Below are 72,089 nucleotides of genomic sequence, written 5' to 3'. Positions count from 1 at the left end.
AGTACGTCAAAACTGTTGATAGGTTGAGTGCGCTACTGGGGGCGTAGGCGCATCCCTGCGGTTGGGCACTCTTGCGTGGTTCGTTGTAAAAATACAACTGACTTCCAAAAAGTTCAAATGAAAAGTTTCTGTTTTATTTCAAATGTTCATTCTTAAATTCATTTCTTTTCATAGGTTAACGTTCATCGTATCTCGTTGATTACTTTCTCAACTTTGTTAGATAAGGACTTAATCAAAAAATGCTCCAATGCATTTCAGACCTGAAGGGTCCTTTATCAAGGAGCGCTGCAAGAAGAAACAGAATAAAGCTCTAATCAATGGCTATCTAATGTTCATATCATACAATAAACTCAAAAAGCATGCGGTGATGCGTGCACTGGGTGTCAGAAACACACAACCTGAATGGCAGATCTAGGGTATGGGAAGTGGACGTCCACAGTGCTCAGAACCGGAGAATATAGGCAAGGGTGATGGCCAACGCTGCGTGATGGTAGTGGATAAATCATAATGGTGGTGGATAAATCATGAAACGGCTGAACGCCGGTGCGCATTTAAAAAGAAACTAAACCGGGGGTGAAGGGTACGGAGAGAGGTAAACAAATAAACAAGCCGCTCGTCCGAGACGAGACTTACGTGACAGGCTTTAGTCGAGCGAGGGATGGCAGATGCTCTTTTAATGGCTTCATTGACGGTTTCCTTGGGGTACCCTCTTTTCGAGAATCTTAATGCCATGGTATGTGTTTGAGAAGTTCTGATTTCTGGGTCAGAAACGATGCGTTTGATCCTTAACATTTGACTGAACGGTAAATGTTTTTTCAAAGAATTTTGGTGAAAACTGCTGTGGTGCAAAGTATTGTTGCGGTCTGTGGGTTTCCGAAAGAGATCTGTCTGTAATCCGTTTGCGGTCAACTTTACGAGGACATCTAGAAAAGTTATTTCCTGATTACTGATGTTCCAAGTGAATTCAATCCGGTTGTCTCTAGAGTTCAGGTCTGTAAGAGCTAATTCCAAATTTTCTCGGGAGTCTTTCCATCTGCCATCCCTCGCTCAGAAGCCCTCAAAGGCTCAATCAGGAAAGTCAGCAAAAGAATGGCCTTAGTCTCCAGATACTCCACATCTAGTAGAACTTTCAAAAACATCATTATGAAACACTGGCGGGTCTTATCCTCTGAACCAGACTTTGGCGACCTATTCCAGGAACCGCCCATCTTTGCCTACACTCGCTCAAAGAACCTAAAAGAGATTCTATCCAAAACCACCACTGAACTGTTGAGTCACACTGGCACGCGTCCGTGCCACCACTGCAACAACTGCAATAACATAATCAAAGGGAATATCATCAATCACCCCATGAGAGGATTCATGATTAAGTTGAACATGGATGCAACATGTGATTCGTCGAATCTTATTTACCTACTAAAGTGCCCGTGTGGCATGATATATGTTGGAAAAACTACCAGGAAGATCAAAACCCGTCTGAACGAGCACAAATCTAATATCTGCACCAAAAACATCAAGTCCAGTGTGGCTACCCACTTCAATGAAGCCAATCACAATGTAGCCCAACTTAAATTCCTTGTTCTTGAAACTTTGCCCAGAGCTGAAGGAAGAAACATTAACAAAGTACTCTTACAGAGGGAAACAGCATGGATATACAGACTTCAATCGTTGAAACCTCACGGTCTCAATGACTCGATTGAACTTAGCTGCTTTTTGTAGTACCCCACGGGTACACCTTATTCACATTGTAACCTGTTTTTGTCCATTTTGCTTGCTGTGTAAGCCTGCTCCCTTTTTACCATCCTTCCCGTTTCAACCCCATTCCAAGATGGCCAAACTTCCCACTCCCGCTGCCACCAGTTCCTCGTTTATTTCTGTTAAATCTCCTCACGTCCTTTTAGGACCCACCCTGAACTCCGCGTTCACTACGCGAAGCCCATGAACTTCGCCACGGATACTCCAGACATGCCTTGTGCGTTTCACTTTTCCAAGTAAGTGAAATTTCACCTTTATCCACCCCGAGAACGCCTCCCTTATAGCGTTCCCGCACTAACCCCATTCTTCGCCTTATTCCCCTCAGATCTTACAAAGAGCTCGACTAAAGCCTGTCACGTAAATCTCGTCTGGGACGAGCGGCTTGTTTATTTGTTTACCTTTCTCCGTACCCTTCTCCCCCGGTTTAGTTTCTTTTTAAATGCGCACCAGCGTTCAGCCGTTTCATGATTTATCCACCACCATTATGATTTATCCACTACCATCACGCAGCGTTGGCCATCACCCTTGCCTATATTCTCCGGTTCTGAGCACTGTGGACGTCCACTTCCCATACCCTAGATCTGCCATTCAGGTTGTGTGTTTCTGACACCCAGTGCACGCATCACTGCATGCTTTTTTAGTTTATTGTATGATATGAACATTAGATAGCCATTGATTAGAGCTTTATTCTGTTTCTTCTTGCAGCGCTCCTTGATAAAGGACCCTTCAGGTCCGAAATGCATTGGAGCATTTCTTGATTAAGTCCTTATCTAACAAAGTTGAGAAAGTAATCAACGAGATACGATGAACATTAACCTATGAAAAGAAATGAATTTAAGAATGAACATTTGAAATAAAACAGAAACTTTTCATTTGAACTTTTTTGGAGTCAGTTGCATTTTTACAACGAACCATGCAAGTGTGCCCAACCGCAGGGATGCGCCTACGCCCCCAGTTTGCTCACAATTGTCACGTTTGCCTCATTTAACGTAACAGTTGCAGTCGTAGTTTGCATAGCGGTCAAGGTTTCAGATTGCTTATGTGTGACATTTTCACAATGACAGTGTAATTATGAGCGACATTTAACAACTAAGAGGGACACGGTTTCGCGAGCTAAATAAGGCGTATACATATATACAGTTTCCCACAAGGCGAAGCATTAAATCCAACTCTTACTTTCATAGGTAAATAAAAAAGTTACACCTCTACAAAGACTCTGGACTGGCTGCTACTTACCCACTGATGGGAAATGCTTGAGCTCAGCGTTAGTGGTTTCCAGCTGTGGTGGACGGCTGTGCTCTGCCACATTACATTTTCTCAATGCTGCTCAGCGCTTGACTCATTGGCCCGGCTGGCAACGCACAATTCAGCTGACCCGCACATGTCACAACCAGCTAGGGCGCTGTAGTATTAATGGCACCCAAATCGCATGATTAATGGCGCCTAAATAGCTTAACGGCCATCTATCAAAGCTAGTTCTCTAAAGTTGCTCCCAGACGGGAGCTGGAAGGACGTCCTGTATCATAAAGAGGAAGGCCAAGTCTCAGGGCCCACCAGTATGTAGAATAGCTTTGGTAGGTATTAGCTGGGGCATTAAGGGAGGCCTCAGAGCTTAGCGAGAAAGAGTCAGGCCAGGACACCTCTCCCCCACCCGCCAGTCAACCAGGCAACCAGAACACCAGGGAAAAGTAGGGCGTCTCAGGCCTCAAAAGCGGGTCGATCCGCAGCAGGCGCGGTGCACTGAGGGAGGCATATCCGGAAGTGGCTGCTCGCAGATAACAGAACAGCCTGCTCTGCAGCCCTGTGGCATAGTGTCAGTGCGGTTTAAGCAAGGGGGAGGCAGCCGGGTGCCCACTCACAGAAGATCTTGAGAGGCTGGAGACAGGGGCCGATGCCAGAGGCAGCCGAAAGTGACCTTGCGCTAAAGCGATATTAACATTATAAAACATAATCAGTATTATGAGCAGAAGCTAGATATACCTCACTCAAGCTACAGAATGGCGCACTTACTTTGAGAATGTCGGCTGCCTGGAACGATTCAGCCTCTCAGGCCCAGCAGTGGCTGGAGTGGTGTGCTCTGGGCTCAGCGGCCTGCCGCGATAAATGGGATTGTGGTCCGGTGGCGGGTCTTGATCGTTCTCATGCTTACACATTTTACTGTGGTGCAAGCAGCGCTGGCATTGCCACTGGCTGCAACTAGGGCAATTTAATTTCATTAACTGCAGACACCCATTGCTGACTTTAGCGAGGCGGGGTGGCAGATAAGTGAGGGGTGGTATGTTTAAGCAATAGGCAGAGTGGAGCCTCGGGGCCCGTAGAAGGGGTAAAAAAAATGCCTCATTAGCGCGCAGATGGTCTTTAAAGACCTGTGAAGTACTTGGGGGCAGCAGCGTGTGTGCCCATGAAGAAGTCTCAGCCCAGGCTGACCCACAAAACAGCCGGGGAGGGGGAGGGGTAGGGGATAAAAAAAAAGGGGGGGCTTAACATAGGGTCCAGTGTGGGTGGGGGGAGTAGGGTCGGGCGGAACAGAGCCCAACACAATTACAGGACTGCAGGATCACAGTGTTCCTGAACAGGGGGGGCAGGCTGCCCCCCCCCCTTTTCCGGCCTTGGGGGGAGTGGGCAAGGGCAAGGCCAATGCCGGGGAATTGGGGTGGGGGGGTAGGGAAAGTGGTGACCTCCTAACACCCTGTGTCCCCTTCCCCAGCGCGCCTCCACCAATGCCGATGGGTGGGAGGGGTACAAGGGAGGCAATGCTTTGGCGAAGGGGTCAATGAAGATGACAAAATATTTTGCAGGCGCACATGTATAAGCTGTCACATGGATTGTGGGGGTAGCATAGAGAAAGTAGGGCACACAAGGAGGATACTACAGTATGTACAGGTAGCACGAAGAGGAAGCTAACATGTGGTTTCTATTGTAAAGTTGAGCAAGGACTGCATACATTTGGACGGTCAAGGGCCCAGTGAACGTACAAGGAGGTGTCAGTAGTGGCGGAGGTCACGGACTGGGCAAAGGGAGCAGGAACAGGACTAGGGGGTCGAGACTTGACGGAAGGTAAGTGTACGAAAGACAGAGGGGTGGCACGCTGCAAAGATAATGGAACACCGTGGGAGGAGGTGGGGGGGGGGCAACGTAGCAAGCCTGTGCACCACTTGGGTCAGGGCGCTTGCAATAGTTGGGTTAATAGCTACCCCACGCGGAAAAGGCACACACATCAACCATTTCCAAGGTTAACACCAATTTTAATTTTAGGTCAGCCACAAAAGGGGATTGATCCAGGACGCGTCTGAGCGTGATGGGAGACGAGGGACTGTTTTGCAGCGGTGCACTGGAGCTAGAAGCAAACGACGTGGCTGGTCCTAGCCGGGTGTTCTCAGGACTGGAGTACCATCGCGGCCAGGATGCGCAGAAGCTGTGGGCCAGCTTTGCAGCAACCGCAAAGGCAAAGAATTGGGAAGGTTGGGAGCTGGCAATGGCTCAAATGCCAAAACCTGCCCCTGAAGGTGGTGGACAATGCAAGGACGTGGCTGAGTGGCAAGGGGATGTTTTTCCTATTATCCTATTAATGGCCATACTTATGCAGCGACACGTGGGGAAAAGTGGGGTATGGAAAAGAAATCAAGGGGGCGGGTGGCTCTGTCGCAGGAGCCAAAAAGGCAAGGTTGCCTACAGAGGACATAACAACAAAGGCAATAATGGGGGAGGACTCACAGGCAGCGGCAATTTTGCGGGCGTTTGCGCTTAATAGGCATTTGGGAGAGGACAAAAACAACTCAAGTAAAGAAGGGGCATTAACAATGGTAAGTGGTTCCTTAGGTGAGTTGTCGGAAATCACTAAAAAAGTTGTCACTAATTGGCATGAGGGCAGGGGCAAAAACAATGGGGAGGTGGTTGTGGTTGATGAGGGGATGACGGCAGGCAGAGCACGGGAATTCCCAATACAAGTCAGGGAGGGGGGGAGAAGAAATCATGGGGGCGAAGGGGGGCGGGAAGGAAAGTGTCATCTCAGTCTGTTAAAAGTAGCACCATTACGCTGGGTAAAGGTTCAGTGTCTAATGCATCCCAAGATAGCGATGGAAAAAACACACCGTCAAATAAGGTAGGGTTAGGGGGCTGAACGGGACAAGGTCAGAAGCATGGCATATCCCACTGGAGGTTAAGGAGAAAGTTTGGAAGAGGGAATTCATTGATATTTTCACTCTATTGGAGAATGTGCGCAGGGGGGTGGACACGTTACGTGTATCTGGGCCCAGCAGAGAAAGCAAGGATAGGAAGAGGATCAGGCTCGAGGAGAATAATAATAACTGGTTGGACGCTTTTGCATTATTGGCAGCCATAATGTTACAGAAGTTCCCGGAGCAAGGTCCAGCTTTGAGTAGATACAACCAAGCTATCCTGGACAGGTTCAGGCGCCATGGAGGAATGGGGTGGTTGCAATACGATCTGAACTTCCGCCAACGCATGGAGGAGTCACCCTCGATATCGTGGGATCAAAGAGAGGCGAATGAATGGATGAAACAGATGGGGTCCAAAGCAGGTTATGGGTTAGGGTTAGTGGGGGCGGGGGGTGGGTCACAGCAGTGGATAGCACCACCAACAGGGCAGGGTTGGCAGGCAAACAACACACTGGCACATTCCTTGGCAAATGCTCAATACGGATTGGGTCAACAAATAGTGACAAGCTTCCCACAGCAGCAAGTGGACAGGTGCAATTTCAACACGGGATCACATATGCGGGGAATGGAACAATGGAGGGGTCCCAGCATCAAGGTGCTGGTATGGGGCCCTGTCAGCAGTCCCCTCTGGTTGGCGGGGGGCAGCAACATACATGGATAGGTCCCATGCAGTCACAGGCAAGTGGAGGACAAACGCTGCAACAGCAATTGGGGTCGGTAGGACCACAGTTCACACAGGCGGGGCCTAGCCAGCAGGCAGGGATGGGTTTTCCAAATTCCACCATGCAGCCTGGGGGGCAGCTACCACAGGGGCAACAATGGACTAACAAATGGGCAATTCAATGGTGGCAGGGGTCATCAGCCCTCGACAGCGGTGGGGTTCCCAGCTGGCGTGGGGCAGATAACAGCAGGGCAGCAAGGAGAACAGGGTCAGGGCGGCATGGTTACAACATAAAGTTCCCCAGTGTCAGTGCTAGGCCAGGGGCAGATCATGAGGAGGCACCAGCCGCCACTCCCGGCGCAGCAACAGGCATTTCGAGAGCCAAAGGTGGCGGACGGTTTCAAGCAGCTGCTGCAGCGTAAACAGAGGGACAATACCTGTCACCTGTCCAATACAGGCAATTGCACCTGGGGGGTGCAATGCAGATTTCGGCATGGGTGCTCACAGTGTAGTGGAGACCATCCCGCTTTGGCATGCAAAGCCCTCGTTAAAATTGCACCTGGCGCCACGTTTATGGGTCAGCCATAGTCTGGGCCTGGTAACAAAAGGCCCATCCCCAATAAACTTTGAATTGCTAGCAACACTTTTGAATGATTACCCGAAGGAAGAGGAGAGGGAACAACTTTTTGGGGGTTTCAAAGAAGGGTTTAAAATACCTTACTGTGGTCCTTTAGCAGGCTGGTCATCTAGGTACCTTCGCTCAGTGGAGGAACTTCCAGAAATAGTTGCGGAAAAGATACAAAAGGAGTTGCAGCTAGGAAGGATAGCAGGCCCATTTGACAACACCCCTTTAAGCAACTTTATTATTTCTCCACTAGGTATTGTTCCAAAAAAGGAGGCAGGCAAATACCGAATGATCCACCACCTCTCTTATACCAGAGGCAACTCAGTAAATGACTAGCTAAGCCAGGATATTTGCACAGTCTCCTATGCAACATTTGATGAAGCCATTGAGTTAGTCAGGCAGGCGGGGACGGGAGCCCTAATGGCAAAAGCTGATATAGAATCAGCTTTCAGGCTGTTACCAGTGCATCCCGACAGCTTTCACTTGCTGGGGTTCCAATTCAGAGATAAGCTGCACTATGACATGTGTATGCCCATGGGTTGTTCTGTTTCCTGGGCTTATTTTGATGCATTTAGTTCCTTTTTGGAGTGGGCAACGAACAAGGTCCAGCCAGTGGGGGGCATCATTATCTGGATGACTTCTTGTTTGTAGGCAAGGCTAACTCCCCCAAGTGTGCCCAGGTATTGGCAGCCTTCACAGTCATGTTGCAGGGCTTGGGAGTTCCATTGGCAGCAGAAAAAACAGAAGGCCCCACAACTAAGTTAACTTTTTGGGGGATAGAGTTGGACTCAGAGGAAGGGAAGTCACGCCTTCCGGTGGAGAAAGTACAGGACTTTGCAGCAGCTATTAAAAAAGTATTGGTGAAAAAGAAGGCAACTTTAAAAGACATCCAAGAGTTAATTGGCAAGCTCAATTTTGCATCCAGGGTCATTCATGTGGGGAGAGTTTTTTCTAGAAGGCTGGCAGGGGCTACAGCAGGCATTACTCAGAAACATCACTTTGTCAGGTTGAAGAAGGGGCTGAAGCAAGACTTGCAGATGTGGTTGTCTTTTCTCCAAGGGTTCAATGGGGTTAGAATATGGCCGTCACTATGGACAGCTGAGGAGAGGTCGCAACTGTACACAGATGCCTCCAGGCAAGGGGGTTTGGTACAATATTGGGTTCTGCGTGGTGTGCCAAAGGGTGGCCACCTGCCTGGCGACGGGGTGGCCTCACCATCAATGTCACAGCGATATAGAACTCTTTCCTATTCTGGTGGCATTGTCAACATGGTCGGACACCTTGGCTAACAAGAGTTTGCTCATCCGGTCAGACAACATGGCAGCCGTCCATGCAATAAATAATCAGGCGGCGGCGTGTCCCATAGTATTAGGCTTATTAAGGCATTGGGTGAGCAGGTGTCTCCAGTATAATATCTAGATAACAGCCAAGCATGTGCCAGGGGTTCAGAACAAGGCAGCTGATGCTCTTTCTCGCTTACAGTGGGAAAGATTCCGGGCAGAATGGCCAGAGGCGCAGCAGGAAATGACGCCCTTCAAAGAGGAATATTGGAGACTGATGCATTAGACGGTCAACTACAGAATATGGCCGAAGAGGCGCTAGCGGTGGAGACAAGGCACCGGTATCGACATTGTGTGGACACTTTTCTGAACTTTACAGCGGATGCTTCCAAACAATGTTCAGCAACTGGGGATGCGGGTCAAGCAGTTCGTAGTGTGGGCCAGGGGAGCCGGCAAATCTAGGTCATGGGTTGGAGAGCACCTAGCAGCAATAGCATACCATTCAAAGCTGAAGGGTTTTGACAATCCTACTAAAGGTTTTGTTCTTAGGGCAGCATTGAAAGGGTGGACAAAAGGGGAAGGTAAAAAGCAGGATCAAAGGTCCCCAATTGATTTTAAAACATTAAAGATTCTAATGGACCACCTCCCTTTGGTGTGCTACTCGGAGTTTGAAAGTACGCTGTTTAGAGTAACATTTTCCCTGGCCTTCTTCGGGGCATTTTGCATTAGCGAACTAGTAGTAGTAGTAGTATTTTATTTGTTGATTAATTAAAACCATTACAAAAAGAAAAAGAAGAACTATATATGGCTATTGATTCAACTGTAAATCCTTCCCATACGCATAATGACCAGATTAATCAGGGAGTACAGCCTTGTGTTCAAGATCAGAAGCTGCTTTATCGAAAATTAGTAAACCCCACCCTTCTGCAATCTAATAAGAATGAACAGGCTAATCGTCCTTGTACTCCGGCTCAATCAAAACCAGAGCAGTCTGATCGATTACATTTTTTGGAGAATCCCCTGTTGGTGATAGCTGGGAATAGGAATCTAGCCGGATCAGGGCTTAGGAGTAATATGGAACCCCCCAAACCGCAGTTGGAAATTGAAAAGTAGTTTTCTGTCCCCAATACTCTACTCATGGTTCACACAATATTTTGAATAGGGGGAACATTTTGAAACTACTAAAAGCAGTTCCTGATCTTAAGGATGTTGTAACTGTAGACCTGGATTCTGTAGAGTTTAAGATAGACGGTGATAACAGGGAGACAACCATCACGACCTGGCTAAAGGATGATATTGTAAAGAAAATATTAACGAATTTGAATAATTTTGAAAGCTGGGGGGTCAAAGTATGGAGACTCCATGGTCTGCAATACCCGACCCTATTAATACCTATAGTGAAGAAGGAGGCTCCACGACCAATTGAGGTTAATCAATTCAGAGTATTGAAAGGCGCTTCAGGTCCATCTTCAGCCTTAAATAGGTTAGGTGGCATTAAAATCAAAAGCTGGGGGGAGGAGCTACTTCAGCAAGCAAGATGGCTGCTTAGGCTCCCGGCTCCGTCGACCCTCGTAACCCGCCGCGATATCCTGCATGTTATCCTGACCTCACGCCTAGCCTCTGTGTGCATGAACTGTCCCGCACTCTGATGGTGAAATCCGGAAACTTTTATCATCTTGTTTGACGGAGTTACATCGAGTGTAAGTTTGCGGCCTCCTCCAGTGGTGAAGCCGGGGCCTGGAGTACTTTCACAGCCGGGCTGTAGTGCAACAACATCGGTCTGGAGACTCAGGCTGGGCCCGGTCGACCGGAGTGGAGGCTTTGTTTCAGCCCGGATCTGGTGGCGATCGTCTTCACTGCTCAGTATTGACGGAGAAGTGAGTCTGCGTGCTGCTGGCTGCGGGTGGGTGCCCCCGTTCTGCGGCACCGGTTTGCTCCCGCCGGGGTTCGTTGGTTCGGGGTCACTGGCCTGCGGCCTTAACTGGGTTGACCGTGGTTGTGCACAAAGACTGGTCACCCTTCGCAATTGCACGTTCGAGATCCTGTCTATCCCCCCCGTGGGTGCCGGAATCACCCGGGGAGGTGATAGTGATGGATACCGAACACAATATTATGGATCGAATGGTGCATGAACCATCGCTGCGGCTAATACTGGCAGAACTTTGGGCATTCCGCTCACATGTGGATACTTTGCTGGGCAGGTTGGATTCGCGCCTATCTGACATTCTCCTAGTGGAACCGGGCCCGGCCTTGTTGTTGAAACGGGATTCTACAGCCATTCAAAATGCGGCCATTTTGACTCCGTGCGAGGACGCCGTGAAGAAACGAGTAATGGAATCATCGGATGGTGCCCTGGTAGACGGTGTTCCCGAGGATGGCATGGTATTGCTGAACTTTTCACTATTGCCGGCTTCGGAGATATCGTCAGGCGTTCCCCTTCCGGAGACTTTTGTCTGTGACTTTCCATCTCTTTTGTGGTCCTCTTCTCCTTCCCTGGCGATGCTACGACTCCTGTTCAAGACACATTGGGACTATTCATCTCGGAGGGAGAGTTCGTCTGCGTCTATGGTTTTTGAGGACTCACTGCCTGCTGGTAGCCATGGTCTGATTTTTGTTGACTCTTCTCTTCTTTATTGCTCCTTTGTCTGCCTCTGGGTCTCGCTGGAAGGGGTTTGTGTATTTGTTCGGAAGGGCCAAGGTTAAGATCGGCTGGATCGGGATGGGTTGGCATGGCTTTTATAAGTATTGGACCTGCAACTGTTTGCTCTGCAAGGCTGGGCGGTGACTCACGGTACACTCTAATTTCTCTAAATTGCTGTCATAAGTTTATCTTTTGCTGATAGGGGGTGGCTGTTTCAGGCGGGGGGTCTAAATGGGCTGGGAGCCCACATGGATAAGCCCTCCTCCATTCTTCTTTTTCCTACCTTTGGGGTTTTAGTTGTTAGGGGCGACAGGCACGCTGCTAGTGGGGTTAGGCTGTAGCCATTTGCAGGGGTGCAGGGTGGGGGGCTGAAGGTTTTTTTTTTGCCTTTTTTTTCTATGGCCTTTCTTCTTTCCTTTTCTTTTTGTAGGTTCAGTATAACTATGATTCATTCGGATTCTTATTGTATGCTTGTACTTAGTGCTTTCGCTTTCATGATATCTTGATTTGTGGGTGGGCAGGCCTTGAGTATTGGCGCAACGGGGACATGCATATTGTATGTTCTTTGTATCGACCTAGATGCTCTGGCGCCAAATTTCCATTATAGTGGTCATCACATGTATATCCTGTTTTTTACCCTGCCCCCTGCTTCTTCTGTTTGATTGTATAGCACCTGATCCTCTCTTATATAATATAAAATGAAACCTCTGTCTTATCCTGAACTTTGACTATGCATTCCAATACAGGCTTTACCTTGAATCGCTGCCGGACCTTGGGTTGTCGGCTGATGAGCTGTGTTGTATTGTGCTATTAACGACTGTTGATTTGTCTAGCGGCCGGCCCCCGTGGTTGTAGGCCCACGCTTGTAGTTTTACTGAATGCTAAAATAAAGGTTTTTTTAAAAAAAGTCAAAAGCTGTCAGCCCGGATCACGTGTGTGGGAGTAATTAAAAGGGGTTGCCGAGGCGGCTGATGATTGGACCTGGCTTCCGTCGATTCTATCTAGAAAAAAATCAGTAAAGATTGATTGATGTTGGGGTACCTCATATAATGCACCAACAGCGTTTAAATTCTGCTCTTGGAATACAAATGGTTTTAACACACTTATAGAAGATGTAAATGTTGTAGGTTTTTTACAATTCTTTGATATGATAATTTTGCAAGAAACATGGAATTTGGGCAGTACACCACTGATCGGCTATTACGAATATTTGAATGCGGCATGTAGGGACACCGCTTATGGGCGACCAAGCGGGGGACTTTCAATATATGTTTCTTTAAGTCTTAATGTTGAACATTACGAGATAAACCTTCAAGTCAAATGGATTCAGTGCGTTAAATTAGTAGCCAGTCAATCGTTGATCATTTTGAATGTTTATTCGAGTTCGAAAAAAAAGGTTCGATCATCTCAACTTATCCAGTTATGGGAACTGGTGAAAGTGCTATATTATGATCATAGGGATGCACAGATGATCATTTCTGGGGATTTTAACATTCACCTTGTATCGTATAGAAAGCGGGATACCCATTCAGATCTTTTAGCCCAATGGTCCAATTGTGAATTTATTAAATATAATCTAAAGATTCTGTATGATAGAGAGCATTTCCCAACTTTTAATAAAAGTGACTGTCTTTCTATAATTGACTATACGATATTGTCAGATAAACTCTCAGAATTAGTTCAAAGTTGTGAGGTTGTACCAAGGATTGAGAGTGACCATAATCCGCAAGTTATCGCTATTAGTTTACCCTCCGAGTATTTATCAGAAACCAAAATATTAAGAACTGCCCCGGCCGCTTTTAGTCTAAAAAGATTAATATGGAGTGAGAAAACAGAGAAAGATATTACTGATTTTCTCTCGCTTCTAATTCATGATGCTCGGGACGCATATTCTGAAGAAACCTCAATGGTTGCTCTATGGCCCACCTTATGTGACTCCTTATTGAATAAATTCCCTAATAGGGAACCATCAGGGGGTGTAATTTTGAACCCTAAGAACCCAGGTTGGTTTTCCTCCCGCTTATTATACTTGAAATGGTCTCTTAACAAAACATCATTGTATAGAAAAGCAAATGGATCTTATTTTCTAACGTCACTTAAAATCAGAGACTTAAAGAGGGGCTACAAGAATGAAATTTGGAGGGCTAAACAATTATACTATGAAGAGACTTGGGCCAAACTCCAATACGCATGTAAATCTAAGGATCTGCGACTGTTTTGGGGTTTTATTCATAATTTAGAAAATGGAAATTTTAGAAGTACTAGTGCCAATATAGATAAATTAGGCTGGATACATTTTTTTAATATGAAAATAAATTCCCTAAGCCAACCGAACAAGGAGTTTGAATGTCTTGCTCATCAATGTAAAAGGGAGCCAGTAGAAGGGTGTGACCCTCTCGGGTCTAAGGATACACCAGGATCTATGAATACTAAGCTATGGTCGGTAGATAAAGTTAAAAAAGTTTTACTTAAAATTAGATCAAATCGAGCACCTGGCCCTAACGGAATTCCCAATGCTATTTTTAAAGTTAGAGTCAGACATTGGCCAAAGCTTTTAACGCTCCTTTTTAATGACATTCTTAAGTTAGGTTGTATCCCAGATTCATGGAGGGGAAGTATTATACAGCCGATTTACAAAAGTGGGCCCCAGGATAATCCTTCAAATTATCGATTAATTACCCTCACAGACGTGGATGCGAAAATATTTGCAAGTTGTCTGTTAGAGGAGTTGGAGACTTGGGCGGAAAGAGAAGAATTGATCCCAATTTTTCAAACTAATAACCAGGACAAAAGGGGATAAAAGCAGCAGGGCCTTGTTGGTGAAGGACATATCACTAGGCACACATCAGGTATCCCTACGGGTGCAACACTCTAAGACAGATCAAGTGGGAAGGGGACAGTTCATTACACTGAATAGGATGGAAGGGCACAGCTCGTATTGCCCAGTTACGCTCTTGACAGGGTACATCCAGGAACGGGAAGGTGTTAACGGCGACAACTACCTTCTCACCCACGAAGATGGGACCCCGGTAACACTTTATCAGTTTAAAAGGGTGTTAGCAGCAATGGTACAAATAGCTGGGCTCCAAGGGTGTCACTACACAACACATTCCTTCCGCATTGGGGTAGCTACCACAGTCTTCCAGGAGGGTATGTCGGCAAATGCAATGAAACAAATAGGAAGAGGGGAATCAGACAGCTTTCAGGTGTACATTCGCCCAACATCCGACGGGTAGAGGATTGAAGAAGACATGGGTTGCGGTGATTCAGTTGTAGGGGTCTTGACTAGACTTATGTACAGCAATTTACACGTATAATAAAAGGCTGATGGAAGACTGAAACCCAACATTTCTGTGCTTCTGTTCTACTCCACAGAATACAAAACAGTGTGGGTCATCGGGCACTCTTACGTGTCGATGGCCACTAACCCCGTTTCAACGGACAAGGGTGCGATGGTTTGGAAAGCCAGGGTTGCACTGGAGAGAATTGGGGAGCGTCATTGAAGAATTCCGGACCTGTGCGAAGGACCCGAGTGTTTTAGTAATTCACCTAGGGGGAAATGACCTTCCAGTGATGGCCGGGGGGGAACTACTTCACATGTTAAAGAAGGATCTCACTAATTTAGCTAGGAGCATGGACACCTCGGAAGTTGTATGGTCCGAAATAATTCCTAGAAGAGTATGGGCTGGTGCGCGCTCCCAAACCGGCATGGAGTTGTCAAGGAAGAGACTAAATAGACTCATGGCCACATTTTTAAAGGGGGTAGGTAGCATCAGGCACACCCTGATTAACTTGCAGCAGCCGCACTATTACAGAGCAGATGATGTGTACCTATCGGACACTGGAACAGATGTTCGGCTACAGAATATGCTAGCAGCATTGAATGCAAGGGGCTGTTGGTAGTTCGCAAGAATGGGGCCACAGTAATGGCATGGGGTGACTTCTCTGGCTGCGATAGCTCCCAGCGAGGTTTGGCGGTACTTACAAAGCGATCCAAGAGGAATACAAAAAGCATGCGGCGAAGTGGGAACAGACAGCAAACGGGGCAGTCAGGACCCAGGGAGGCACTGGCAAGCTCCCCGAGCCCCCTGGGTTCAAGTGAACCGGAAGTAAATAATTAATTACGCAACAGAGGGCAGGGCCTGTGGCACAGAGGAAGTTTGGATACCGGTTACCGGGTCACCTCGCAGAAATGGGTGGGGGAACAGTCAACCAGGTTTAGCGGGCGGGAAGCACATCGGCTTGCCCAGGTAACAAAGAGGGTACACACGGGAAGTGAAAAGGCACTGGCTGGGGTGCCCAAAAATTTTTTACCCGGAAGGAAATTTGTGGACACCAGAAGTGAAAGGTCACCTGGCCGATGGTTACCCGGGAGTGAGTGGACACCGGAAGCAAAAGGGGCCATCTGGTTGGGTTAAAGCAGACGCTTACCCAAGGAGTGAGTGGCAACTGGAGGTAAAAGGTTACCCGGTCGGGCTGAAAGCAGAAGCTTGCCCGAAGTGAAAGGAAAGGGTGCGTCCCCTGGTGATGGGTTACCTGGGCAAAGATAGCTGCACTGAATGTAGGGCACAGTGCAGAGCAAATGGGGTTAAGGACGGTGATAGGTCACCTTGGCGAAGATAGCTGCACTGGATGTAGGGCACAGTGCAGAGTTGATGGGGTAAGGACACAGGCTCGCCAGACAAAAATAATGGTGTGTAAAGGATCGCTTGTAAGTTGGAAATGCCTAATAAACTGCGGCCTCAATTCTTCCATAAAACAGAAACTTGAGTGGTCTGAAGTTATTGGGATTCGGATGGTGCGACCATGTGGGGATTGCCTCTGCTGTGCCCCTTGGTTCAGCTCCCCCACTCCCCTGGGGGAGGGGGATAGTGGCTGGACCGGGGGTCTCAGTGGAGGCTGCCCCCGGGAAGCGGAGCCCGAGCACCAATAGAGGATTAGCTGGAGATAAGGAAGGGAGACAAGGAAGGAGAAAGAGTGGGCCCACCAGATAATAGGGATGGGCCAGCTCAGCTGTAAATCTAGGGTTAGGAATGTGGCAGGGAGGTAGGGGTATTTAATGGTGGGCACCGGGCACAAGGCCCTCTTTCTCCGGGGAATTGTGTCAGGAGAAGACCCGCCCACCCACCTGCGGAGGAACAAGATTTCAGGGGGGGGGGCTGGACAAGGTGCTTAAATTTGTCGCAATGGCATAGTGGACTTGCAAGAGGTCCTTTGGTTCGGAAGAAGGGACAGCAGGCGGTACGTACAAAGCGATCCAAAAGTAATACAAAAAGCAGGTTGCGAAGCGGGCACAGACCACAAACGGGGCAGTCAGGACCCAGGGGGTCACTGGCAAGCTCCCCGAGCCCCCTGGGTTCAGGTGAACCGGAAGTAAACAATTAACTACGCAACAGAGGGCAGAGCCTGTGGCATGGAGGAAGTTGGGATACTGGTTACCGGGTCACCTCGCAGAGATGGGTGGGGGAACAGTCAAATAGGTTTGGCGGGCGGGAAGCACATCGGCTTGCCCAGGTAACAAAGAGGGTACACACCCGAAGTTAAGAGGCAGCGGGCTGGTGTGGGAACAAACGCTTACCCGGAAGGAAATGTGTGGACACCGGAAGTGAAAGGCATAGCTGCCAAGGTTTCAGATTGCGATGTGTGACATTTTCATAATTTTAGTGTAATAATGAGTGACATTTCAAAGACTATGAGTGACACTTTCTTGCAAGCAAAATCAAGCAATGAAGATGAAGGAAACATACAACTATTAGAAATTACTACCTACTGAGCAACAAAAAGCTCTAATTGTATCTTAAAATTGCTTCAAGGCACCAGAAATGGAAGGACACTAATGGGACACAGACTGCATGAGAACAGTGCTTAGCAACAGAAGACAAGCCAAATAGGTGCTCAGAACATAATCTCAGTCCCACCATGTAGATTATGCAAAATTGGTATTGAGTACACCAGGTTGACTGGTGATGGCCGATGGAGGAAGTTACAGGATGCTATTTAACTGCGTGAGGGAGGGCCCTGTGATTAGTTTGTTGTGTCTCTCCCTGCACAGAGAAAATTGATCTCATCAGCAAGTTAACTCATTTTCTGTAGTTTCCGTAAATTGTTTAAATTAGGGGGTGGGTGCTCTGGTTTCTGGATGGTATGGGCATAGCAGACAGGTTTTCAGTTTGCCCATATGTGACATTTATAGGCTTTCAGGGTATTTATGAGTAACATTTCACTGGTTTATGTTTCACCCTTTGTAAGGAATTAAAGAAAGCTATTAATAGTTTTTTTCTTGCAATTTTACTTTTTTCATAACAACTTCTTATAACCAGCCCTTCTCATAACCCATTGCCTGCAGTGCAAGGTAAGAACCCGTTTGACAAAAGCTTCACTAATATTCCTTCTCCTTTACAGGCCCAACATATGTTAACATTATTGATAGCTGCAGAAGTAGTTACTATTTTAAAGCAGTGCCACTCATTAAGACTAAGTCATGAGATAACTCACTTCCGATAATAAAGTCATTAGATAAAGAACGAAAAATATATTACGCTAACAAATGAACACTGCTGCCCTTTGAGACATGATGGTTTTTTTTTTACTAACCTCCTTATTATTGCGGTCCCAGGATGGCAGCTGTTCCCGTGTTTTGCTGCTGACGACGTACAGAGGGGCCTCTCAGCTACTTGGGTGTGACACTTGGGTGTGAATTGAAGAGCGAGCAGACACACAGTCATTATGTTGTTTAGGGGCGGGGGAGGTCAGGAGCACGAGAGCCGTGTAAAAAAAAGATATGCCCTCGCCTGCCTTCCCTGTGGTGCCCGCCACGAAGAAAGCAAAGTCCTCTAGATCCGTACCCGCTTTGCTACACAGGGGCTGCGAGGCACTACTGCACCAATTTATGTGAGCAGATACGAGTAGGCCCAGGTGCCGGCCAGCTCGGAAACCAATTGTAACACTTTGGGCCAAGTGAGCATTTCCTTGCACCCCGGCCCAGACAAGAGGCAGGCTGGTTCGGACTACCTAGTTACGACACGCTTATAATGCTGCAGACTCAGGATTCACGTTGTTGCGGAGGACGGGGCTCGGCTGATCTCAGGAATAGTTTTTTTTTATTTACCACTCTTGACAGGCTGCTCTTCTACGCAGAATTAACTTAAACCCATTATGATTAACAAATAAAGCCTGAGTCACTCAGTGAGTGTCCTCCTGGGTCACTCTCGGCTCCCCGCCGGTCTGGGCTGGCAAGTAGTTACGTGAAGGTGGCACGCCCTGGGTTTTGCAGCGCTGCGCACCACAGAACGAAGACAGTCAGCCCTCTGCACCTGGCGAGGACTGACTCAGATTAAGTCCCCACCGTTCTGCTTTACTTCCTCGCAGCTGCTCGCCACTCGAGTCGAGTCCTCTGGGCCCCCCGGGCGCTGCTGCCTGCAGGCCTCTGATCAAAGCTCAGCTAACTGTCGCCGGCTCGGCTGCGGCCAGGTCATCAAGGTGGGGCTGGGCAGGCAGCAGTGTTGCGGCGCAGCCGGCCGCCCGCCGCAAATTAATGTATTAATTCCCCCTTTTGCGCGGCGGCGGGCGATCATGAGACCCGGGTCTGTCTCTCATGATGCTGCCTGCTGCTCACTCGGATTCCCCGCCACTTCTGCATGCCTGCTTCTTCTTCCGGTCGTGACGGCACATCCACATTAAAATCCCGGCCCCCATGATGCCACAACGGTGATTGATAGCAGTACTATCGAATCTGCTGAGAGAGGGCAGCCCCTCCCTCCCCCTGCATTGTGAAATGAGTGCAGATGCACTGTAGCGCTCTCAGCCACTCCACAGAGGCTGAGAGCAGTTAACTATTTAGGAACTCTGGCGCAGGCAGCACAACACATCTCGAGCAGCAGTCCGAGCCCGGGCACAGGTGCCGCTAGTGACGCGCCTGGCACTGGTGTCAAAATGCGTGACAATGCATTTCAGTGCGGTGATGCGGATCACCGCACTGAAATGCGTGAGTGTCACACTGGTTGCGTGACGCTTGGCAGGACTGGAAAGGTCACCTGGCCTGGTGGGAACCCGATGGTTACCCGGGAGTGAGTGGACACTGGAAGCACAAGGGGCCATCCGGTTGGGTTAAAGCAGGCGCTTACCCAAAGAGTGCGTGGCAACCGAAGGTAAAAGGTTACCCGGTCGGGCTGGAAGCAGAAGCTTGCCCGGAGTGAAAGGAAAGGGTGCGTCCCCAGGTGATGGGTTACCTGGGCAAAGATAGCTTCAATGAATGTAGGGCACAGTGCAGTGCAAATGGGGTTAAGGACGGTGATAGGTCACCTTGGCGAAGATAGCTGTACTGGATGTAGGGCACAGTGCAGCGTTGATGGGGTAAGGACACAGGTTCACCAGACAAAAATAATGGTGTGTAAAGGATCGCTTGTAAGTTGGAAATGCCTGATTAACTGCCGCCTCAATTCTTCCATAAAACAGAACTTGTGTGGTCTGAAGTTATTGGGATTCGGGTGGTGCCTCTGCTGTGCCACTATCCTTTAAGTAATTCGCATCAGACTAAAAGCACTGTAATGGAATTTCCTGAAATTGAGTCACACTAACCATGCCTGCTTTCATAAGAGTACACGTGAAACTTCACCCAACATGGTGGATTATTAACACTATAGTTGCATTGAAATTCAGTGTTACCGTTCGAGCTTTCAGTCTTTCCGCATTGCCACGCCTCTCAGTTTGGCAATTGTTGTAAGAACCTCCTTTACTTGCGTTCATGCGCTAGGGCGGCTAGGAATTACGTAAAATGTAGGCGACACTTTAGTAAGAACTGTATGTGCACGCGCTGATTACAGCGCGCATGCGTATAAAAAAGCAAGTGCGCCTAAAGTAACGCGCCAATTAAATAGTATGATGTATGTGTTCTCTTACGACCGCAAGAGATTGTAGTGAGACTCGTGCTAGCGCCTCTACTTGCGTTTAAAGATGAAAGACTAGGACAATTGTGTATTTATGTTTCTTGATAAATGTTTTCTTTTCCAGGGAACCACAAGTCCCAGAATGCCAGTAGACCTGCTTCCGGTCCTAGTGGCCGCGCTTCCGGCGATTGTGACGCTGGGGTGCGCCCGACGTATCGGCGCAGTTGGTGACTGCTGCTCTGCGCGCGCCCTGGAATTGTGTGATGGCTGAGTGCCGGGAAGACACCGCTGCTGCTTCTAGATGGTTCTTCACCCGGGAACAATTGGACAGCACGCCTTCAAGGCGCTGCGGCCTGGAGGCCGACAAGGAGTTGTCCTACCGTCAACAGGCGGCGAACCTCATTCAAGATATGGGGCAGCGGCTCAACGTGTATCCTTCTACATGCGGCCTGCGGTTATTGAGCAGGGATTGGGCGGCCTTTTGGGAATTCTGCTTACATAGAAGCAAGGAGTTTTTATTTCTTACATCATGCTTTCGATTGTGGCTGAAACAGCAGGGCCTTCGGAGTACCCTGCTCGTGTTTTTTTCCCGGGGGGTGGACGGCAGAGGATACACGCTAAAGTGTAGACCTAAAGGCCGCACTTACGTCCTTTGCGGGAGTGGTCGATTCTTCGCTGGTGCAGGCCGGCGACGTCTTATTTGCCGGAATATTTCATCATAATGGCGGGCGATACCCGTTTTCGGCCTCCCTACGATAAAAGCCGGGTTGCCCGGTCCCGGCCTCCACCGGGTACGGGATGACGCAGCCATGTTTCGCTGTCTGATGGAAATGGCGCAGATGGCTTGAGGGTTCGTAAATTTGTAGTGTTAAGCTACTCCTGCTCCGTCATTTCCGAGTGCCCTTTGGAGGCGCAGAGGCCATTGTGCACTGAGGTGCCCCTTTGTCAGGTAGTGTGGATCTGGAATTTGTGTGTTAGTGGCTAGTGCCTGTCGTTCGCTGGGATTTCCTTTGCTCCATGGGACTGCTAGTCTTCACACAGGAAATAAACGCTGAAAGTCATTATTAACATTTCGTTAATTACTGTTTTTCCCGTGGGAACAGTAGAAAAATCAAAGAGCATTTATTCCCCAACATGTTTAACTCTTGTTTCATAATTTTGACTTTGTCGATCAGATAAATGCTGTTATTTAGCAGTTTTTTGTTTTGTTACCCCCTTAACGGATACATCAGATCGCAATTGACGATAAACACCGCAATTGTTTACATGCACAGGTTTTATATGCATCATTCTTTTACAAAGTTCCATAGAAATGTAAGTATATGCGTATATTTGAACCCACATCCTATTTCTATGCGTTTTGATCTCTTTCTATCCACTTAAGCTGCATTTCCTTGACATGTGAGTGGAAATAGGTCAGTGCTGTAACCGGCTCAATGCCAGTGGCGTCTTCTGGTTAGGCCAGACACGTCAAAAGATTCTACTGAAATGTTGCCAGTTTTGTTGTTGTATGAAGATGGGTTACTAGGTGGAAAGTTACCATCAGCTAGTAATTTTTATTTGCAAAGTTTTATATAGCGCTGGCTAGACCCGGAGGTATCGGAGCACTTTACATGAGGATCAGTGAGTTACAGGTTCCATAATTATGTAGACGGGTATAGACATAGGAGAAAAGAAAAACACATGAGATTACACATTGATGTGAGATTATTAGAGTGTACACGTTTTATGGGGATTGAAAAGGTAGAGGCAGGAAGGTAGGAAAACACGAGGGAGGCGAGGAAAACACTGTCCGATGTCCTGCTGGGTAGGTGCCGGTCGAGTGTTGAACCAGAGCCAAACTTCTCTATGGCTGCATATGACAGTTCTACCGGGAATCAGCCAAAGTTGCCCGGGCACAGTGTATCATTATCAAAGATTTACATAGCGCCGATTAGACCCGGAGGTATCAGCATTTTACATGGGGATCAGAGAGTTACAGGTTCCATAATTACATAGACAAGTATAGACATAGGAGAAAAGAAAAAAAACACGAGATTACACAATGTGAGATTATTAGCTCATACACACGTCTTATGAGGAGTGAATAGGTAGAGGGGGGATGGTAAACGGTGGTAGGAAATGCACTTAGGAAAACATAACGGGGAGGCAAGGAAAGCAATGTCCGATGTTAAGCTGGGTAGGTGCCAGCCATGGGGTGAACCATAGCCAAACTCCTCTATAGCTGCATATGACGGCTCCACTGGGCATCAGCCAAAGTTGCTCGGGCACTGCTGTAAGTACTGACAGTTTTGTTTTCTGTCCCGTGGGCATCGTTAAAGTTCCATCAGGATCACTAGTCATGGTGTAGCTGGTAAACGCCGTCCGCCTCATCCTACAGCTCGCCCTCCGGTCAAGAGAAGAGAGGTGGAAGGGACAGTTTCAAAAAGTCTGCAGAGTGCTTCTTGAGTGACCCCCTTGTCCCTCCATCCCCTTGCCCACCGTGGATATTCCCTGCATAGAGGTGGATTTTTCCACTGCGGATACCAGGGGGTTTGCGCTCGCTAGGTCTCTCCCTGTCAGCCAGCGAGGCTCCCGGCCGTTCCCTTCAGGCTTTTTTCCCCTGTCCAGGGTGTTACCCCCGCTTTGAGTATGGTCCTGTAGTGATCAGGTCCCTTCAGTGCCTTGTAGGGTCGACTTTTCTGTGGAGTCTCTGTGGGAGTTGTGTCTGGAGCTGTTCTATGACCCATGGGTGGCTGCTATGTTGAGGTCAGGCTTCTTGGGGTTCATGAGGCTGCCCTGTGGGGCCACCAGATGCTTACATTGCCCATTATGTGCTTTTTTCTCGGTCATAACTCACTCTTCTAGCAGCTGCTCCATCTTCACCTGCCCCTCCGGTGTCTGCAGTTCCGCAGGCCTGTTCACAACTCATGGGCCGCCTTATGGAGTCGGGCGCCTGTCTCTGTGCTCTCTACTTCTACGGTTCGTTCCCCCGCCACCTCGCCAGTTGTGGTTAATGCTCTCTGGGCCACACAGCTCCCCAGGGGGTGAGCCTACCTGGTCAACCCCAGCGGGCGCCGCCTGCCGCTGTATTCCCCCCCCCCCCCCCCCCCCAACCCGGCGACATATGCCGGTACAAAGGTGTAATACAGCATGAAAGTACATTTCAACAACCGCGCAGCAAGCCGTGCAATCTTATCAATAGACATAGTCCAACAACTCCATGAATACAAGGCATTAGACATAGCCACCTAGTGACACAGGCTCCCATTGCCATTCTCAGTTATATGCATATTATTCATAAAAGCATTGCAATACATCAGATAACCGGAGCCATCGTAGCCCATAACATGGTAAACATTAAGTAGCTATATTCCACATAGCATGGTTCTCAATGTCATCTGAAATGAGCATCAGTTTCCCAGGTCATCCGAAGCAGCCAAGGGGCTCCCTATACTGTCAATTGTTGCCATTTTCCGCGTCTGTTGTCTCCAGCTCTCGCTGGAGAAGATAACTTTGCAACGGCCCCCAAATGTCTCCAGGTCTGGACATCTCAGGAAGCAATTCTGCATAGATAGTTGTTTGTTCCTGCAATACAACAGGTAGGCCAACCAGTCTTTGAATTTAGATGCCTGCCCTCTACCCCGTCTGCAAGCCACCCCACGTTTGGCGAGCAGCATAGATACAGCAAGGAATTTTCTATATGACTTTGGGGTCCGGGCCGTGTGGCCCAGGACGGCTGTCACAGGATCCCTGCCCAATGTTCCATTTATCATCTTTCCCAGCGCCTCATACACTTGATCCCAGAACTGCTGTCCCTGCCCTACCACACCTATCGCAAATATCGTTATCTTATAGATGAAATTGATATTTCTTTGCAGGTGTATAATACAATCGACGTAGGAACATATAATGTATGACCTGCAACTAGCAGAGATATGCGAGGTTTGGAGACAGCAATATTCCCATTGCTCGTCAGTCAATTCTTGTCCAAGCTCTTCACTCCATTGAGAGCAAGCAGAGCTTGACCTGTTCTCTTGTTGGGTACAAATACATTTATACAGGTTAGACACTAAGTGTGTCCCATCTGTGGATCCCAGCATGTTGTGTAATGGGAGATGGTTTCCGTAGGGAATTCCGGCAGGAGTGCTCTCGTCCCCTGTCTCAGGCGCACGTAGAGAAATATGTCCAGGGGTGTAGGCTGTGTTCCCTGAAATAGATCTTCCAAGGAACAAAACTGTCCTTTATGAAGGAGGTCTCCCCAGACCAAGATATGCAGACGTCTACATACATTTTGAAACCCCTGTTCTTGTAGCAAGGAGACAGCGGGGTGATATTTCAAGGGTAGTCTTGGTGAATGTAAGAGTGGCAAAGAGAGGATATTTGTTATTCAATGCCAGGCGTCTACTGTACTTGTGACTAGTGGGTGCACCCGCCCGCGAGTGACTTGGCCAGTGTATGATTCCATTGAGCTGGATAGGATCTACAAGCCAGTCCTCAGTGGCTACCTGTGTCATATATCTGGGAGGGTGTATCTAATAGTAAGCGTATTGGACTTGGGCACTGAGGTAGTAGGTCTCAAAATCCGACATATCAAACCCACCATGTTCGCATGGCTTGATCAGGGTGTTCCACTGAAGTCGTGGTTGCTTGCTTCCCTCCCCATAAGTCTTATAGGTTCAGTACGCAAGGCCTTAAAGAAAAAGGGCCCTGAATGATATGATATATTTAAAAAAAATATAAAAAACGTGGGAGCACGATCATTTTTATAAGAGAGGCACGGCCCGCCAACTATAACGGAAGAGCAATCCAGCGCGTAACGTTGCTGGTAAGCTTCGGAATGACTGTGCCATAATTCGCCCGGACCGTCTCTTCTCTATCCCTAGTCACCTGTATGCCCAAATATGTATGATCTGTGTCACACCACTCCAACGGAAAATCAAGTTGATATCTGGGTACTGCAGGAGTAAGTGGAAATACCTGTGACTTTCCCCAATGTATCTGTATGCCGGACAGGCGACCAAACACAATAAATTCCCTTAAAAAGGGGATTGATGTTAGCTTGTGGATTCCTGACATAAAGCGTCATATCGTCCGCGTACAAGAAGATTAATATTTGACGTAGGCAGCATTTACACGCCATATCCTGGTGGAGCTGTCCCAATCCTGACATTCCATGACAATACCTTCAGTATATTTTCATCTCCTGCAGCCATCATGCCATCCCAGTGCAAACTTAACTGTCATGCATTTCAGCATTTGTTACCAACAAATTCTGAGGTCAAGTAAACTACGCAAAAGAAATAACCCACCAAAACTTACAGTTATATGGAAATAAAAAGAAACCCGTTGGGTACACCCGTGTGGCGGTATTCTGCTGGGTGGCCCCAGTGTACTTTTCGCCTCTCCAGGTGGTCGGTGTTCCTGACCAAGTCCCTGAAAAAGCTCTGAGGGTATCCGGTTATTTTATTACTGTCCGTCCTGAAGATGGAATATAATGATTGTCATGTTTCGTCCCCGGGGCAATAAACACCTGTTCCGTATTAGTCTACGACAACAGAGGGATGTCAGATGCCTACTGAAAGCTTAGGAAGTCACTGTAGTACATCAGGCATTTCTGCAAGCACTCATTCCACATCCGATGTCTGTGCCCTTGAGTCTTCCAAAGCCGGAGAGTTTTTTTTCTGCTTCTATCTCAATGCTGTATCCCTATCCCTATAATTTGATAGGTGTGCAATGATAGGCCGAGACGCAGTCCCAGGAGGTGGTCTGGGCCCAAGTGAGCGGTGGGCCTGCTCCACGATGAAAGGTGGGGATAAGGATTCCACTCACTCTCACCACCTCTCTGAGAAGTTTTTCCACATACTCCATCCTGCCTGTGTTCGCACTCTCCGGAATTCCCAAAATGCGAATGTAATTCAGTCTGCTGCGCGCTTCTATATCCTCGTTCTTGGTAGCTATAATTTTTAACAACGTATCCATTTGCGTGAGTTTTCTGCAGTTGAGCTGTCACATCTTCCGAGTCAGATATACGTTGCTCAGCATCTTTTATTCACGTGTCATGCCCTTCGATTTTACGCTCCATGGCATCCATGCGCGTCAATTTTATCGGCGATGGTTGCAAACCCCTAACACACCTCTAAGTATAAATTTGAGTTTGTCACCCGGTTCCACTTGAAGAGTTTGCACAATTTCTGCTTTGTTGTCTCCGTCGACTGCCTGTTGTCAAGTGCCCTTCTTAGATTCAAACGTTGGCTTCGGCTGGCGTGTATCCGGCTTCCGCGTAATGGCGCCCGCCAAAGTCTGTAGGCCTACTATACACCTCACAACCAATGAACGTCCTTTCTTGTGTGGGACTTTAAGTGGAGTGGGTGCAGTCCTCAGTGCAAGCTTCTGTGGTGCAGTCCAAGGGTCCAGAAGGGCAGTCCTTCTCCAGATGTTTCAGGCAGGGAACTGAGGGACTCCAAAATAAAATAATACTGAAGCTTGTAAAGCGTGCGGCTACACCCAACGGGAGTGTCCCGGCGCTGCGGACAGCAGGCTAAATAAACAGTAGGGAGGTGGCAGCTAAGGGCTGGCGAACAGCCAGGTTTTCAATTTGCTCCGGAACAGTGACTCTGAGGAAATAAACCTTAGGTCTAAGGGGAGACTGTTCCAGAGTTTAGCGGTCCCAACCTCGAAAGCTCGGCCCCCCCATTCTGGACCGGGAAAGCGTGGGGTAACAAGGAGGCGAAGATTGTTGGACCTAAGAGCTCTGGTCGAATGGACAAGTTTGAGCCTTTTTCTCAGGTAGCCTGGGCCCAGTCCATTGAGAGCCCTAAATGCAAAGACCAGTGCTTTAAACTGAATGCGTCGGGTCACTGGCAACCAATGTAGCCTTCTCAAGTATGCAGTGACCGAGTGGCGGTATGGGAAATTGCCAATCAGTCTGGCAGCCGCATTTTGCACGATCTGCAGAAGATCGATTAGGTAGGCTGGGGCGCCCACATATAAGCTGTTTGCATAATCAAGATGTGAGGTAATCAGGGCGTGTATAATGGTCCTGCGAGAATCCAGGGGAAGATGAGCAAAGCAAGCTGCCGTAACTTTGTTGATATGAGTTTTGCAAGGTAGGGAGTTATCAAATTGGAACCCCAAATTGAGAGCTGCTTGAACTGGTATCTGAGGAGGATTGAGCTCCGGTGGCCACCACAGTATGGCTGAAAGTGGAGATTTCTGATTGAAAAATAAGACCTCCGTCTTATCAGTATTAAGTTTGAGATTATTGGAGGTCATCCAAGAGGAGATGTTAGTGAGGCAGTGGCGGAAATTAGCCAGACTGCCGTTAGAGTGATCTCTAAAAGAAAATACAAGCTGAGTATCGTCAGCATAAGATATCACTCTGACCCCCCAGGATTCAACCACTTTTGCCAGCGGAGCAGGGTACGTTAAACAGTGGGCTCAGTGCAGAGCCCTGCGGAACACCACAGAGCAAAAGTTTTTCTTCTGACTCAAAAGGTCGGAGAAAGACCTTCTGAGAAAGCTCCGTAAGGAAGAATCTAACCCAGGCCAGTGGAGTACCCCCAATACCAATGTTACGCTGACCGTCCGGCAGTATGTCATGGGACACAGTATCGAAAGCTCCAGACAGGTCGAGGAGGATCAACATGGCCTCCCCGCCCGGACCCACACACTCTCGAATAGACTCAGACACCCCTAGAAGTGCCGTCTCAGTGCTGAAACCTGGTCTAAAACCAGACAGAGTCATGCAATAGTTGTTTGGCTTCAAGATGTTCCGCCAACTGTTCCTGTACCGCCTTCTCTAGAATTTTTGCTGGCTTGGGAAGGAGAGATATCTGTTGATAATTACTAAACCGATATGGATCATCATCTGTCTTCTTAATAATCGGAACCAACATGGCCTGCTTCCACAAGGAAGGAAATTGGCCTAAGTGTAGTGAGGTGTTCCAGATAGCAAGAAGTGGGCTAGTCACCCGGGGAGAAAGTTTGCCAAGCACCTGTGCTGGGGCAGGATCGAGAGGGGACCCCGATTTACACCGGTCAAACAGAGTCAAGGCGGACTCAATAGTTAAGTTCTTAAATAAAAGAACGGTCTCCTCCTGCATGACATTAAAATCAGATGAAGGCCGAGCCCCATCTTGATTAAATGTAGATGAAATCTTGACAATCTTGTCGTGAAAGAAGTCAGAAAGGCCATCGCATAAGGACTGACTGGGGGTAATCTGTGACACCAAGGCTGGAGGATTAGAAAAATCCGTGATGATGTTAAACAGGGTTTTAGCTGAGTTTTCAGCGCTCTTAATTTTCTCTACAAAGAGGTCCCTCATGGTGGTCAGTTTTTAATTTGTGAAAACTCTTTAATGCAGCTTTGTAAGTGGTTCTTGCATCAGTCATACGCCAATCGGCATTTGCGTTCTAATTTTTTACATCTACTCCTTACCTCACGTAGAGTGGAGGAGAACCAGGGCGCAGACGGTCTTGACCTGGAAGAGGCAAGTGGTCGTAGTGGGCAATGAGATCAATGGAGGAAGAGAGGGAGATATTAAATTTGGCTACATCTGCATTTAGATCGCTAGAGGGCTGTCCTATCCGTTTAGAAAATATAGGATGCAGGGCGGCACAGGTGATCTTGTGCCAATTTCTCCCTATAGCCCTGCCTATGGTTGAGGTAAAGTTAACTCAAGTGGAATCAGGTAATGATCCGACCAGGTAAGAGGAATCGGTGGGTGGGTAATAAGCCCAGGGTGATTAGAAAAAATTAGGTCAATGGTGTGGCCAGCTAAATGTGTGGGACCCTGGACCAGCTGAGTCAGATTTAGCCCATACGTAGTATCTAGCAAATGATTGGCCCGTGTGCATATGGTATCATCAATGTGGAGATTAAAATCTCCCAGCACCATGAAATGCGTATGTTTAAGTGACAGATCTGCAATCACGGTTACCAGTGTAGAGTGAGGCGGGTAGAGCGCAAGGGGGGTTGTACACCAGAACGCCTGCTAGAATGACTGTAGAAGTGTCCGAGATGGTAAAATACATTGCTTCAATGATCCCTAACTTAGTAATTTTCCTGGTAGTCCTATTTAAATGAGATCGCAGAATAGTGGCGATACCCCCAACCATCTTAGAGCCCTCCCGATTGATTCCCACAAAACAATAGCCAGGAGGAGTAGCTAGGTGAATGTCAGGATTGGAGGAATCTTTTATCCAGTTCTCTGTTAAAAATAAGATATCCCAGGTGTAGGTAGAGAATAACCAAATATCACTGGTATGACGAGGGAGGGAGCGGCAATTAACCAATCCAGCCTTAAAAGTTGCAAGGCATCTAGCCGGTCTGGAGTTTCTGGTTTGCAGGTTGGTCAATTTAGTAGAGGGTTCTAATACATAGGAGCAATGTGAGCAGCTAAGTGGCTGTCTATCCAGCGTAGAAGAGCAACACCGTATTACCAAGGTTCAAGCGCCGTGTCTGTCTTAAAAGCTACGATCTGGGCCAGCAAATCCGGGTAGTCGGGGGACAGGCAGCAGAGTTGCGGGCCTGGTGCAGACGGGCTCGCCTTTGGCGCGCCCGCTGCGCATCGCGAACTGCATGGGAATAAGTAGGCTTGCCCGCTAACCCCTGACTCTACCCTCGCGACCGGAAGTGTAGAGCGGTCACCCTCCTTACCCTGCACAACAATCGGGCGGAGCCCGTGGTGGACCGAGGTAGGAGGGAAGGAAGGGAGCGTTCAGGTTCGGGTAAGATCAGCGTGCAAATGGGCAACAGTACAATTTTAAAAGCAGTTTTAAAAGTCTTAAAATAAGGCAGAACAGTAGCAGCTAGCGCAACCAAACACAGTAGCGCGCGTCCGCTGCGTCTCACGAATGCAGCAGCTAAATAGGCTTGCCGGCTAACCCCCGACTCCACCCTCGCGACCGGAAGTGTAGCGCGGTGTAGAGCTCCCATAGTCATTCCCTGGTATGGGCTAGCAAGGAGAGGAATTTGGGGAGGGTTCAAGTTTCCACCCTCTGAGATGACCACTTCCTGGAAAGTGTGACATGTTTTTGACCAAGAATGTACTGTTCTTCAAAAATAATCATATAGAGAAATTCTTTCCTTAGGACGTGTCTGGCTGACCCTACCCACAGGTGTGGCTAACATTTCACTGCACTCCCCTTTTAGGCTCTCTCCTAATCTTAACAGGGGGCTCACATCTGGATGGGGATCTAAAAAGTAGGGCTGGCCTTGGTCCTGTGACATGCTCTTTTACAGTTGAAGTTCTGTTTACCTCCCTAGCTCCTTCCTGTCTTTGGCTTCTGCTGAAAGCAAATCCCCTCCCACCAAATGGCTGTTTTGTTTAAGCCTGAGACCTTTTCATACCTACTCCGGGAGACGCTTGGCTCTGGCTACAGGGCTGTTTTAAGTAACTTCAGGTTGGTAAGTTCTAAAATTTTCTTTTAATATCCGACAATGACATGTTGTTGGATTTATTGTAGCTATTAATTTGATATTTTGAGTTGTTGGTACCCAACTCCAAAAAGTTAGACTTTATTAAAGTTAAATAAAGCCATCCCATGTTAACCTATAGAGCTAGCAGGACTACAGTGGGGGAAAACGACTGGCTATTTTCCCCCACCAGGGCACATAAACCATATTTTATAATGTTTTAACTTTTTGTAACACGGCACCCTACCCGTGGGGCACCTAAGGCAGACCTTGGGGGTGCCTTATGTATATGTATAATAAAGATAGTGTTGGGCTTTGGATGTACTTTCGAATCCAAAGTCCAATTTGAACACAGCTTTTTAGTTTAAAACCAATCTGATTTTAAGGATCTACATATTGTATATTTGTTTTCAGAGCACCATGTATTGTATACTTATCGTTAATTTTACAATATTCTCACTGAATGGATAAGCGGGGCAACCTTGTGTATGAATATAAAATGCTAGAAAACCATATACAATGAAACTTTACCTGGTGAGCTGTCTCACTGACTCCACAGGAATTTGGGGTTCAAATCTCAGAATTCAAAGAGTTCTTGTGGGAGTTAATTGGTTTTACTTCCCAATTTAAAAGTTTAGGGAGTAATTAATAGTCTTTGCGGTTGTGTTGGGCAAGTGGCATGATCCATATACCAGATGGATAGCCTAAATCTTCAGTGGCTTGCTCTTAATTTTGTAATTTCCATTTGTAGAATGAACAATATAATGGACTCAAAGTAGTGTCTGGAGCTAAATATTAGTTTACATCATTTTCGTTAAAATCACGTTGGTTCAAATATATCGTTAAACATAATTAGTTTTTTAAAACATTTTCTTGAGTCTGGTTAACAAACATTATTACATCTGCATTTGAATTTCCTCCTGTGTACTTGGGTTGCCAGAGAGTGCACTGTGCTGTCCCTGCAACCAGACAGACAGCTAGGCAAATGGCATGCAGCCGGGTTGGGAGGAGGAGTGACAGGCACTTTAATTGCCGAAACGTTTGGGAAGGTATTTATCCATAGGCCCCCAAGGTTTGTTCCCGAGTGCGTCATCATTTTTTGTAATCTGACATTGGTACTTTAATGACTGCCTTTCATATTGTGTAGAGCGACGCTTGTTTACTTTGGGAGCATTGCAAATTCACTCAAAGCACAACAACTAGTGTGTTAAACTGCATTCTTAGGCTGTTCTGCATTACTCCATGTTTGCCAAACATGTAACTCCAAAATTGACTTACCTTGACCGTGGATGGCAATTAGTATTAGTACCATAACAATGTTGCAGGAGGTTCAACTTTCTGATGTAAAGTACTTTTATTTCATTGTGTAATTCCTTTAAGGTGTTACACAAGTGAAGAAAATACTAAATTGTGATTTTAGTTCTCACTTGTAAATAGTTCCCTGTGGTCTAGCAAGGCACCTTTTTTAGGTCTTGCCTACGCAGTGCGCATGCACTGCATAGGAGACCTTTAGCCGTCGTGCAGCACTCCTGGGCGGTCTTCAGGTGATCGGTTTCACTTTGTGGTTTAGCGCTGGTTTAGCTTGTACAAAGCTAGGGAAGGTGCTGTTGCAGCCTGTCAGCGCTGGATTTGAACACAGAAAGCTCTTGTGATTCTCGTTCTCAAGTGATTTACTGGAGTAGCTGTTTTTTAGTCACAGCAAAATCAAAGATACCAGTGTGGAAATGCCCTTCAGGGCACAGACTCTGCTTTTTATTTTGCTTTGTTGTTGTGGCTGCTGTTAGTGGAGGCCCGTTTTTTTTTTTTTTTTTTTTTTTTTTCCAACCACGTTCTGAAAATGTGCAACATAAGAAAAGTGCCATTCATGCAGCAATCTGCTCTGTCCCCAATGGACGTATTTGTGTATGCAGATGCGCGCCCTTCCCATCTCTGATTAATTAGCGCAGCTCTTGGTCCTCGCATCAACCTTGTGAAAACCACTGTGACTGAGCCGCACGAGCTTGGTGCTGTTAATCACTTTGCCAGCAGCATACCTATAATACTTAGTGGTTCAAACAACAACCAAGCCAGCCTTCTCTGGTGGCAGCCGCCTCTGCTCTATAGGAATGCCTAGAATGCAGATACGCACACCAAACGCCACTGAAGAGCCTCACACCAATCACTAAATAGCACATACCAAATAAGAGACACAGCTATAGAGCGCTGCCTAGCGCGTCCTACAAATGTTGATTGTGCCTCTGTTGGCAGGCACCTGCTCAGATCTTTCGGCAGTACCTAGCCTCATTACCGTGTGATGCAGCGGCCTGGCTGCTGTACCTGCGGGGCGACCTGGCATTAGAGATGCCACCCTGTTGCTTTCACATCATGAGTTTGCCTGGATAGGATTCTACTACTTTAATGGGGCTGCTCGTGCTGGGGGGGATCACTGAGGTGCTGGTGAGCGGGCCCTGATTGCAAAATAGACTTTTCCTGTTCAGTAAGTAGATAGGATGTCATTTGCCATGGGGTCGCCTATTTATCAGTACTCAAGGCACATCCTCGCACTCCTCCACAATTCCTGAACAGGCAGTCAGCGGCAGGGATGCACTGGAGCAGCCCTGTCATCCTTCATCTGTTGTGGGCAAGCTAGACAAGGTGCTAGTTGAATGGATTGTAGCCTCACTGGAAAACATACAAGCATCTTTGGACAGTAAGATAGATACTGATGGCAGCGCTTGCACTGCTACACACAGACCATTGCAAGTTAGCTGATAATGGTCCCCAGTTTGGGGCCGATTTTTCTCCCCATCCCCGCCTTATGTGACTCCACAAACTGCAGAAGACATTATTTGATCCCTGCACTGTGCTCCTGGATATGCTTATTACAATGTGATGCAATTGTTTATTGCAGTATTTTCACATTACTTTTTGTCTTAGGTCACTTTTTTCTTCTCAGCTCTATTTGTAGATACCATTTCAACATAAACACCTACAACTCACAATATAGTGTATACCTGTCCCCATTAGCGCCTTTGCAATCTAATAGCTTCTATGTTAGTTCAATGCCTTTCCTGCTATAGTTCAATGCATGCAGAGCGACGCTTCAAATACGAAAACACGGGGTAGCGGCGTGCAGGGGTGTGCATTTGCCACACATTCCAAGTAATTATATTAGTGTGTCATGAGAACTGGAGGTAGGGCGCATCGTTAAACCTCTATATGCATTGTTATATGGGAGGGAATGTGGAATTTCAGGGGGCTAGAGCTACGTGATGACGGGCTGGGTCATTCATAGAGACACCAAGCATTTGCAATGCAATAGGTCTTGCATTTACGCAAGTTTGAGCTTTTGGCTTTGTAAATGACAATGCATTTTTTTACATTTGTTTTAAATTGTTATCATTCATACCATTATTTAAATGTCTATACCCGAACCCTACTCCCTTTCCAGGTGCAGACTCCTACTGACTTTTGTGTAATTCATCTAAAAATCACTGTGCTGTTAGTCATATCCAAATATTTATCATCCATATGCATTATATACGGAAAGCAATCCTTTTTGATAGTTTTGCCCGAACTCTGGCAAAGCCAGTGAGACTACTTTTAATGCGACACATTGCATGTATGCATGTACCAAGCATTGGCATAGCTAATAGGTCTCGCCTTTGGGGCCTTATAAGTATTTAGTTATGCAGCACAATAGCCTTACTGCTACAACATTAACTGTTGACTATGCCAATGCTTGTTTAAATTTAGCTCTTACCTTTCTGCCGTGGGTTTGGCCATGTACCTGCGGAGTTCGGACTCAGCGAATTGTCTGTTTTCTTCTGACCCACACGGTCGAATTCGACACCTGCAATCGGTGGAAAGCAGTCGCCCGTGCCCTTATTATGAGGCGCTGCAGAGACTGACACCCATTGATGGTCTCTCACTCCCCCCGAACCCACTTCAGGGCAGTATGCCCATCGTCTTCACAATCTAGCATGTCGTCTTTGCTCATGCTCATTGCCTCCCAAGGGTGGAGTCCAGTGCATCCCATGACTTGAAAAACTTTGAAAAAAAACAGCTTGCAAACGTCCAAGCTCTGCACTGGATGACAGGAGTTTGCGAAGTATGTGAATCTACAGCCCTGCAAGCAAATGCTTACAGGATAATATTTCCAGTGGAATTTTGTCCATTTATGATCAAATCACTATTGCATTAGGGTGCAGTATCATGAAGCCCCTCACTTAAGCCAGCAGAACCCTGAGTTTTAACACACCAAGTCGACTTACTTTTTACCAGCACCAAACCCCATAGCGTCTATACACGGGCACCTCTCTGTAATACCCTGTGAGGCTGCTCTCTGGACAAAAGGCTTTCTGAGCCCTAAAGGCAAGACAGTGAACCAAATTGCTATTTTGCTTATGGAGCATTTGTACTTTCCCATGTATCGTTTCCTAACATCTGTCCAAATGTATCTTAATGCATTGCTTGGTAGTTGTGTGTTTGTGTGTGTGTGTGTATATATATATATCGTTAAACCTCCAATGGAGACTCAGTCGATGCCAGGCAACATTAGAATGTATTCTGCGGCAAACACAAAAAGGCATACTGCAAGCATGAGGCCAAACGTGTTTCTGGCTTCCTCGCCCTTGTTCACTGGCTGGAATTTGGTAGCGAGCAATAAGTCAGTCATTAATCAGCTCTTTAAAGTTCCTCCCCGAGTGGGTAGTGATGCATGATGGCTGAATACAGTTCACCCCCTTCTGTGGGTTCACTGTACCAAATCTCATATATACAGATGAATCGCCCCAGTGACTTACCAGTGCCTCTTATAGTAGTTTGCCACGAATTCTCTTCCGACTGTCAGTCAGTGACTTCATCCATGTCACAACGGATCTGAACAAATTCCCCTTGAATACTGGGGGTCCCTGGGGGCCATGTAGCCCACCAGGAACCTCCAGGAGGCTGCGTTGCAGAGAGGTGTTATAATTAAAAAAACACGCAAAACGGCTTCGCGTATCATGACTGGGAAAAAAACGAAGCGCGGATTCCCGCACTATATTGGTAATTAGCCCCCAGGGCAATAAAAAAATTAAGGTGGCTTTATTAAAAATTGTACGGGGGGCTTTTGGGCTTTTAATAAAACTTGGTGGGGGGGCTCAAAGGCCCCACCAAAGCCCCAGGCACCGCCACCAAAGGCTTGGTGGGGCCTTTGCCAATATGTGCGGGGGCCTTACCCCCCACAGCCCCAGGGGCCGCCACCCCTGGCGCTGGCTCCTGCAGTGTACCAGGGTGCCTACCCCCGGGACACTGTAGTTTGCAATGCCCTGGCAGGAGCCCCGCGGCTCCCACCCGGTCATTGCAAACTGCTTTGCTTCATTGAAGCCAGAGCAGGGAAACCTGCTCTTGCTTCAATGAAGCAAAGCAGATTGCTTTTCCACATGGGGAGCAGCATGTTAGCTGCTCCCCATGTGGAATAGCAATGCCGGCTCACACAGGATGCGGGGAGCCGGCACACAGGGCGGCAAACATACAGGGCGTGTTTGCAGACATGTCCCCTCAGGCACCGCTCCTTTCCTTCACCATTGTGCATCAGTGATGTCACTGACCATGTCATGATGTAATACGTGACATCATCAGCAGCAGTGGAGTGAGGGCGCGCGAGTTATAGTTAGCAGAACTAACTATAACGGAGGAATTTCAATGGTTTTGTACGGGTGAAATGTCCAGCTAACTAACAGCCCTGAAACCTATGGTTTTTTCAGTGAATTTCTAAGGTTTTTTTAAATGCTAATTCCTAACTATAACATGTCTGAAACCTGTTTTTTATCAGTGAATATATATATATATATATATATATATATATATATATATATATCCACAATAAACAGGTTACCCCATGTGAGGAGGCCACCGCAGAGGATAATCTTCTGCAAACGAGGGCTCCACTGGATGCACCCTGTCACATACATCAAAGTACGTGGCTGAACATGTTTGGGGTTTCCCCTTGCTCACGAGCCCGCCAGCATAAAAACACAGTTCACCATTTATTGGAAACACCTGCTTTTAATAAATCCTTGCTGCCCTAATGGGCGTGTCTTGACGCTACATTTGGCGTATGCATAGAGATGATTGTGGTCTTAGCAGTCCAAACAATAAGTTTTACCGCAGTGGGTGGTTTCCGTGTTTTGTTTTGCCCAATATTAAAATCCACAGTGGGTTGATGTCAGGTTAAGGACGCTCCCAGGGCAATCAGTAACCCCTTCGCGTTGAAGACCACTGCTCCACTCTGGCGCTCAGTATTCCAGTGCCTGGATCTGCAAACATGCGGCGGGCCTCCTCGCCACCGGGACAGGGCCGCTATTCATCCACACAAAACAATTACCCCATGTGAGGAGGCCACCTTAGAGGATAATCTTCTGCAAACGAGGGCTCCACTGGATGCGCCCTGTCACCATCCATCAAAGTACATGGCTCAACATCCGTTCTTTTATCTACCCACTGTGGAATTATTTTAACTGTTACTTTGTTGCATGCAGCAACACCCCCATCGGTTTTTTATGAATGACTGACACTGCGAGTACCATAATGCGTTGTTTAGGCCCAATGGGGCGGGACTACTGCATACGCCCACTGAGGCTGAATCAGTTAAATTGAGCAGAAGGTCTTAGTGTAGAGTTTGCTGCTTTCATTCACGGAGGCTCGTGAGCAAGGATATTAGATCCGAAACGTGTAGAGCCGCACATGCATGACGAAAGTTTGGAGGCAGAGTGGTGTTGCTGCCTCAGCACCAGAGGGATAAACTTTTGTGAGGTCGAACTCTAAAGGTGCAACCTTGTGTATGGATTGAATAGCAGCCAGCCTGGTCGTGAGGACTCCTAGCCGCTTGCCAAGGTGGACCTGTGGCGACGAGATGCTGTCACACCAGTCTGGACAGATGGCCCATTGCTGAGGGTTTCAAGGGCAACATATCTCGGCTCTCTGTGCTTTTATCAACCCACTGTGGAATTATTTGAACTGTTACTTTGATGCATGCAGCAACACCCGCATGGGTTTTTTATGAACGACACACTGCAAGTACCAGAATGCTTTGTTTGCGCACAATGGGGCAGGACTACTGCATACGCCCATTGAGGCTGAATCAATTAAATTGAACAGAAGGTCTTTGTCGAGAGTTTGCTGCTTTCATTCATGGAGGCTCGTGAGCAAGGATATTCGATCCAAAACGCGTAGAGCCGCCCATGCATGACGAAAGTTTGGAGGCAGAGTGGTGTTGCTGCCTTAGCATCGGAGGGATAAACTTCTGTGAGGACGAACTCTAAAGGGGCAACCTTGTGTGTGGAGATAGATATATATATATATATATATATATATATCTATCTCCATCCATGTGCGCCTATAACAAAAAGCTCTAATTGCTAAATGTGTAATATAAGTTGAATAAAATTACCCCATTACCAGCAGTATTACCACATACTCACGGAGTATTTTTCTTTTTCTTATAGATCATTTCTCCCACTGCTCTGTTCTTGGCTGCTAAAGTGGAAGAGCAGCCTCGAAAACTTGAACATGTGATTAAAGTAACACATGCCTGTCTAAATCCCCAAGAGCCACAGCTGGATACAAAGAGTGAGGTGGGTAGAAGTGAAGTCTAATTCTGGTCTTTTTATTTTAAATGGGCTCTATATGGCTTCTATTTTTTTTCTTTGTGTTTTAACCCCTTAAGCGCTGCCGTTGGCCAACGGCCGGCGGCAGCGCTACCTCCCCAGTGCTGCGAACGACCGTTGGCCGACGGGCCAGCGCTCGTTGTTCGAACGTTCCGCACTGGGTGCTGAACATTCGACGCAGCAAAGGGGTTAAACCTTACCTCCATGTTCACATCTCCAACTCTTATGCGTTTTAGCAAATCACACTTTAGTAACCAAATGATACATATCACCAGTGTTTTTTTCTTTTTATCTTATTCAAGTATTCAACTCGTTCTGTGGGGGTTTCGGGATAAAAATTGCTAATTGCAGGCATACTGCTTTGCACATCTTCCTTTATTTTCAGAAGCGGACTACTGTTTCCTTCAAAATCTACCTAAAGTGCCACTGACTTTGGTAGTGGTGTGTGTGTGTGTGTGTGTACTACAACAATGAGGAATTGAACATTAGGTTAGGCGTCGTCAGTTGAGCATTACAAGAGTTAATCCCTGAAATGCAAATGGCTTGTCACAATTTAGAGGTCAGCTCTGTAAAGCGGTGAGAGTATTTTCTAGTTATTCTGATACTTTGATAATTTGATGCACTTCAACTATATGTATATATTCATTCTTTAGGGATACCTACAGCAGGCACAGGAACTGGTCATACTTGAAACAATAATGCTTCAATCTTTAGGTAAGTTTATTTTTTGCACTACAACTGTAATGTCTGGCATAGCAACCAATGTGATCGAAAATTGAACTTCTGCCATACGGGTTTCCACTATACAATTGTGAGAGCCAACTTACTTTACACACGGGGGTTATTGACGAGTAATTGTATAGTGTAGCTTCTGGTACAGTTCTGCACAACCAGAATTAAAGTGACTTTGTTGGAATTGATTGTAAGGAACTCACACGATCAATTATCTTGCAGCCTATTCCTTTACAGAGCTATATTAAACTAGAACCTTCAAGATCACATAAACGTCCTTGCAAGTTTTAAGAAAAGAAATGCAGAGGCCATGCAAGTCTGATAAGAGGGGTGATGGGTTGTAAATGTTTTGCCATATTCATTGTCAAATACTGGCCTATATTGTGCCAGAGCTGCTTAATAAAACGCCAGCTAATTAATTTATAGGGTTGCTCAGTGGGGAAATTTGCCAAAGTATTTTCTTTACAAGGTAGATCGGAGGTAGAAAGTAACATGGACGACAGGTCCATGATTGTTGTTTGAACTCTGACCCAAACTCCAGAGAAACCAATTCCCAATGTTGTCCAATTTAATTTTCAAAAGTCTGGCAAAACTAGGCTGTTCTCAAACCGAAAGAGAAGTTATTTAAAAGATTTTTTTAGATGTAGAAAATCAAGAGTTCGAAAGCAGTCCATGAAGAAAACTAAGCCACGTTCTTCCGGTCGGGCAAAGACCGCTTAATCATCAGGTATTAGGATGGGTCATTGGAGAAGCCTTTGGTATTGTGGTAAACTATCAAGGTCACATAGCTGCCACTCCTAAGACATAAGTCGTTGTAGGTTCTGTCTTTTTATATTCCAAAGGTTAGAGGCATGCACTAAATCATGTGGCCTCTGTGGTGGCTGATTATTGCCAGAGTTGTTCTTGGTGCCTTTTACATGACTTCATAGCTTAAATGTTTCAAATTAGTCCTCTTTCTGTGGTCTATAAATTGTCGGCCTCAGAAGTGCAACACATGAAGGCCTTTAGAGTAGATAAGATTTTTAAATAATAAACGTGTCTCCTTAACAATTTGTTTACACAACACTATCTTTGCCTCGTTTACATTGTCCAACTCCTTTCTTTTCCGCAATGATGAACCGGCAGGCTGGTTAGAGAGTGCAGGTAGCCAAGCTGAAATATTTTAGCACTTTCTTCTTGTACATGCCATGCACACAAAAACAGTCTTTGAACAAGCTTTTATCTCTGGTCTTGGGGCACCAGCCCTATTACAATGTATTGAATTTTCTACTTTGTTGCATGAATTGCCTTTATTGACTGAAAAGTTTTTGTCATTTTCCAGCTTGAAGTTATTAAATAGTGTGCTGCATGGTGAACTTGTACACACAATAATAATTCTCTGCTTAAATGGGATTGGCCAGATATTTACGTCAGTGCTGTATACTGCGCCGGGTCTAATGGCTCATGCAAAAATACCAATGTACATTTAATGATCTCAGATTTTTATCCGTGCCATTTGGTTTACTGTTGTGCATGTACACCCAGTGCATTCCATACGTGATTTTTGTTCAAATATTACTAGTCCCCTTATGTTTTACTGAAATTAAAAATTCGCTGTAAAGTAAAGGGTACATTTTTCCATAGCTACCCAACACTGCTTGTAGAGGCTGGGGCTGGTCTGTGAAATCCGCTCGCAGAGTTTTTTGCGGTCCGCAAAGTTCGCTGAGTGCAGTAATCTCCACGTAGTGCAGCAGTTTTGTAGAGGCCAGCTATTTGATTGTGGAGAAAGCAGTAACACCTTAAAGTGGATACTTCTTAAGAATCTTTGCATTACTATTCCGTTTTTTCTGCAATGGTCTCAGCTTAGCTAGCACAAATAATACAAACATATGTCCTGTTTCATACTTTTCTGATAACTTCTTTTTCAGGTTTTGAGATTACCATTGAGCATCCTCATACCGATGTGGTGAAATGTACCCAGTTAGTGCGAGGTCAGTGATTTGTTAGAATTTTGTACAACTGTATTATAAATTCTTTTGCTGAAATTATAACTTGCACTTTGCATTAACTCTCAGCTGTACTTGAAAAATGTTTACATTTGTACGTTCATACCTAAAGCTAACAAATTACAAACATGATTGTATATTGAGAAGCAGCAGTATACTAATTTCTAGTGTCTCAGTGCAGGATCCGATTTTGGAGAATGGTCACACAATCTGTGTATCTGATTCCCTGGTAGACTGGGGTGACGAGCACTAAAGAGTACCAAAGCATAGTTTGAAGAGGACGCAGTGAAAGATTTCCTAGACCTGCTCATACAGTTTGGGCAAGATGTTATTGGATCATTGAAACCTCGTAAGGATGAAGTTATCTTTTGATGCAGAACCTAGGCAAGAGGTGCCTTGGATGTTGAAGGTGTGTGAATGACAGGAGACTGGGATGTGGTCGCTATGGAAGGATTAGAATTGATCCCTGCAGTTGCCCAAACAGCAGTGGCATTTGGCCCGCAGTTCAAGATTGATCGAAAACATAGCTGGTATGGATAGGATGAGATTAAGGCATTTTAAATAATGATCAGTAGTTCTGAAAGCAATAACCGAGAATAAAATATTTGTCAAGGGTTGTTGAAATGTAAGATCAAGACGATAGGTTTGAGACTAGTAGAGATGGGGTACATCAGGATTGTTGGGTGTAATGAAAGCGGAGAAAACAAGTGATGCCTTGCAGCTATTAATGAGATGCAGACAATTGGGAGTTGAGATGTGAAGGCTTTTCACAGTATAGGTAAAGTCCGAGTGGGTTGATTTTATAAATGACTGTGGCTTTAAATGGTCAGTTGGCAGAGGAGTGATGAAGGTGCACAGTTAAACACTAGCATTTGTTATTGCACTCTGCCTAGATAGGATCTATCAGATTGTTGAAAAAAGCCTAGTGATACATTCAGAATGTTTTCAGTTATTTAATGTGTGTCTAGGCTGCTGGAAAGTTTTTCTGTCTAGGGAGAACTGTATGTTTAAAATATTGAACAGACTGCTTGCGTTGATAAGCAAATGTGTGTGAAGTAATTAAATTGCTATGGTTCAGCAATATCTCATGTAATGACTTGGATGAAATACAGTTGACAGGCACACTGCCTTGTTTTGCTCGGCGGTGTGTACAGGAATATTTTCTTTATTTATTGGTTTCCATTGCTATATTTGTCTTCACCAGAGAATTAACTTTCCTACGTGGGTGTCTCAGTCATTAGATTCATTTATGGTTTCTTACCACCTGGTACTAGTTTAAGTAACAATGGAAGATTTTTTTTTAAAGCTTGTGTTGGCAACTGTAAAACTTTGTTCCACCATCCCTTGGTATTGGAAATAAAAACCTGTTAAGCCGCTATCTCATGTGGCAAAAACAGGCCTGTTGAGACACTTGAAGGGTGACTTGGCTAGCTTTCCTCCTTCCTAAGGTGTTAGTTTATCTTTTAACAATTAAATCTGCACCGGTTAGCCAGTGGTTTTGTCAACCTCATTCACTTGGCCTCAGGTGGTGTGTAATCTAATCTACTTCTGGACTGGCATTTTAGCCCATTCACAGATTTAGAAACACATATTAATGTCAACATCACCGTTGTCAGTTAAAACAAGACTACATTTGATATATTACAAATTGAAAAAGAAACGACAACAGTGTGTTAGGCTCTACACTGACATAGTAATGACCAGAAAAAAATGTGTGACTAGATTGGGGAGATTGCATTTTTTGCACACATATGCAGTGTCCTGTTCAAGACTTACTTACTGAAACAATAATTGTCTGGTTTTGAAACCACCTCTCTATTTCGCATAGGTTCCATCTGATTCCAGGTTTTTTACTGTTATTGCTTAAAAAAAGTAATCATTTCTTCCAATAATAGATGGGTTTGCTTTCTGCTCTAGAGCAGTTTTAGACCTCCCATTCCACATGGAGTACGAAGAATGCCTACATTACCGTTACCTTCTACTGAGCCTAAACCCACAAAACTAGAAACTCATACACATAGTACTAAAGCCACTGTGCTGGTGCAGAGCTATTGAGTTGAGATTCCACACATGTAAATACATACACACACCTACCCTCACTTCATCCCAACAGTTAATGCTTCCATCTGGAGGTATCCTGGGTGCACATCTGGGAAGAAAATTCTGCTACCATCCAGCAAACTTTCCCATGTGCAACACTCCTGTCTGCCAAAGGACCTCCATCACTGGTCTGCCTCCTGCGTTGCTATTTGTGTCTTCTCTGTGATTTCTCATTGCATTTAGTATGCATTATTCTTTTAGTTTTAGTGACTCTTCATGCAGCCCAGAAGGTTTTGCATTGTTTCTCAAGATTATCCACAAAGGACTGTGCAGTCATAGACCGGCCTACCGATGTGAAGGTTAACTCCATCCCTTGAATTTCAGTAGGTCACCCTAATTGGAGTCTTTCACAGACATGGGTCTCTGTCTCAATGACTCGACTTATCGCCTCTAGGTCTTATTCTGCTGTTCTTTATCCTTGGGTAGCATCCTGGCAAAGCTAATTTTGCAGCTCTCCCTAATGGTGTACTTGATAAAGAGAACCAGTGTGGAGTCTCTTACAGACTTTCTTCAGTGTCCTAAGGATTTAGAGAATTTGGTAAGTAAAGTTTCAATTCCGAAGATAAGCAATCTATGATTCTTTCACACTGAAGGGAGTGTTACTTGTCAACGTACTTTACCATCTTGGTGGTGGTCCCTGAATTCTTGAATGACCTACCCTCTTCCCACAGTTAGGCGTGAACCATGGTCAGCTGGTAATAGTGAAATCATAATGCCGTACTGGAGTTCCACAATGAACTGAACCTTCAACCTCTCTACTATAGCTGCATTCCCTTTTGTGCCTATAGCAAATTGTTTTTTTCCTACGGGAGTCTGCATTGTCTGTTTTCCCTCTTTCCATAATTTATTCACTCTGTTGATTTCCTAGTTAAGGTGAATATATAAAGGTAGAGCTAGTAAGTCTTTTAACCAGCGTGTAAACTGACTTTGGAAGGCAGATTAGGTCTTCTCCTCATTTTCCTACCATTCACATGGTGTCCTGTGTTTCATCAGCGTATTCCTTAAAGCTGAGTGAATTCTGTGGGTGACCATAACATCGATCTCCTGTGAAGATTTATTGAATCTTAGAATTGTAGTCTGAACTAGCACTTTTGATGATGATAGCCTTGCGGGTATGTATGGTAATTTTCGGGGGCTCTGCAACATCAACCCCGCCTCTGAAAAAGTAATATTTGTATACCTATTAAAATTATTTGTTGTGGACATAGTCCAGTCTCTTTGATGGAACGATCCTACTGCCCTTCCCTGGAAAAATGTTACTCTGGTGATGGGTAAATTGAGAGTACCTGTGGTTAGATTGACAGTTAAGTTGAACTGCCTACTGAAGCAGCTCTATATAACTTCTGCTTAGTGATCAGATAAGGCAAAGCAGTTATAGATTCTGTATTGTATATGCTACGTTGGGTATTTTGGTGCTGCATACTCTTCAGATGTTCAAGACCGCACCATTGACCTGCCATTTGACTAATATATTCTCTTTAGATGAATATGGGCTCTACATGAAGTGGTGGTTTTGAATTAGTTGGACCAAAGCACCAAATATTTTCTCCGAATTGCGATTTTGGATTGCCCAAGCTTGCCATGGTTTTGAGATGGGATGGCTTGCAAAGCCAGGTGTACTACAAAGTGTAGTGTATATATAAATCTATCCCAACCAAACATTGCCAGTCCTGATTTCATGAAGTCTAGGCCAGGTACCATTTTGTTCCCTTGTAGTAAATGTGCTCTTGTTATGGTATTCTGGTGTGTATGGTTTTACAGGTCATTTGAATGAGTTTGTTTTCCATTGAAGACTATTCTGTGTTTTTCTCTATTGCTTGCTACAGTTTATTAGATATGACTGCCTTTAGAAGTCTATTCTCTTTAAAAGTGAGTGAATGATCATGAAAGATTCCTCTGTGGTGTTCAGAGTAAGGACGCTGCAGTGACAGTAGTTAATAACAGGCGTACATACTTTTGTGTGCCATGATGCAGTGTTCCTCCTAAAAGTACAAGACAAAGAAATAGGTTGCAGCACTTTTCAATCAGATTAAAACCCTAACAGTGGCCACCCTCTAATGCAATTGAATGGCTAAATGTGCCTTCAATGTGTGATCATTAGTTGGCCCTCGTCTAAATTTAAATCTTAGGGAAGAATACTGGTCAGCTGTTGTGAAAGGTGAGTAATTGTTTTTTCTTTTCTAATACAGTATTTTTAAATATACTATCAATCTGCAAGTATAACTTTTGTATAAGTATTTCAAATGCATAACATTCTTGCCATGGGGCAATTCAATTTTTAAGCCATAATGAGTTTTTAAAGGAAACTTGTTTCTACAGGGGCACTCTATATCCATAAAACTGTGAAAGTGGGGCCTCTGCACATACCAAATAGTCTTTGGAGTACATTTTAAATCTTAATGAAGCTCACAGAATGTAATGTTTTTATAGTCGAATCAAATTTAGCTTTATTCGATTTTAAGTGTTTAAAATCACCAAAGCATACACAAACATTTAAAAACATTTGATATGATCTTTATACATTATCTAGTGCAACGTGCATATTGTGCATTGTTAGCTTACATATTAATAGTGGCTGGGCAACAATCACATCCCTTTAATTCATTTAAGCTTTTCCTAACTCTGAAAATATATTTCAGAAAACTAGACAGAGCAAAAATAGTTAAAAATTGTAAATATTAAAAAGCTGGTCTACATTGTCTCAAACCTGCTTGTTTAAATAATGGAAGAATCCATCTAGTTCTTTCCCTTGCATAAAATTTACAGTACAGTATCACCTGAATGGTAGATTGGGGTGACTCTTTATCGCAAGGGCAAAGTTCTCTGGACACTTTTGGATAACTAACAAGTCGATGAAAGCTATTAAACCTGAATCGAGTCAGGAGATGTCTATCGTAACCTTTCATACAGCATACAAAATAGGGTTGAATGTTTAACGTAATCCGGGTCATTTGATGTTGGACTACCGTCCTTTTATTCATTTCCAAGGCAGCTCAAAGAGACTAAGTGGGATAGACAAATTATTTTGAGCTCCTTTCTAGGGATGGTACACATTTTCACTGGTGAAAAATAGTAGTCGGTTGTCCTATGCCGCAAAACATTTTTTTGACATAGTTCAACCATGTAATTTTCCCAGCATGGTCCAAATTCATTGCGTCCCTGAATATTTCTCTATTTAAACTTGCGCTGCTAGTGGTCCATACATGATGCCATAATAAAACTGGTTGCATTTTAATAATATCGGAGACATACGAGATACACAGCTCACTGTGACAGTTAAAAACGGAAAACTAGCTGGAACAGCTAAAATAAATCTTAAAAAAGAATGTTCCACTCGTTTAATCAAAGAAACGTAATGGTAACCCCACACTCCTGACCCAAAAATCGCAATGCTAATACATTTGGCCAAATAAATCTTAAGAAGTATAGCAGGGGGCCTATTTCCCATTTTCTTGGCGAAATTAACGACCGCAGCGATTGACTTAATAAATAAGACTCTTACTCCTTACTGGCGGGCCCCATGAGCCTGAATTTGCAAATAAAATGCCCAGATATGTAAAGATGTTTGTGGAGTCTACCCTATTAACCCCCAGAGGAATGCTGTTACATTTGTTTCTCCCCTTCCCACATGTCATTACAAATGTTTTTTGAGCATTTAGTTTCAATCCTAAATTATCCATGAAGCAGGAACACGTTTTAAGGGCTTTCTGCAATCCCAACTTCGTGCGGGCCATCGGGACTGTGTCGTCCGCATAAACGAGCGCAACTATCGGGCGTTTACTGACATAGGGGGGATTCTGCGCCACTCCTTCAAGCTCCTGCTCTAAGGTGTTGGTATATAGGGTAAAAAAGAACGGCGCAAGGACACACCCCTGTCTACGGAAAACGGCACAGTGCATTCTCCGTTTGTACCGTAATGCACCTTAGCTGAGGCCACAGAAAATAGTTTCTTTAGGAACTGAATTATGACCGGGTCAATCGTCAAGTTTTGTAATATGCTCCATAATTTATGTATTACGCAGTCGAATGCAGCAGTTAAATCTGCAAACGCTACGTAAAGTTTCCCACCCTTAGCCTGAGTGCATTTTCCTATCCGGATGTTTAGGTTCAGGACTTGCTCGTTTGTCCCCCAACCCCTGTCTAAAGCCATATTGTACATCACTTATTATATTGTTTTCTTCGGCCCAAGATGGTAATTTATTTGGAGCGACTCTACCCATGACCTTCATTAGGGAGTCTAGTAGTGATATCGGGCGATAACCTATTGGATTATCACGTTCTCCTTTTCTAAATATGGGAATAATTACTGACTCAGACCATGTCTTTAGGAAGCCCTTAGCACAGCTGGATAGTAAAACCCTGGTTTATTTATTTTGAAAGTTTTATATAGCGCGGACAAGATCCTTGCAGATATCAGAGCGCTTTACAAAGAGAAGTACATGAGGGAGAAAAGTCAGACAGATAAATCAATAGGTCAAACAGTACAAATAGGTGGCTACAAGCCAAACATGTGAGTAATAAGACAGTTAATACAAATAATCAAAAGGGTCAAACATGTAGTACAGTGGTTATCAACGGTGACCATAGGGATTGAGTAGATTTAAATAAATAGGTATCCCATTAGGCCCTGGTGCCTTACCTCCCTTGCTTGCATTTATTGCCTCTATCACCTCATCGTGGGAATCTGAAATTCAATAGGCTTAAAGCTAGTTGGGGTTTCCTCCTGCTTGTATGAAAGACCCTGAGGGGTTTCCTCTTGTATCCGGCTACTATAGACATTAGAGAAGTAATCCACCCATATCTTCATCTATTGCAACCGCAATTGTCTCAAGATTTTTTGTTTTAAAAAAAATGGTGCATTGACTGCCTGCCAAAACAGGCAACAGTCTTTTCACATTTGTATAAGTATTTCAAATGCATAACATTATTGCCATGGGGCAATTACATTTTTAAGCCATAGTGAATTTTTAAAGGAAACTTAAGTGCTTCTACAGGGGCACTCTAAATCCATAAAACTGTGAAGGTGGGTCCTGTGCCCATACCAAATAGTCTTTGGAGCATATTTTAAATCTTAATGAAGCTCAAGGAATGTCATGTTTTATAGTCTATTTGTACTGTATCTAAGCTTTAATATGCTTCTTGTATCATGTTACATGTAACATTTTGGACCTTTTAATGACTTGTAAAAGCAGCAGTTTTCTTCTCCTTAGCAGTGCTTATCAATTAAAATAAATTGCATGTGTGAATAGTTTGGTATCTTTAATTTCTTGTGATTATACCAAATCCAATACCACTAGACATACCACAACTGTTTTAATATTGATCAGTGAGTGTGAGGGTTTTGAAACCTCTTCAGCAATTTAACCTGTTTTTTTCTTAGTGAAAGTTCTAAAACATTTTCAATGATTAAGTGTTACTCCTACTTAAACATTTCTTCTTAGGGCAGTGAAATTTGTATTATATGTAAAGTATGATGATTTTTAACGTTGAATTGTGTTTGTGCTCATAAGTAACGGAATTTTATCTTTCTTGCAGCAAGCAAGGATTTGGCACAGACATCCTATTTCATGGCTACCAACAGGTGGTTATCCTGACACTCTTTGTTGCACTGTTATAGCACACTAGCTTCCTGTACTGCAGGGCCCCCTTCATGTGTCTTATTACCCTTGTTGCACCAGGAGATTGGGCCATCTGCTGTGGTGGCACCTTCCTGTGTGCAGTGCGGTGTATAGTACAAGGGCCATGTGGGCACGAAGGGGTTAAATGCACAATGAGAAGTGTAGTGGTGCTTTCTGATCTCATTTTCTCGATTGAGTGCATAAATCTAAAATTGGTAGCCTGAATAGCATCTAAAGAGATAAACTTAACCTAGAATTTCAAGCGCATTGGTAAGTACCATGATATTTCTAGTTAACAATTGTAGTTAAATGGCTAATTGTAATTTAATAGAATTCTAACCGTTAAAATTTACTGAAAACACCTTTTTTTAAAGCATCTTAAGTGCTTCAGGGTCAAATTTAGTGTTGTAAACAAGTCTTAAAATAGTAAACAGTAATGCTTTTAAACGGCTTGCGTTACTTGAATTCATTGTTTGAAGTAAATTTGGTTTTTTGGCAACCAAATTATTTTAGTTATCCTATCATTAAATAAATAATCTCAACATTTTGAACTGTTGTCTTTAAAATTCTGTCTCACGAAAAATAATTTCAGTTTGTTTCTCTAGTTATTACTAGTTCTTGCTGTATTCAGAGCAGTCTATAGATGTCAATGTGCTAATTTGTATAAATGCTGTGTACCTAATTTCTGTTTTGTTTAGATCGATTGTTCTCTGCCTTATCCCTGTTTCGTTTATGAGCTATGCGCTTGATGGAGAGCCAAAAAGATGAGATGCAACCTACTGCACCAGACTTTTTAGTGTAGTTGGTAAAATGGCCCAATATGTCAAAATGTCAGTAACTGTGACGAAAAACCTGAATATCTGTGCCATTGCCTAAACCAGTTTAATTATTCCTAAATGGTAACCATCCTGTGAAGAAAATGGCAGTCCCTTGCAGCTTGAGTCACTAATGTCCTATGCGTAGCTGTATACCTTGCTTGCTTATTTATTCTAGAAAAGTTTTCACAAGTGAAAGGGTGTCTCCATCTGAAATTTTATAAATGATGATATAGTGGCAATTGGATTAAAACCAATGTTTTGCTTTTGTATTGTTAAAAGGAAATCAGGATGGTGGTTAAAGTACTATTGAAATGATTTCATGTTAATCCATTGTAAATGTTATTTATTGTGTATAAGGTTTGCCTGAAATGACGTTGCCCCTATCCGCTTTGTATTTTAATGGGAAGTTTTCTTTGTTCTTTTTTTTCGTTGCATGTTTGGACTCTGCAACTCCTGAAAAAGTCTGCACCTTACGACATTTTGTCTTCAGTACAAGCCAACAGTCATAGCATGTGTGTGCATTCATTTGGCTTGCAAGTGGTCCAATTGGGAAATTCCAGTGTCAACTGATGGAAAACATTGGTGGGAATACGTTGATCCTTCTGTTACTCTTGAGCTGCTCGATGGTAAGGATTAGAATCATTGTTTAACTTTTTTTTACTCCGAATTAGTTATTGTGGCTACTGATGCACGGTGTGTAATAAGGAATAGATAAACATGCTTCTTCCTGCTGATAGTCATGGCCTAGCCAGGCTCTCTCCTCTAGTCATGAGGATGGCTGTACTGAGGTGTTTCATCTCCTCACTCTGGTGTTATCACCCAAATGAAATCATTTCCCCCAACACTCCCGTTTCTACCGTCTGAGTTCTCTGATAATGCATGCACCATTGGAGTCTTCCTCCTATACCTCACCTTCTCACAGGTAGTTGACAGAATCTATGGTTTTACTTATGTATCATGTATGTCGTTTTTTAACAGAAGTTAAAGATTATAAACTATAGAATATTACTCCAAGGAAAAAAGAGGTGACCTTTTTGCTTACAGGTTTTTGTTCTTTTGATTTTCTTTTGGTAATCACTTTCAGACACTGGGGTCACCGTACAGCAACATTTCTGCCTCAACTTAAGGTGGTAGTATTGAAAGTGGAGATCTCTCATTCCTTAGATATGCCATTTAGTTTTAATTAATTTTAATGATTGAGATCTCTTTATTCATCAAGGGTTCCGTCAGCCAACATCCATATTATCCCAAGGAAACCGTTTGAGCGACGAACCATAGTTTCCTTTTGGCCAGTAGCACGAACCCTAGTAATTTTGAAATTGACTAAGAGCATGTGGACTAGAACGTCCATTCCTGGTCACCTTAAAGGCCCTGGCCTTTAACCCCGACTTGTCATCTGGCACTCTTTTCTGGATATTTTTAGGTGGCATGTGATCTGTATTCACCAGCGTGGGCATGATGACCTGGTACTTGGCACAGTCTTGGGTCTGTAGGAGTTTTGTGACACTTTTCCCGAAGTCTTCAGAAAATATCTGATGCTTGTATTTGAACTTTGGCTCACTTGCGTATATCTTTGTTAGTCAAAGACGTTGGATATCTCCTTCAGTAAGCTTATGTGGTGAACAAACTACACCTTAAGATTCCATGGTTTTACATATTGAGACCTATCTGACTTTATTGTACACCATCAAATCCTAATGGTAGATGCATGTAACCATGTGTGACAAAACACAAATTCCACTTTGCCATTGTCCGCATTCTTGTGTGGAAAAAGTGCCCCTTACTGTTGCTCAAGTAAGATGGTTAATAGAAACAGGCACAGCATGAACAAAGGATTCTCTGGTTGCCAGGAGATGCTATCATCTGAATATATATAATCTAAAACTGTCAGTATGTCCAGGATAATTTAGTTTACACTTTCCTCGTTAAAAAAGAAAATACATGTGACCCCCTCAAAAGAATTGTTGCAGCCTATCAGCCTGGTGAGGGTCATGAGGCCACGTTTAACAATATGAAGTCTGTTGTTCCAGGGGGACAAGATTCATGAATCCAACTACAAGACTTACCATGTTTATCCAAACATGGGCCTCCCACCGATTTCACCTAAAGATTAGTCCAAAGGGTCCTTATTGAAATCACAACAGAACTTCGAAGCTACAGTCTGATCTGCAAGTCTCTATTTGTAAAACAGATCCTAAATAAACCACAAGACGTCAAAAATAAAATCTTGATAGAGAACAGAGTAGAGTCCTATGGGGGTAGCCAGGTGTAGAGGTCAAAATCTGAGATGGGCTCAAAGCCACGCTGCTTGCAGGTAAGTGAATTGGGGGCAGGAGCCAAGCTTGAGGGGGTTAGGCCAAACATTGGGGGTGGGCATAAAGCAGCACCAAACATGCACCACCAGTGGCACGGGTGGCTGGGTGCACCGTGCAATTCCATCAACAGTCACCCAATGGTTCCCAGTGATGATTTGGCTTTTGTCAAACAGGCTGCAGGTGTCGCATTGGAGGTTGCAGGAGGAAGACCAGCGACAGCAGTGGTAACTAAAGCTTTAGGGGTCATAATGGCACAGTTGATTCTGCTCACTAAGGCGGAGGGGCTTCGGGTACAGAGGTGCCTTTTGGTATTGGAGTCGTCCTATCAGAGCCAGTCGTGGTCAGGGTGAGCCTCTGGATTCAGGCAGCAGACGTCGAGGGGTCAGCCAACGCTGGGCTCTGTCAGGGGACACTTGACTGACAGGTGAGACACTCACTCGCTTCATCACACACAATATCTACAAAAAATACGAAGTCAGCCAGCAACCCCTATATACATGAAGGGAGAACTCCCACCAACTCATTTGAAATTGCCACGGCACACAAAAGGGATAACTCTCAAATATCTGGTGAGGCACCCCCACCAGGTAAAGAGGGCAACAAGATTGATGCTGCTGGTAAAAAGGTAGCTGCCCAGTCCCCCCAACCACTGGAGGATCACCAACACCAATGACCTCCTATCCCGGTACGACAGGGCCCAATGGGATGGGATGAGATGAGATGGACATCTCCCAGAGGAGCACAAGAAGCGGGTATAACAGATTGCTCAGAAGGCACACTAATATCAAATACAAAAATTTGCTCTTGATGCTGCTGAGGCCGCAGGTAATGGCATAAGATATTGTGTCCTCCTTCAGAGTCATACCTGGCTTAGGGAATCAGGTTTTAAGGCTGAAGTGCAGCAAAATTTCTAGGCTTGCATAGAAAAGGTAGAACAAAGATAATGAAACAGCCACGGGGCGTTGCAGACACTGTCACATTGTTGTTCCTTTCGTCACCCCTCTTTTGGTGGTGGATCAACCTCCCAGAGGCCTACACCTCCTACCAGCATCCCCAGGCACAGACCACCTCGCCCAGGGGATACTAAAGAGGATCCTACAGGGGCAATAATTCCAAAGGTAGAGGCAAGGGTGGCTTCACCACGACCAAACCCTGATTTGCTAGCTGCTTACCCCTTCACACTCACACACCTAACATTCCACCTCGCCAACACATATTCATCACAACAACAACAGTTGCTTAAAGTAGTAGTTCAGGCACCTCTCCAAAAAGGAACCATAGAATCAGTGCTGAAACACCAGCAAGGCACAGGAGGTTATCCACTCTACTTCCTTATCCCCAAAAAGGACAGCTCCCTGAGACTAATATTAAATCTCAGACCCCCTAATCCATGGGTACTCCAACATTTTCCTGGTGGCGCAAAATTTGGTCTGTGGTGTGACTGAAGGCCGCACTGATGCCAGTGGGGGGTGTAAAGTGGGTGTAGGGGAAGTAAAGCATGTGTATCTAGCCTACTAACCAGTTACTTCCTTTCCCTAACTGCAATTAACCTTTAAATACGTATTTGTTGTACATTTAACTTTTTTTTTCTTCATGTTCATGCTTAGTCGAGTAAACAGGAGCCCAATGCTGCTGCTGCCCAGGGGGACAGCATGGAGCCCGGGCCGTACTTTTGAGTATTGCTGCCATAAACAAATACATTGTCTGAAAGCGCTTAAACATGGTCACTTCAAGATGTCATTCGGTTACTGTAACAAGGCTGCTTCACTCAGCCTAAAGGACACCTATTTTCACATTCCTATTCACCTGGCGTAACGCCAATATCTTAGGGTCTTCACCACGTCTTGCAGTAGTAGCTGCTCACTTGTGCAGGGAAAGCATACATGTCTTTCCATATCTAGACAACTGGCGCCTCAAGTGCTCAACTTGTCAAAATTGCTTCCATCACACTTGGGCCACCATAAACTTACTTCATCAACTAGGCTTTACAATGCTACAAATCAAGCTGGCCTGGGCCGGCAAGCAACCTAGAGCCGGTGGGATATTCTCACTCTTCTTTACGCGATGGGAGGGCTGAATGCCCCCGACCTAGATCTTTACTATCCAGCTGCTCCGGCTTCACACGCATACTATTGGCTGCACTAGCAGAGAGAGAAAGACACACACACCATATTGCGACACACGCACACATACCATATTGCGATGGCCTCGGCGCATGGGACTGTGGCACTGTTTCACGCGATGTCCAGTCGCAAAGAAATTTTTGATTCAATAAATGCGACCACGCACGCCTGGCAGAACTTGCTGAACCGTCAAGCCACTACTATACTTTATTCTCCCCTTACACCCTTGGCATGGTGTGCCTGGCTTCTAGAGCTTACTACACCTGAGATGGCTGGAGCCCTTTGTACTTTGGGAATAGACACAATTGGTGACTTTTTTAAAGAGAGACTGGAACGAACTAGCAGACAGTGACACCCCCAAGTTCACTCTAACACTATTCCACTACTTAAGGGCCCGAGGCGCGCTACGGGAGGTGCTAGGTGACCGCTTTAGAACCACCAGAGGTCCTTCTTGGCCATACTCTGCACTGAATCCCCATGCGGACTGGTTTCACACACTTACAAAAAGACAAGAGCTGCGCAGTAACCAATATTTTAAAGCAAGATTGGAATGACAGCACGATCTAGAACAAACGATAGACGATAAAATGTGATCGTACTGCTGCGATGCCACCAAACGAATTTCCCTTAACGGCAGGCACCGAATATACCACCGAATATACCACACACCCGTGCGGCTCCATAGATTTGGTCTGTGGGAGTCTGACTGCTGTGAAAGATGTCGGGAGAGCTGGGCAGGATTCTTGCATTTGGCTTGGCAATGTCCACCAATCGCTGCTTTCTGGATACAAATTTTCTCCAAACTTGGTGACATAGCTAATGACCAGATTGGCCCTGGCCCACTATTGGCAATATTGGGGTATTCAAAACGCCTAAAACAAGCATTTGCAATGCAATAGGTCTCGCATTATGAAAGTTTGAGCTATTGGTCTTGTAAATGACAATTTTTTTATTCATGTGTTCTATTTAGAAAATAGCTAAATTAATAGCTTTGTCATTTACAATGCCAATAGTTATAACTTTCGCAAATGTGACACCTATAGCATTTGTAATGCAACATGTTTTGTATTTACGTGACTTAGATGTATTGATATTACAAATAACAATGGCTTTTAATTTTTTTAAATAATTAATACTTGCATAAAAGTGATTCTAATTTATAATGGCAATAGCTTAAACTTTTGTAAATAACTTTTGTGAAGATTATGTTCAGTGTATTTTATTGTGATGAAAATCCGAGAACAGAAGTGAAATATTAACATCTTTTTGTGACCTTTGTGATAAAGCTTGAAACATTGAGAGAACATATTTGAACCAGTTGTTGAATGGTTGCCCAGATTGATGCTGTGGTGGAGCTGAGTGATGCTGTGGTGGAGCTGAGTGATGCTGTGGTGGAGCTGAGTGATGCTGTGGTGGAGCTGAGTGATGCTGTGGTGGAGCTGAGTGATGCTGGGGTGGAGCTGAGTGATGCTGGGGTGGAGCTGAGTGATGCTGGGGTGGAGCTGAGTGATGCTGGGGTGGAGCTGAGTGATGCTGGGGTGGTGCTGAGTGATGCTGGGGTGGTGCTGAGTGATGCTGGGGTGGTGCTGAGTGATGCTGGGGTGGTGCTGAGTGATGCTGGGGTGGTGCTGAGTGATAATGTGGCGTGCGTGCTTCCACAAGAAGATCTTTAAGTATGCATAGATTAGTTAAATGGAGTCTAATGCTTAGACGTGGAGAAATGTGTGAAAGGCAAAGATGTTAATTAAAGGAAAAGCTATTGAGGGAAAAGGCGGCCGGGAAAACAGCTGCTATGCTTGCTGTTTATTGAAAGCTCCTCGCATGGTGGGGGCGGGTTCTTTGGGGGTTACATTTATCCAGAAAAGAATACTCCTGTTGTCTGTAATAAACAAGTTTATACAGTCGTATATTGCTGGTCAAACAGTGAAAGTGAGAAGAAGTATGCAAACAAATTTGTGCAGCCATGTTAAGTTAAATAAATGCCCAATAAAATAATACAAGTGGCGTATAAACAAACAAATGTAGCCGTGCGTGCTTCCACAAGAAGATTTTGAAGTATTCATAGATTAGTTAAATGGAGTCTAATGCGCCTGTTGAGCGGGAGGTGTAGTACTGTCCACGCGCAAATCTCAAGAGACCGCTTGTTTATGTGCCCTGACACAGCGAGCTGCCCAGGTGCTGCTGATAGGGATTTAAGATACCGCCATGTGCACAGCTGTGTCATCACTGACCAGATTCGCTCCAGCCCGAGGCCTTAAGAGATCCTTCCAGATGCGGAATGACAGCCTCGGATTATCGCACGACTCAGAAGCATCTAGCCTGAGTTTGCTGAATTATAATAAATCTCTGTGGTAATCACGCGATAATGTTAACATGGCTACGCAGCAAAAGTCTGGAAACGCTGAGGCGAGAGAACTGATTCAGGCACTCGCTTGTCAAGGATTGACTACGGAAACGCCCTATATTTAGGTGCACCTATCTCGGTAGTTGTAAAACTTCAGACCATGCAGAACTCTGTAGGAAGAATGCTATTGGGGATCTTATCTCGCAATTCGGATAGGCCCGCTTTGCGGTCCTTACTTTGGCACCCTGTTCAGGAGAGAATCCGCTTCAAAGCCCTGTGCATTGCCCACAGGTCGCTTGGAGGGATCGGCCCTCCCACAATTACTCTTTGATTCAGCTATATCGAACCAATAGGCAACTGTGCTCGGATGATCTTTCCTTAGCCATCGTTCCCAGGATTAAAAGAAAGGCCAGAAGTGGCAGACTGCTCTTTTCTTATAATGTTGCCAGATTATGGAATTCGCTCCCTCTGCCCTTGCGGAAGGAACCCAACCATTTGACCTTCCGCAAACAGCTAAAGAAGTGGCTTTTCCCCTAGATGTTCTCTCCACCTCTGTGAACCATTCAGCATTGGGATCCCTCCGGGTGGCTACGCATTTTAGAAGTGCTATTTCATTCATTCACATGCTCAAAAGTCCACCTATTGAACTTTGTACAAAGCCAGGATTAGAAGAGCGGCTATCTGAAGATCAGTATTCACCTTTGCATATCCTGAGTAAGAATACTGCTTACATATAACCTAAATACAAGAAGATTTGAAACTTTTTGATCGAGAAATCCAGTGAAAAGGAAAATATGAAATCCTTGATAAAGATCAACATGCATTAAATCTGCAAAAATGTTTGCTCCTTTAACTTTAACTTCCAAAAAAAAGTGAACAGCAAAAGCCTAGCATGTTTATTTATATTTATCTTTATATTTATTTTCAAAATAATTTCACTAGTTTAGCTGCACATTCAGCATAATCTGATTAATAATATATAGTTTAGGAATAACTGAAAAGTTTAAGATAAATGTGATACTTTTTTCCACTTTTTCTAAATGTGTTCTTCCTTGTTCTTGCAGAGCTAACACATGAATTTCTACAAATATTGGAGAAAACCCCAAGCCGGTTGAAGAGGATTCGGAACTGGAGAGTAAGAAATAGTTAATGTTTATATATTTTTTCTAATGAAATTAAGACCACACATCTAGGCTTTTTTTCAAACTCACTTTCTTTAGTTTGCCTTTGTAGGCATTTACAGTAAAAACAGCGCAAATACAAGAAAATGGCAGTAATGTATGCCAGTTGTAATATTCTATAGTTATTAGACTTTGTTACAATATATCATTTGCCTGCGCAGGATGTTTTTTGCTGTGCGTTTCACTTTTTTTGTGGGTGTGTGTGTGCAACAATATCACCCATTTTATATATTTTTTTTAGCTCATTGGGTCTCGCTGCTCCGAGACATTTAGTATCGGGGTTTTCAAAGTGCTGCCTGGTGGCACGCACGCAGCCGCCATCTGCCTCCCTTCCAGCGCGATCACCATAACTTCTTCGTGCTGCTGCATGCGCGCATCTCTAGCGTGTTTTTTTACATGCGCGCATCACTCTCGCTTTTACACATTACTATAGCTTCCCGGGGCCAATGCTTCTTCACTTTGTAACACAGTGCACCAATTCTCAAGCTCAAAAAGTCCAGTTTTTATCTTTAACAACCTCGGTTCATGTAACCCTTAATATTGCACTTCTATTGGTTCTACGCCCTGCAGGCAGCTGCTGATGCTGTTACCCAAACGTACTCCATGTACCATCCTCTGAAGCATCGAGTGTTCATCTTAATTCTTCATTGCTTGTAGCTTTGCCTTTGAATGATTACTCGTGCGTAACAATCATCAGAATGCAAACAATTGCCGTGATGAGCTGAACTACCCTGTCACTGCTAAGATAGCACATCTTGAGGCCTCCAGGCAAAGCACAATTGGATTGCAAGTGCAATATAGTGTTTACAAGCTTCTAAATTGCTTAATGGTCCTTGCAATAGCACAACACGTTTCCCAGAACTTAGAACACCCTCATGATTGGTTGGTAAATTAGGATTGGTAAATTAGGATTCTAAAGTTGACCCACAGGTGGTAGCATTAAAATCTGCTCTCCTATCTACACACTGGAAGTCTTTCAGTACCCAATGCCTCTGAAATGGATATTAAAATGAGATTTAGAAATCCATTTGCGTATGATCACCTTCTAAACCAGCTTTGGAAATATCTATCTTTTTCTATACTGAAAGGATGCTCCCTCTTCCTTAAGGGGTTGCATGTGAATTGCAGTAGAGAAGCACATTTTTCACCCACATGAAATCCTAAGTAGTACTTTTGTGTGTGAGAGCGCTGTAGAAGAGCTGAAACTGATTTGCACTAAATCGTGGGTAGCCCAGGCTGCAAAGTGATGGTGGATCCCAGAATATGAGAAGGTACACTCGGAAACGCCCTTTGCTGACACCTACTTCTCACCGGTCAATGGATCCCTGAACACAGATATCATCTTCCACACCACACGCAGAGCTCAATGGAGAAAAGCGTTCTTCACCCTACTCACCGTCTCCTCCACCAGAAAATCCGCTCACAGCCTAACTCTCTCCATCACACCATCCCAAGCCTTTCCAGGCAGTGCCTCCATCACTATTTATAATAACGGGATTGTCCTATCACAATCCACAGACAGGAACCTAGAACTGCTAGACAACATGTTCCCCACCTTCAAAGAACACCTCTCCAATTCACGGGCAAACACTCATATCTCCCCCAGTCCCACCAACCTTGACCTCACAGCTACATACTCTTCAACCAGGGACACACCTACCACCCCTGACCTCCCATCCCCTACCCACAACCCCACTATCCCAATTCAGCACTCAATCACAGACACAAATCGCTCCCCCCATACACCGCTCTTTCCCCCACCCCTTCAATTAACTTGCGGAACTCCACACATACCTTCAACACTCCTATCACAACTACAGCGGGCAGTAACACCCCGCTCGCCGCTGACAGCACAGCTCCTACTCATAACACACCTAACTTAGCCCAGCACCAGATTAACACGCACTCCGACAATTCCCCCCCTTTATCCCCCCCCATCCTCAGTCCTCATTACCCACTAACCAACGTCGCAGAACATACCCCCTCTCTTAATTTAACTCCACCTCCCCTCAACAGGACCATCTCCAATCCCACTTCCCCTCCTACTCTCAGCCCCCATTACCCCCCCTACACCCCCACCACGGCTACCAGTCTCCCAGCCTACACCTTGGCCCACCACCAATGCCATCAACCATAACGCCAACTTTCTCCCTACCTCATCCACACCCCTCCCGCCCAAAACCACGCGCCTCCCTAACCCCACCCCGCACACCAACACAACGCAGACCTGCTCGAACACCAGCCCTCCCTCCCACCTGCACACGAATTCCCTGGTCAACCATTCACCCCCCGACTGCCACTCCCACCCCCACCCCCACCACCTACCCTACGATGGAATACATCACGGCCACCCTCACTCAGATCAAAGAAGACATTCACGCCATCAAAGAACTACTCTCCACACACCCCATACACCCCCCACCCACCTCCACCCCCCCCCCCCCCCCCCCCCCCTCCCAACTTGTCCCATACTCCGCCGGCAGACTCCCACCCTCATCACGCCCCACACCTGGCGTCAATCCCTGCTCATAGGCGCAACTGCCCTCGTCCCCCGCATCGCCCCTGCAAACCCTCACACACCTACACCCCCCCGCCAAACTTGTCCCCCACCCCTCCGACTAACTCTTGCACTCAGCTATCCCCCAATCTGACCTCAATCCCAGCTCCTAATCGCAACAACCGCCCTCGCCGCACCCACAACTCTTCTTCTGACCTCGACACACTCACCCTTCTCCGCTCCTATGACCCAGCCCCCCAAATTCACACAAGCACCCCACACCGCAACATTCCCACGATACACCCAAATCCCCTTAGACCACCCACACTAAACAGCAGATTCTCCATCCCCAATAACCTTAGAAAAGTCCCTCTCTCGCTAGAACCAGCCAACACCCTCTACACACCCCGTCTCAAATGCATTCTTCTCAACTGCAGATCGGCCACGAAACATTCCGCAGCCATTGCTGACCTCCTCCAATCGCGGGACCTTGACCTAGTCATCCTGACTGAAACGTGGCTAACTGAATCTTCGACACCCATAATGGACATTCTGGTTCCTCCCAACTACCACATTATCAGGCTCGACAGAACAGGCCAAATAGGTGGTGGAATCGCATGCATCTACAGGGACAACCTCTCTGTTCAGAAAGTAAATTCCACATCCCTACCATCCCCAACATCCTGGGAATACATCTGCCTTGACATCATTAGTGAGGACAAACCGATATGCTCTCTTCACAGCATCTACCACCCACCCAGGGACAACCTCACCTTTTCCCAACAAATCATGGGTATGATCTCAACCAATTCCGGACGGCAGCTCACCCAAATATACCTTGGTGACTTCAGCCTCCACTGGAATGGCCGCAACGACGCGGTGGTAAATAGTCTTAAAAATGTCCTCGATGCCCTTAACCTCACCCAAATTTGCAACAGCCCGACACACGAGAAAGGTTCTACCCTCGACCTGATCATCTCCAAAGAGGACTCTATCCAACTCGAATCCATCCAACCCTGCGACTGGTCAGATCATCATATCACATTCTTTATCAATGAAAAAGTCAAAGTTAACCCAGCTCAACTCTCCAAGCCCAAAGTCTGGAAAAGAGACTCGAAAAAGCTCAACCCAGGCTCTTTGCTCCCTAACAGTTGCAATCTCCTACAGGCGCCACGGACGTCCAAACTCTGACTGACCACTATCTCAACGCTATGACCTCTATAATTAATGAGGCTGCACCTATGCAGCTAAAAAGAGTCTCTACTAAAATCTCCAAACCATGGTACGACGGGAGTCTCAACAAGGATAGAAGAGACATGCGAATGGCAGAACGGACCTGGAGATCAGCTCCCTCCGCAATGCACCTAAAAGATCTGAAGAAAAAGAGAAACGCCTACTTCAGGAAAATAAAACGCTCAAAATCGGACTTCTTCAGCCTCCAACTCGACCAAGCAAAAAACCGCCCGAGAAAACTGTTTGAGCTAATCAAGTCACAATCCAAGGAGCAACCACAACCACTCAACACAGGACGTGAGGCATCCTCCTGTGAAGACTTCGCTGCTTTCTTTACCCAAAAAACTGACAAAATAAAAAGCGATCTCCTCACTGATGCAAGCCTCTACTCCAAACCCCAATGCCTAGCGCCCACTGAACCAAAAAACAATGCTACATGGTCAACCTTTGGCACATACTCGGAAGAAGAAATTGGCAAATTACTCAGCACCCTGAAACCATCCAATCACCTCACGGACCCCCTCCCTGCCTTCGCAGTAAAAGACTTTACCCCTTTGCTTCTCCCTCTCTGGACTAAAATCATCAACGGCTCTCTCCAACAAGGAAGCATACCTGACTTCCTCAAAGTTGGCCAGGTCACACCTCTACTAAAGAAACCAACAGCCGACCCCTCTGATCTCAACAATTACCGTCCCATCACCAATATCCCCACTCTCGCCAAACTGCTGGAAAAATGCGCACAACTACAATTGACTAAACACATTGAGCAATTCGATCTCCTCAACCCTCACCAGTCAGGCTTCCGAGCAGGACACAGCACAGAAACTGCTATGACTCACATAATTGATAACGCACTTCAAATGCTAGACCAAAACGACACCTGCCTCCTCATCCTTCTTGATCTCTCCTCAGCATTCGACACCGTTAAACATGAGAATCTACTAGAACTACTAAACACAAGAATGGGCCTATCTGGAACTGTCCTCAAGTGGTTCACTTCCTTTCTTCACAACAGGTCGCAGAAATTCAAGAGCAACAACCGGATGTCCTCGCCAATACCTGTAATGCTAGGCGTCCCCCAAGGATCCTCTCTATCCCCAACTTTGTTCAACCTAGTCATGGAACCTCTCACCACCTTGCTACAAGCATCCAATGTACACTTCCACATGTACGCCGATGACACCCAACTTTACCTCAAATTACAATCACCCAATGACATCCTGCTCCTGAACTCAACAACCAGATGCACCCAATCCTGGCTTGCCGACAATCACCTCAAACTCAATGCCCTGAAAACAGAGTTCCTTCTGATCTCACCCCCAGCGAAGATATCCACCACTCAACATTGGCTTAAACTCCTAATGGCACTCCATGTCCAACCCACCATCGTGGACTCAGCAAAATCTTTAGGCATAACACTCGACACCAATCTCAGCATGCAGCAACATATCAGCAAGGCAACAAAGGGAGCGAACTTCCAGATCAATACTCTGAGGAAACTTAAACCCTACCTCCCAGCCAAAGACTTCCAAACTGCAGTATTTGTATTTGTATTTTGTATTTATTTATTTGTAAAGCGCTAACATTCATCCTGAAAGGACATCACGGCGCTGAAGAAAGTTGCAAGTGATTTGACATCAGCTCTGATTGAAGATTATTGATCTGGCCTGGGAAAGAGGAATGTTTTCAGTTGTTTCTTAAATGAGACAAAACAGTCATTTGTTCTAATTTTAGGGGGTAGCTCGTTCCACTTTGTTGCCGCAATGTGAGAGAAGGCCCGCTCTCCCATCCTGACAGTACGAGCTCGGGTGATGACTGCTCTTCCTAACGTCATAGATCGTAGGTGTCTAGAGGGTTTATGAAATCTGACCCTGTCGTGTAGGATGGTAGGGCCTGAGCCGTGGAGTACCTTATGAGAAATACACAACAGCTTAAAAATGGCTCGTTGCCGCATTGGGAGCCAATGAAGCTCACGCATGCAACTTTTAGCTGAATCATGTTTTCTTTTATTGCAGATGGCTTTGGCAGCGGCATTCTGAACCAACTGTAATTTAGAAAAGAGATAATCCGCCATTCCTACAAACAGAGAGTTACCGTAGTCCAGCCTACTCATCAATAGTGACTGGACTAAGGTTTTCCTGCAATCCGTTGGCACCCAGGGGAAGACACGTCTAAGCAACTTCAAAAGTCCAAAGCTCCTTCCACAAGTTATAGAAACATGGGATTTCATGGATAAGTCCCTATCCAGTGTTATTCCTAAGTTTTTTGCTTTAGCAGTGGGATTGGGAGGCAAACCCAAGTCACTTGGCCACCAGCTGTTGTCCCAGGCCTGTGTACCTCTGCCGAACAGTAGGATTTCGGATTTGTCGGCGTTTAGTCTAAGACAGTGGTCCTGCATCCAAGTTGCCAATTCAGTCAAACAGTTCGTCAATCTAGTTTTGGAGTCATCATTTCCATCAATGGTGACCATCAGCTGAGTGTCATCAGCATAGGAGCACATTTCGACACCCCACTTTTTGCCAATGGTTGCCAGCGAGGAGACGAATACATTAAACAAAGTTGGGCTCAATGACGCCCCCTGGGGAACTCCGTATTTTATGAGTCGTGGAGGAGATGTGTAGTCACCCAAACGTACTGATTGGGTTCGATCCACTAGGAACGATTGTAGCCATCCTAATGCTTTGCCCAGTATTCCTTTCTCTGCCAGGATGTTCAATAGTTGATTGTGGGGTACGGTATCAAAAGCCGCTGATAGATCAAGGAGTATCAGTGCGACTGTTCTACCCTGATCCACCTTGGTTCTGATACTGTCTGTCACCGCTAAGAGTGTAGTTTCAGTGCTGTTGTTTGTCCGGAACCCTGTCTGTGAATCATCCAGCAGGCCATTTGCTTCCAAAAATGTGGAAAGACTTCTGTTGACTAACTTCTCCAGAACCTTTGATAAGTAAGGTAGCTGGGATATTGGTCTGTAATTGGCCGGATTGTTTACGTCTGCTCCAGCCTTCTTTACTAAAGGGGTGACTAGGGCCTGTTTCCATGAATCTGGAAATTCAGCAGAACTAAGGGAGAGATTGAGTACTCTAGTAACTACTGGACATATTACAGGAGTTAACTGGGAGAAAATGTGATGTGGACAAGGGTCAAGTGGAGAACCCGACTTGACCTCAAGCATGACCTTTTCTACCTCCTCTTCTGAAAAAGGGCCGAAACCGTGGCAGCTGGTATGTGCAACGGTTGGTACATCCTGTTCATTGATTTCGGTCAGGTGATTTGGAAAGGAGGCATAGATGGTATCAATTTTTTCACAGAAAAAGTCATTGAGCTTATCACAGTTTTCCTGTGAGGGGGTAAGATGTAGGGAGAGATTGGTTGGGTTGCATAGTTCTTTGACTATTTTAAAAAGTTCTTTTGAGGAATTTTTATTCTCAGATATTCTACGTGTGAAGTATTCCTTTTTCGCCTTTCTGATTGCCCTGTGATAGAGTGTTTGAGCTTTCCTGAAGTTGTCTTTGGTCTCATCTTTTTTGGATATTCTCCATTTATGCTCAAAAGAAGTGCAATTTCTTTTTAGAAGTTTAAGCTCAGGTCCGTACCATCTCTCTGATTTTTTGTTGCCTGGTGTATGACTAGATTGGGTGGTCGAACAATGTTCAAGAGCATTTTTAATATTTTTGTGAAGGAGATCTATCTCCTCATGGATATTGGTGCTTGTGCACGAGGGGTGTGAGAAATGATTTCTAAATTTATCGATTGTGAAAGATTTCCAATTTCTCGTGCTTACTGTAAATACACTGTGTTTTTTGGTCTGGGGGATAGGAAGATTGATACGAAAGGTAATCAAGTAATGATCAGTCCATAACAGTGGTATTAAAGGGTCGATGTCTATAGATTCAATATTAGAGAATATCAAATCTAATGTGTGTCCTGCAATATGAGTTGGTTGATGGACTCTCTGAGATAATTGCAGGATAGCCATGTCTTCCACTAGTAGATTCGTCAGGGAGCTACTACTGTTGTCCAGATGTATATTAAAATCTCCAAGACGGAGAATATTCTTATTCTTCAAACAGACAGGCATGATTTGTGTAAGTAGTTGTGTACTAAAGTTTAAAGTGCAACCTGGGGGATTATAGATTAAAAAGCCTCCGAATAGTACATTGGTGTTCATGGACACAGTAAATGCCAGGACTTCATATTTTTCAGCCGGCACGATAGTCTCTTGCCTGCATGAGAGGTGGTCTCTGAACAATAGAGCTACACCACCACCCTTTTTATCGACTCTATTAACATTCAATATCTTATAGTCTGGGGGAAGGGCTGTGACTATATCAGGGATATTGTGGTCATCTAGCCAAGTTTCCGATAGACACAATAGATCGGGTTGATGTTCATTAAGAAGATCCCAAATATAGGTGGAGTGTTTGGGTAATGATCTTGCGTTCGTGTAGATGCATTTAAGGGGAACTGTAGGTAAATTTAGTGTCACGGGAAACAGCGTGGGGGTGCATTCCCATCTACAATTATAGCAGCTAAATGGGCCGTAAGTGTCCATCGGACCCATGTGAGCGCAGTCAGATGTATTTATGGCCGTCGTACCAGCCAGATCCAGCAAATTGCGGCGTGTATAAGTGAAGTTCCCGCTAGAGTCCGGCATCTTACTCATAATTTGGGCAGGGGTCATGGCCCCTGTCCCCGGTCGGCCGCGGACGGGCGCAGACGGGCTTGGCTTAGGCGCGGCTTCGGCGCGCCCGCTGCGCCAGCCCGCTGCGCCGTCTGGCCCCCTGACACATGATATAGAGGGAAGGGAGAGAAGAGGGCGGGAGGACGGCGCGACTAGAGCGCTGTCCCCGCCTCACTCAATATGGCGCCCACCGCCGCCGAGTATCGGTTGAGAAGCGGCTGGGCAAGTGATAGAAAGTTTGTTAAGGTGTCAGAGTGCCTGTAATTTAAATTCCCCTTATTCTAAAAGCCCCCCAGGATAAAATGATGCAATTTTTAAAATTTGTAAAAAACGCTCCAATGCTCAGAGTTCAGATCGCAAATAACACAGATCACAGTATTACACGTGCAGCTCGCAGCCCCAGTTCCCTCAACTAGGGAGAGCTTCTAGAGGCACCGAGCGCAGGAAGAAGACTGATTAAATAATCTAGGAGGGCGGGAGGACGGCGCGACTAGAGCGCTGTCCCCGCCTCACTCAATATGGCGCCCACCGCCGCCGAGTATCGGTTGAGAAGCGGCTGGGCAAGTGATAGAAAGTTTGTTAGGGTGTCAGAGTACAAGCACTAATCATCCCACGAATTGAATACGGCAGCACCGCCCTCTGCGGACTCAATTAACTACAACCGCACCACTAAAAGCTTCTCTAAATGCTGCAGCGAGACTCATCACTGGGTCAAAAAAGCACTCCCACATTACCCCTGACTTGAAATCCCTGAATTGGCTGCCTTTTGAAGCCAGAATACATCTGAAAATCGCCTGCATGACACACAAGGTGGTACACCTAAACTCACCCGGCTACCTTGCTCAGAAACTGTCAATCTCTGGGGGAATTAGAAACACGAGAGGCACAAACAATCTTCTGCTGAAACCTCGAAGATTCCGGAAGGAAAAAACATACAAGCGCTCCTTCTCGGGAATGGCGCCTAGAATTTGGAACTCACTCTCTCCCGAAACCAGGCTTATCTCCTCCACTACACTCTTTAAAAAAGAAGTAAAAGCTATCCTCATGGCTAAATACACTTGAACTACTTTCTTGAACCCTATTAACACCCTGCACCGATCTGAACTACATGTTTGACCCCTTTACTTATTTGTTTGAGTTGTCTTATTATTCACATGATTGGCTTTGCATTCATTTATTTGTACTATTTGTACTGTGATCTATTGATTTACTTGTCTGACTATGTTCCCTCATGTACCCCTCTATGTAAAGCGCTCTGATATCTGCGAAGATCTTGTTCGCGCTATATAAAACTTTTAAAATAAATAAATAAAATAACATTTCTTCCAACATAATCAGCCTAATCTTTCTTTACACACTAGGGCATGAGACAGCAGACCATGCTTTTAAAAGGATTCATTCAAACTACAGTCTGCATTGTGTTAAAGCTCAGAATACGGCATGTGCCAATAGGTCTCGCTTTTGTGACCTTATAAGTATTTAGTTATGCAGCACAATATCCGTACTGCAACAACATTAATCGTTGCATGGCTAAACACTTATAAGGTAAAAGGTTTAGCCATGCAACAGTTGTTGCACCAAGGATATTGTGCTGCATAACTAAATACTTATAAGGTCACAAAAGCGAGACCTATTGGCTATGCCAAAGCTTGTTTTTAAAATGGGTTTAACCTGGTTTAATCTTTCTGGATTGCAACTACCCGTATATTTCATAATTTCAAAATAGATGCCTTATTTAGGAAATGGTGTAACTAGTTGCACTTCCCTATTTGACTTAGTACATGCATCTAAAATGGTTTATATATAAAGCAACACGTTTTATTAATGTCCTAAATCTTTTTCTTTTTTTTTCTAGGCGAACCAGGCTGCAAAGAAACCTAAAGGAGATGGACAAGTAGAGGGTTCTCTTTTGGGTTCCTCTCTGACCCAGAACTCCATTTTGGTAGACACTGTTGGTGGTGTATCCACAAACGTGAATTTCCAGAAAGCATCTACTTCATTCCCTGCACCAGTATCACTGAACTCTGGAAGCATTCCTATACAAAGTAGTCATACACCAGAACAATTGGCATTAATAGCTGCAGGAATGCCAAATACCTCGTACAATGTATCATCCCACCAAGAGTGGCCCCAACATCAAGAACAGGCAAGGACAGATCCGATCTATTCTATGAAACACGAGAACACTTTATCTGGTAATCAATATATCAATTTTACTCAAGGACCTTCTGTGCAGCTACATCCAGGAGTGCAACTTCGACCTGACAAAGGATCAGAGCACACTGTGAAACAAGAATATTCTCACAAAACAGGAAATGGCAAACACCATGTACAGGTGACTGCTCCTTCAGCCATTCCTCACAAAATGTCCTTGGACAAATACAGAGAAAAACGCAAACAAGAAACTGTTGATGTAGATGTCCGGGACCATTATGGTAGTAGCCATGTGGAACAGCAACACAGGAAACACAGCCTGTCTCAGTTAGCCAATAGTGGTTCTTCAGCTTCACCAATTAAAATGAAAATTCCTTTTCCAAGTACTGAAAAGACTGATCGACATATATCTGATAAAAAAGAAAAATCTGAATCACTGAAATTACGTATACCAATTGTACCTACAGAAAAGAACTTGACTAAGGAAGAATTAAAAATGAAAATAAAAGTTTCTTCCTCTGAAAGACATAGCTCCTCTGATGAGGGCAGCGGAAAGAGCAAACATTCTAGTCCACATGTTGGCAAAGAACTAAAAGATAGACACAGGGAACATTCTTCAAACCGCCATCACAGTAGCAGCCACAAGCATTCTCATACGCATTCTAGCAGCAGCAAATTCGGTTCCGATGGAATGTCTTCAGTTTTAAGGAGTCCTGTTGGCCTGATTAATGATGGTATTTCTTCAAGTTCCAGTTCAAGGAAGAGGTTGCATGCCAATGACGCATCTCACAACCACCACTCCAAAATGAGCAAAAGTTCCAAAAGTACAGGTAGTTCATCTAGTTCTTCCTCTGTTAAGCAGTATATATCATCTCACAACTCTGTTCTTAACCTTCCCTTACCCCCTCCTCCCCCTGTCACATACCAGGTGGGCTACGGACATCTCAGCACCCTCGTGAAACTGGACAAGAAGACAGTGGAGACCAACGGCCCTGATGGCAATCATGAGTACAGTACAAACAGCCAACATATGGACTACAAAGACACATTCGACATGCTGGATTCGCTGTTAAATGCCCAAGGAATGAACATGTGATCGGTTATTTGGGTTATTTTTCTTTTTTTATTTAAGAATTGTAAGTATGGGATACTTTTTCCTGCAGTGGCGTTAGCAACCGCTTGCCATTGTTTGTATGTAAGTGCTGCTTTATCCTTCAACCTCAAAAGAGGTCATAGTAGATAAGTCTTAATCTCCACATTTCATAGTATTAAAATACTGTATAAGCATGAATGGTGCAAAATAACTCAGTGTTTCTACAATTGCAGCGGAGGGCACACAGCTGCATTTAGGTGACTAGGATGCTCACGCATTGTTTATTTATAATTTGGACTAGTGCAGGCACAAGTTTTGTTGCTAAGCCTATGAATGACTGTTTTTTGTGTATTTATACTGTATGTATGATTTGCATGTGTCTAGCGATAAAGGGATAAAACAGAATATACTGACAACTGTTTACAAGAAAGTGGAGAAAAATGTACATACGTTTTTGTATGTTTAAAATATACCATAAAATACTCAGGTTTGGAGCTGCTCGTAAGTAACAAACTATACATATACAAAAAAACTTTATTTTATATTTGAGTAAATCGCTAACCTTAGCAGTGGTGGTTTTGTCATGTTTATCTCTAACTGTAGGCCTTATTTGGAACCATTGAGAGGGACGCCACTACAGAGTGCATCAGGGGCCATTTCAAGTTACTTGCAGCACATCAAATTTAGTTGATAGCATTTCTCGCTTGGACTTGTAGTGGCAACTATCATGTCCCCTGTTCTGAAAATTATAAGGAATAAAAAAAGTTTACATAATCTGTTGCTGTGAAGTGCATTTAAATGTGTATTGGCTTAATGCAGTAACTAGAAGCTATAAATAATGGTTATGAAGATCAATAAATGCTCTAACAAATGTACATTTGTAAAAAAAAAAAAGAAAATAGTAGAATTAGTAGGTTTTTCTTTTTAAGTTAACACCAAAAGATATTTTTAATAGTACTAAAGGGATCACGGTTTCCATTAGCATTTCAGAATGTTTAAGTTCTGAATGTCAAAGTATAAAATAAAAAAAATAAAAAGCAAATGTACCTTGTAATGCCATAAATTATTTTCTAGGTGAATGCAGTCTTCAAAATAAAACCCATTTACTTCATCCCAACAATAAACTAGTTACCATTGATATGTACATTGTACTTATGATTGTAGTTCATAAAATCAAAGTTTACAGTTGTTTCGCAAATTCTTACAAATCAAAAGAAACAAAATTAAACCACTAGAGTAATTTGTATGTTTGCCTCTGTCTTGGTATTTTTGATTGTGAACAGTTCTCAAACACAAGTGACTTATTTTGTTTAAAGCTTTACATACCGGACTACAGCAGATTTCTAATTAATTGTAATCTCAATTATTGACTTAGTATGATGTGTTGGCTGCAGACCATTATCTTGAGTTTTTGATATGTGAATTCTCTACAATATGCATTCAGTCGGTGTTACTGAATTATTCCTCTTGTAGTAATGGGCAATAATATTCCATGACTTTGAAATATATTTATTGTAAGAAAAAATTGTTTTAAAGGTTTATTTGCAACATTTTTAAAACTTCAATAAATTGTTGCTTGCTTTCATAGTATATTTCTACGAGGCCTTCATTCCCTTGCTTTAAATTGTAGAGTGCTCTGGTATCGAAATAAACAAAAAGGGGTCATTGTGCTGGATACCAAGAACACTTATAATTTCTAAAGCCATGGGTAAAGGGGCAAATATGACCATGGTTTTGGCCTAGCAGGTTTTGTAAAGAAGTGCACATTGGCCCAGCATAGTACCAAATATTTTTAAAGATTATATAATTTGCAATGTAGTTTGAGATGTACATTTTCCTTGTGTAAAAAATTGTATAGTTGAAATCGCTGGGCTGCCAGATTCTCAGTAACTTTATGGTATTGCCATACCCGCAGACCAAATTCGATAATGGTTTAATCTTGAGTGCCTAAATACTTATTGAACTCCTGATCCTTTTAAATGTGGAGTTTGGCTCATTACATTTCCACATAATTCTGTTTTACTCCACATCCATACATTAAGTAATTTAGAAGCCTAAAAATCTATCTCCAGATAGTAAACTAAGCAGTGAATTATATTTTTGGTTGGTTGGTCTCGACTGTTGACATATCAAATGACAATTTTATAGCAATTTACGTGTGTTGGCACTTAGTTGCCAATTGTGCTGCTTTGCTATCAGAAGTTTACTCTTAATCTGTTTCACACACTACTTTAATTGGGTAGATACTGTCTGGAACAGTGCCAGCACTTTCATTTTGAAATGCACAGTACTAGCACTTCTTAGCAGTGATTCATTAAATTTAGTGGGAAAGTGCTAGTACTTCTGTACCTGTGTTTGAATTTCAAGCATGGATTGTAAGACCAGAATTGATTACACTGATTCTTGGATCCTAGTGTGTGAAGTCTGTGCTCTGTAAATATTTGAAGACCACTGTATATTGATTGAGGTCTATTAGGAGTCTATCAGTGGGAAGGGGTTCTTTGTGATTATTTTTTTTTTTGGATCACAAAGTTTGTTGTGTGTGGAGTAGTGCTATATATTGTGCTATTTACTTCAAGGAACTTAAACACATTGAAAATCTTATTAGATATAATAGATCGGTAAAAAAAATATAATGTTCAAATTCACAAGTGGGTCAAAGCTATGTTATGGTAATCCACAAACTTAAGAAATGGTGTTTGAATAAGTTGAAAGCCTTCTTTGACAAGCCAGCAAAAGAAGCATTGTGGAAAAGGCTCACAGTGCCTCCATTGTCGAACATATTTAATGTGTGCAGGTTGCTCTTAGGGGAGCAAAGGTGTGTTGGGGGGAGGGGGGCAGGTTTTTAACGAACTTGGACACTTGATGGGAAGAATTGGGCCGTTGTTTGGAGGAGTTAGGCTAATGTCAAGTTAAAAAGGATTCCCTTTGGATGGGATACAAATTCAACCGTTCATACTTTTGTCACACTTGTCATCCACACATATTCTAAAAGCTAGCGAGTGAGGCACTTCTAAATCAACTGTTTGTTTTGGTAAAAATATTCCTCTGATTTATTTAATAAAAATAATTTTTACAATTACATGATATAAAACAATTACAAAGACCATAATCACTTCAATGCATTAAATAACTTTAAAAAGATCATTCAAAAAGAAGA

At 44.8% G+C, this 72,089-nt stretch overlaps 1 protein-coding gene across 3 annotated transcripts; it reads left to right on the top strand.

The window, feature by feature from the left end:
* Nucleotides 1-20,213: 20,213 nt before the first annotated feature.
* Nucleotides 20,214-70,175, top strand: CCNT2 (cyclin T2). 3 transcript variants are annotated; one of them, XR_015308492.1, is made up of 10 exons: nt 20,214-20,455; nt 21,258-21,339; nt 37,894-38,022; nt 38,709-38,769; nt 40,695-40,757; nt 48,408-48,760; nt 49,771-49,934; nt 57,155-57,225; nt 67,538-68,666; nt 68,765-69,701. XR_015308492.1 is itself a non-coding variant. In XM_086957305.1 (10 exons), exons 1-10 carry the CDS (start codon nt 20,289-20,291, stop codon nt 68,830-68,832), a joined length of 1,980 nt encoding a protein of 659 aa, XP_086813431.1. In that variant the 5' UTR covers nt 20,217-20,288; the 3' UTR covers nt 68,833-70,175. The 3 variants fall into 3 exon arrangements, 2 of the variants coding, with proteins under 2 accessions (XP_086813431.1, XP_086813430.1); XM_086957305.1 differs by having other exon boundaries at nt 20,217-20,455; nt 48,408-48,453; nt 68,765-70,175; XM_086957304.1 differs by having other exon boundaries at nt 20,217-20,455; nt 48,408-48,453; nt 67,538-70,175.
* The last annotated feature ends 1,914 nt before the right edge of the window (nt 70,176-72,089 follow it).

Source organism: Lissotriton vulgaris, chromosome 2_1, assembly GCF_964263255.1.
Source record: "Lissotriton vulgaris chromosome 2_1, aLisVul1.2, whole genome shotgun sequence".
Taxonomy (NCBI): Eukaryota; Metazoa; Chordata; class Amphibia; order Caudata; family Salamandridae; genus Lissotriton; species Lissotriton vulgaris.
The sequence above is the reverse complement of the archived record's forward strand: the minus strand, read 5'-3'. Positions and strand labels throughout refer to the sequence as shown.

Coding starts and splice junctions, on each gene's coding strand:
- CCNT2 (XM_086957304.1), top strand. CDS start 20,289: ATGGCTGAGTGCCGGGAAGACACCGCTGCTGCTTCTAGATGGTTCTTC. Junction 20,456..21,257: donor ATGGGGCAGCGGCTCAACGT/GTATCCTTCTAC, acceptor CGGATACATCAG/ATCGCAATTGACGATAAACA. Junction 48,454..49,770: donor TATTTCATGGCTACCAACAG/GTGGTTATCCTG, acceptor CTCCTGAAAAAG/TCTGCACCTTACGACATTTT.